At 59.2% G+C, this 68,634-nt stretch overlaps 2 protein-coding genes across 2 annotated transcripts in view; both read left to right on the top strand.

Annotated features, from left to right (window-relative positions):
- ALDH4A1 (aldehyde dehydrogenase 4 family member A1) overlaps positions 1-14,253 on the top strand; it is a 27,262-nt gene extending 13,009 nt beyond the window's left edge. Inside the window, exons 4-15 of the mRNA XM_043573892.1 lie at positions 1,325-1,372; positions 2,180-2,335; positions 3,858-4,007; positions 4,090-4,164; positions 5,204-5,391; positions 7,713-7,786; positions 9,123-9,319; positions 9,492-9,539; positions 10,386-10,538; positions 11,216-11,337; positions 12,115-12,233; positions 12,899-14,253. Coding sequence (XP_043429827.1) covers positions 1,325-1,372; positions 2,180-2,335; positions 3,858-4,007; positions 4,090-4,164; positions 5,204-5,391; positions 7,713-7,786; positions 9,123-9,319; positions 9,492-9,539; positions 10,386-10,538; positions 11,216-11,337; positions 12,115-12,233; positions 12,899-13,011 — 1,443 coding nt within the window. The 3' untranslated portion in view covers positions 13,012-14,253. The remainder of the gene's footprint in view (positions 1-1,324; positions 1,373-2,179; positions 2,336-3,857; positions 4,008-4,089; positions 4,165-5,203; positions 5,392-7,712; positions 7,787-9,122; positions 9,320-9,491; positions 9,540-10,385; positions 10,539-11,215; positions 11,338-12,114; positions 12,234-12,898) is intronic.
- Positions 14,254-22,284: 8,031 nt separating this feature from the next.
- On the top strand, positions 22,285-39,787 carry TAS1R2 (taste 1 receptor member 2). The gene is given in 14 exon segments (XM_043578473.1): positions 22,285-22,465; positions 22,560-22,750; positions 23,426-23,620; positions 23,677-23,766; positions 25,262-25,791; positions 26,200-26,320; positions 29,946-30,093; positions 30,096-30,184; positions 36,994-37,112; positions 38,292-38,539; positions 38,542-38,601; positions 38,604-38,906; positions 38,909-39,099; positions 39,101-39,787. Coding segments are annotated over 14 exon segments (2,577 nt in total). The 3' UTR covers positions 39,212-39,787.
- The last annotated feature ends 28,847 nt before the right edge of the window (positions 39,788-68,634 follow it).

The raw sequence follows: 68,634 nt of genomic DNA, 5'->3' as shown, positions 1-68,634 counted from the left end.
GCCCGCGACTGAGTCCTGGCCACAGGCAAGAAAGATCCCGAGGCGTCCACACAGCATCTTCCGTTGTCCCTGGTGGATTTCTCCAGAGCGAGGCTTAGGGGCTAACTGTGGGCTAAGCCCCGTGATGACACCTGCTTGCGGTTTATAGAGCCAGGAACTGGCGTATACTTTGGACGGACCAGGAAACTCCTAGATCTGTAATTTGGGGGAGACTAAAGGGCTGTACCCTTTCGCAGGTGGGGGAGGGAGGCATGTTGTGGCTCTGTCCAGATGGAATCCTGAGCAGGCTGTGCAGGGGTGAGGGTGGAGACCCTAGGCCCCCGCTTTGAGGGTTCCGAGGATGGCTCGGGGCGGGAGTCGCCCACAGGAGGCGTCCGGAGCCCCCACTGCTGGATCAGCGGCCAGAGGGCGTGATACCTGGCGCCCTGGGAGCACAACTTGGGATCGGTCAGTTTGCCCGGCCCCTCAGGGCTGTGCCAGGTGCCAGCCGAGAGTGGCTGAGTTGAAACGTCAGCATGCACATGTGGCTGGAGGCTGCCACATGAGACAGGAAAGCCCCAAAAGGCCCATCGGGCGACGGGTGGGTGGCAAAAGTGTTGATAATTGTGGCGTAAAGAAGTGAAACGTTTCCCTGCTGTATTGCTTACGCTCGCACGCGGCCCTGCCAGGTTCCGTGTGTAAATATTTGTTGAGGGTCTTCCCTTCGAGATGAGTGTCTCTGGGTCCCGTGCAAGGGGCTGGAGAAGTGGTTGCTCTGTCCCCTGGGCACTTGGGGCACGGCAGAAATCCTGAGCGATTCTCAACTCCCGTGTCTCGTTTGGGGGCCTCCCATGGTGGCATCGCCCCTTCCTGAGCCGCAGCCGCGTGCCATGCCTGCTCCGGAAGCATTTTCGCCTGTGAGCTCATTTGGCCCCCCCCTCCCCATGCCATGAGGCGGGGGGGGGGGTCCCCCTTTCCCACATGGGGAGATCTGGAAAGGGGGACTCAGTTTACATATGGCCCCCAGCTAGTGGGTGGCAGAGCTGGGATGCGATCCCGTGTCTGTCTGACCACGAAGTCCACGCTTTCCCTGAGGCTGTGCGGTCCCTGCCTTTCTCGGGACCGTGAACCTTCTGGAGTGGGAACCATCTCCCTCACCGAACAGCAGGTGCTCCGTAACCCCCAAGTGAGAGAGATCAGTGTGGGGATTGGAGGGGATTAGAGGGGAGAGAGCGAGTGTGCTGAGGGCTGTTGCCTAGAAAGCGAGCTCTGAGCCCGGCCACGTCCCCACCCGTCCTGGCACCTCCCTCCTGGGCAGGGACCTCACTCTTCTCTCATCTTTCAGCCCTTCAACCATGGACACAAGGTGGCCAAGTTCTGCTATGCAGACAAGGTGAGTCTGGGTGGGGGACTGTCCCCGTGTTGCCCTGCTGGCTGCTGACATGCTGTCCGTCACTGCTTCCCTCTCTGGCCGTGGGGGGCGGAGTCTTTCACAAGGCCAGGCCCGCTGTGGTTAACTTGAGCCAGAGGAGAGCTCTGTGGGCTAAGGCTGATGTCCCCTCACATGCCTGTGGCCGTGAGGCAGCCTGGCTTTTGAGGGAGAGTAGAGTCTCCAAGGCTGAGTCGGAGAAATTGGAGACACCCTGGATGGAAAGCCAGACAGAGGCTCGGCATCCTGGAGGGCCGGCGAGAAGGGCTGGGGTGCCCTGTGGCAGGGGGTCTAGGAGCCAGCGTTCAGGTGGCAACGGGGACAATTGCCATCAGGGATGCCGGTAGCAAGTGAATATCTCAGGCTGGGGTTCTGGCCGAGCAAGGGCAAGGCCAGGCGCCTGACCTTGAGGGCTGGAGGCTCTAGCTGGTGGGTTTGGGGGCCCCTGGAATAAGGGGAGGCCCTGATGAGACCACAAGAGAAAGTGGAACAGGTTTGACCATGGACGGACTTGGTGCTGACCTACCTGGGAGGTCCCTCAGACCTCCAGCTGGTGGCAGGACTGGCTCTGAGCCTTGGCTGGGCCAGCAGGTGATGGGACACCACGTCTGCAGCTGGTGGGGGGCGGGGGGAGTTGTGGTGGGCAGCACTGAGGGCCAAGGAAGCCACAGGTCCTTGGAGAATGAATGATCTCCAATCTCCTGTCTCGCCCATTCCCCTGGGGCCCTTCCTGTTCTAGGAGGCAGCTCCCAACCTTTTCCCTTTCGTTAGGCCCTACTCAACAGAGCCATCGAGGCCGCTTTGGCTGCCAGGAAAGAGTGGGACCTGAAGCCTGTTGCAGACCGGGCCCAGATCTTCCTGAAGGCCGCAGATATGCTGAGCGGGCCTCGCAGGGCTGAGGTCCTGGCCAAGACCATGGTGGGACAGGTGAGGTGCCCGTGGGCACAGCCGGGGTGGGGTGTGGGAGGCGGTCATACTCCCTCTGATGCAGCACACGTCAGCCAAGCAGCTTCTGGGTACCAGGACGTGCTGTGCCTGCTGGAGCCAGAAGATGTCCTTGAGGTCCCGTCCAGCCCTCCAGCCTCGGTCAGACCTCCGTGGCCCTCGGAGTGGTCTCTCTGACTCCTCCAGGCGGTCCCTCCAGCCTTCCACACCACGAGGGTCTCTCCGTCACCAACAGTCACGTCCCAAGTCCTGCGCACGGCACTCAGGACCCCTTGTTTCCGGCCTCTGTCCAGCTCCCTGGCCACTCTGCCCTTCCCCGCCAGGCCATCCTGCCCAGGAGGCCGCCAGCCTGGACTTAGCGAGATCCCTGGACCCTGCAGGCATCCCGTCTCCCTGCCTCTGCCCGGTGTCCTGCCTGGAATGCCCACTCTTCTGTGCCCTGTGGACTCTTCCTGTTGAGATCCAGCCCAGATGCTACCTCCTCTGTGGGGCTTCCAGACTCTTCTCTGTCCAGAAAGATGAGCCCCACCTCTGTGGCCCTGTAGCACGCTGTGTGTGCATCAGTACGGCTCAGATCGCACTGGGTGTAATGAGTTCCTGTGTGTTTGTCACCCCTTTACAAGCGTTTTGGAGACAGCGATCCCGGTTAACTGTTCTCCGTCTTCCTGGGCTACACACAGCATCTCTCTGGAGTCACAGAAGCTCCTGATAGGCGTTTTTCGGTTGAGTGCACGTTGAGCCAGAGTGGCATCAGCAGCTCAAAGTTGGGAAGGGAGCCGAGGGAGAAGGGTTAATGTCACCCTCCCCAGCAGCGAGCCTTGGGCATTTGGGCGGCCACCCCACTGCCCCCATGCCCGCTCACTGTCCTGTGGCGAGAGCGCCCTCTGCTGCACGGAGGTGGTATGACCACTCCTCACCAGCTAAGTGCCTTCGGATTCTCAGCAGCCCCTGGTGGGGGTGGCATCGTGGGCTCCCCAGCGTCCCGGATGAGCCACGCTTGGGCAGGGAGAGGCGCACACAGTCTGCCACCAGATGAAGGTGCTTTATTTGACTAACGACTCTGGCGCTTGTAGGAAGCGTGGCTGCCTCATAGAGCCAGGGCCAGCGCACCTTGGCTTCTGTAGCTCCAGGTCCCAAGCAGGACCTGGGACAGGTCAGCTGCCTGTGCTGGCTTCTGTAGCTCCAGGTCCCAAGCAGGACAGCTGCCAGTGACCGTGTGTGCCAAGGAGGGGCTGCCCTGATCCGGAAGAGCCCCATGTTGCAGCCCATGAGGCCCTCCCCCACCCCTGGGACGTTTGCCATCAGGAGGAACGGGCAGCATAAGGAGACGTTTGCCTCCCGCTTCTTGGTCCAGATGCCCCTGCCGGGGGCACATCCTCACCCCGGGGGGAAGGAGCCGCCAGCACTGTGGGCATGATATCACCGTGGGCACACGGTCGGTCTTGGAAAGGGGCCGTCGGGAGGCACATCTGCGGCCGCTGACCCCCCGCCATCCTGCACGCAGGGTAAGACGGTGATTCAGGCGGAGATCGACGCGGCGGCTGAGCTCATCGACTTCTTCCGGTTCAATGCCAAATTTGCCGTGGAGCTGGAGGGTCAGCAGCCCCTCAGTGTGCCGCCCAGCACCAACAGCGTCGTGTACCGGGGGCTGGAGGTACCCTCGGGTGACAGGGTGGGCGGGAGCCTGCTGGAAGCCTTGAGCCTGGCCTCACCGCACTCCCTCCCCACCCCCCCAGGGCTTCGTGGCGGCCATCTCTCCCTTTAACTTCACTGCGATCGGCGGCAACCTGGCGGGGGCGCCAGCCTTGATGGTGAGTGAGATGTGGGCAGCGGGCGGGCATGGGGCTGCTGGCTCTCTGTCCCATCTCAGACCACGAAAGGGGCCCAGCCCTGGTCGTGGGAGATGCCCAAAAGGCAGAGGCAGTGTGGGCCCGTGGAAAGACTTTGGGGCCAGAGACTGGTTTGGACCCCAGCTTTGCCCTGGTCCGGGAGACCCCAGGCCAAGCCCCTGAACTTCTCTGAGGCAGTTTCCTCCTCCTCTAAGTGGAGATCTAGGAAAGCCCACATATAATAGGGTTGTGATGAGCGAGCGAAGCTGCATGCGGGACACGTCTGGCCCAGTGTGGGCTCCGTATGTGGAGAACGTTGATGGTGATGACACATCGCTTTTGAGCGCCTGCTGTGTACTCTCTGATTTATCTGTCAGATCTAGGAAATGGTGACGCAGATGAGGATTCAAAGTCCCTGGCTCCCCTGCCCTTGTCAGGGTGGAGGCAGCCGTCACCCTCATGAGCTCCTGCTGAATGGGGCTGATGCCCCCCTGCCTTTGGAGGTGGCTCGAGGGAGGGCCGACACTGGCGGGGCCTGGGCCCCACGTGGGGCAGCTGGCTGATCTTGAGGATGGTCCTGCCCCGGGCTGTCCTTGTGCATCCACACCCACACAGACACGCACACGCCCAGGCGGCCACGTGTCTTCGCCCAGGACACATGTAGAGACAGCCCCGTGAGCGCTTGCCCGGCCACACCCAGTGAGTGCCCAGTGTCATGGAAACACCCAGAACAGACCTGCCTGAGGGGTGCTGGCAGGACCAGTCTGTACAGGCTTCCAGAGGAAGAGTGGCCTTGGCCAGAGTGTGGGGGGCGGGCAGGGCAGGGTGTGGTCTCACTGACTTAGGGCTTTTAGAGCACCGTGTCTGACACCTGGAGGAGGAGTGGGGTCCTGTAGGGGACATGCTGGCCTGCCCGGGGGCCTGGCGGTTCCAGGTGCGGGATGGGTGTGCTTTGGGATGGGATGGGAGTTGGGCCTGGTGACTCCTGGCCTTGTGACTCGTCACTGTGTCTCCCGGGCAGGGCAACGTGGTCCTGTGGAAGCCCAGTGACACAGCCATGCTGGCCAGCTCTGCTGTCTACCGCATCCTCCGGGAGGCTGGCTTGCCCCCCAATATCATCCAGTTTGTGCCGGCTGACGGGCCCACGTTTGGGGACACTGTCACCAGCTCAGAGCACCTCTGCGGCATCAACTTCACAGGCAGCGTGCCGTAAGTCCCCGGGTTGGGGCGGGCCGGGTGGCGTGGGGACATTTGCCAAGCGGCCGCCTCACGACCTCAGTGTGGGAGCTGGCGGTCGGGCACTGACCATACCCACTGACTTGCTATGTGGCCACCGGTGGCCCACGTCACCTCTCTGAGCCTCCGTTTCTTGACCTGTTCACCAGGAACGATGGTCCCTACCTTGTAGAGTCATCGTGAGGGTCCGGTGAGTTAGCAAAGAGGAAGAGCTTCACAGGCAGGATGCAGCCTACGGATGTTCGGTGACGCTGAGTTTGATGCCACTGCTGTCACTGGGAGGGGCACAGGGAGCTTGGAATGAATTGGAGGAGGAGAGTCAGGAAGGCTTCTCGGAGGAGGTGGCATTTAAGCAGAGGAGACGGCTGAGCAGAGAGGGGGCAGGGAGAGTGTTGTAGGAGAGGGAGCAGCACATGCAGGGCCTCCAGGCCAGAGCCCCTGTGCCTTGGGAGGTGGTGGTTCCCTGTGGCTTGGAGCGTAGAGTTCCGGGGCCGAGGTGAGCGAATGCGGACAGGAAGGGGTTCGATCGTGACTCCTCACTTACTCACCGGCAGGTGTATGTCCAGCGAACAGGTGGATGGACAAGTCCTGCCTTTCGGGAGGTTTAGTCCCGTGACTGTGAGGCCCTGAGAGCCCGCCGGGGTGTCCGCACTTCATCCCGAAGGTGACGGGAGCCACAGGAAGCTTTACACGTGGGGGTGTGCATTAAGCAGCTTGGTTTCGAGCAAAGATTGCAAATGGTAGTTCTCCAGCTGGACGTGGGAAGTGGCTCTGTTCTCTTTGACTCCTTATCAAGATGGATCAACCTGGTACAGTTGGGGCAGTTTCATGCAAAAACCCAGTTGAGATTTATTTCAAGCTTCTTTTGGGAACCTGAGCCCTCTGGGCCTCCGTGTCCCCCATGGCACCCCCTGGCTGGAGGTGGGGTCCGGGTGCTCTGTGGTCCCTGTCACCCTCACCAGGCCCCGGCTGTCTGCATACTTGGTCATCTGTCCCCAGCCTGGCCCTGCTGGGCCCCTGCGTTCGCAGCCTGTGTCCTAGATGATCGCTTCGACTGCCCTGTGCACAAGTCGCTAGCGGCCAGAAGCGGGAGACCAGTGAGGAGGCTGTCCGCGTGTCCGCATCTAGGGAGGGACAGCAGACGCCTGACCAGAGTAGAGACGGAAGGAATGGATCCCAGAGAGCAAGTGGCAGGGAGATGTGGTCACTTGTCCGAAGAGTCGGATCAGCAGAGGAGGGGTGTGTGTGGGAACGTCCGGGCTCTGGCAGAGGGGGCCCAGAGGGCACCGAGGTGGGCGCCTGGAGGGCTTGGGTGAAAGTGACGAATCACATGCTGGTCACTTGGAGTTTGAGGTGCCCGAGGGTCATCTGAGTGGAGATGTCGGGGTCGGCACTGGGGTCCTTCCAGGTGTCCCTGGGGACACCTGCGGTGGCCTCCAGTCTCCCTTCCCCGGCCTCAAGCTCCCCTACCCCCCTTCCGGCTAGGGTTTGCCGGGTGTGGTGGCGGCGTTAGAACTGCTGAGGAGGACCGTTTTCCGAGAAGACCCGCTCTGCCAGTGCGGGCCCTACGGGTCCCTGCCTATTAGCGGGCGGAGCGGGCCTGGCCCCCATTTGCCATGCTCTGATGAGCAGCGGGCTTAAAGGTAGGAAAGTCATAAATTAGTATTAGCTACTGTGTCGCAGGCTCCCTGGTGATTAGCATTTTTATTGTTTTGTGGTGCTGAGGTTGGTCACACTTGGATCTTGGGGACGAGGTGGGGGCCTGAGCTCTCTCTCCCAGGGCGCTCCTTGGTTTGGCCTCTAGAGCCCTGGGCGCTGGGCTGGGGGCGCCCCTCCCAGACCATGGCGGCGTCTGGCCCCCCCCACCGGGCACCTGAAGCGTGGCTGCGCTGACCTGAGCACTTGACCCACATTAGAGCTGCCACGGGTGGGTTGTTCGCTCCCGTGCCCGGGCGGGGTGCACGGTTTGAGGCTCAGAGAGGTCGAGTCATGAGTGTCAGGTCGCGTGGCCGTGAGCGTCTGAGGCAGGACCCCCGCGCGACCTTCTCTGTGTCTTCTTGCCGCCAGGCCTGCCATTGCTGCCTCCCCCTGGGCCCCAGACGTCACCTTTCTCCAGGCGTCTCACCTGCCCCCGCCTACTCAGTTCCCTGCCACCCTCCCTGGGACCCCTGCCCCCACCCGCTAGGCTTTTGGGTCTCTTCCTGGGGTGGTGCCTACTCCCCACCCCCCAGGGCCCTCGCTGTCTCAGCAACCTCAGCTGGCTTCCTAAGCCTTGCGCTCCCCTCTGGTTTCAGCACCTTCAAACACCTGTGGAAGCAGGTGGCCCAGAACCTGGACCGGTTCCGCACCTTCCCACGCCTGGCTGGAGGTAAGGGCCCCTCTCCTGGCACCCTCTCCCGTGGCCCCAGGGACCGTCCCCTGGCCGTCAGGAAGGAGGAAGAGAAAGAGGCAGAGGTGAGGCCCCCATAGGTGGGGCAGCCCTGTGGAGGCTGAGAAGTGAGGGGCTTAGGGGCGGAGCCTTAGCTGTGCTAGATCCAGGGGGTCGCACCAAGGACTTTGGCCTCAGAATGAGCATTTTTCCATCCATCCATCCATCCATCCATCCATCCATTCCTTCATTCATTCGTCATTCAGCAAATAAAATGTTAAGCATCTACGTAGGCATTTCTGGAGACCAGGGACGCGTGATGGCAAGAGACACAGACCTAGCCCTCAGGAACTCGTGTTCTGGGAATGGAGGCAGATAGTGGACGTGCAGATGGTGATGCTGGGCCGTGACGAGAGCAGCGCAGAATTTGAGGAGGGAAAGAGGGGGTGTGCGGAGGCCCCAGGGCCTTCCAAGGCAGTGCGGGGGCTGGTGGTTCGGCATTCTTGCTCCTGAGCTGGTCCGAGCTCCGATGGGGGGGGGGGGGCGGTCAGGGAAGGTGCACCCTCAGCCGGCTGTGGCATCTGCACCCCAGTGCCGCCCTTTATAAGGTGGGGAGCAGGGAGCTGTCCACGGTTTTCTCTTCTCTGCCTCCTTCCCACTGTGCCCTGAGGGAGAGAGAGGCTCTGACTGGAGCTCACGACCCAGAGATCAAGAGTCTCAGGTGCTATCCGTGGAGCCAGCCAGACGCGTCTTCAGTTTTCCTGTCTTTAAAATGGGAACGATAACGGGGGGGAGGGAGGGCTGTCGTGAGGCTTTAGTGAGACAAAGCAGAAAGCGCTTTGAGCAGAGCCTGGCGGGCGGTTAGTGCCTTGTGACGGGAGCTGCTGTTAGCTGATGTGGGAGGAAGCCGGGGCCTGGAGGCCGAGGAGCCTGGGGAAGGGTGTCGCCGCCGTGGGTAGGGAAGAGGGGCCAGCCCTCGGGGCCGATGTGGAGCGGACCCCTCTCCTCTCGCTGGGTTGGGGGGTTGGCAAGGTGCAAAGCAAGCCGTGCCCACTCCTGGGAGTAGATTGGCTCCTGGGAGCCTGGGATTCTGGTTCTTTTTCTGCCTCGATGGTGGGCGGCACCCCTGCCCCCGCCTCAGTTTCCTCAGCCGTGGAGCGGGACAGGGGCCTGGCTCGCCGGCTTCCGGGATGATGTCCGGCCGTGGCCCTGCCTTCTCCCGAGCCCGTCCGCTGGGTGTTGGGGCTGGGCGCACCTGCGGACAGGTGCAGGCGCCGCGGCGGGCGCCCTGCTGCCGAGAGGCCTGCGCTCCACCCGCGCCCCCTCCCCCCTGCAGAGTGTGGCGGGAAGAACTTCCACTTCGTGCACCGCTCGGCCGACGTGGACAGCGTGGTGAGCGGGACCCTGCGCTCGGCCTTCGAGTATGGCGGCCAGAAGTGCTCAGCCTGCTCCCGCCTCTACGTGCCTCAGTCGCTGTGGCCGCAGATCAAAGGGCGGCTGCTGGAGGAGCACGGCAGGATCAAAGTGGGCGACGTGAGTGGCGCCTCATCCCCGCCGCGGCCCAGCGGGTGACTGATGGGATTGGAGGCTCCCGCGCTGTGGCTTTGGCGGTGGCAGGCCTGGGATGCGCGGGGAGGGGGCTCCCTTTGTCTCCGGCCTGCAGTGACTCGGTGACTCTGTCTTCCGGTGCCTCCCTTGCCTCCAGCCAGCAGAGGATTTTGGGACCTTCTTCTCTGCAGTGATCGATGCCAAGGTACGGGCACGGAGCAGGCGTTCCCGGGGGGCTGAGCCCTGGCCTGGGTGGGAGAGGGAGGAGACGCAGGGCTCTTGACCGGGGGGGCGACCCGGCCTCACTGCTCCAGGCAAGGCCCACGGTCCGACAGCCCCACAGACACGCCCGCCCGCCCTGAGCTTGAAAAAGGCAGAAATGTCCGCCACCGGAGAACTTGCTTCCCACACACCCTGCAACCAGGCTCGACGAGTCGCCCCCTGGTTCACGTGCATACACACCCAGATGGGCCTGCATGTCTGCAGCATGAGCCCAAACACACGTGCACTCGTACGTGCCTGTCTGCGAGCACATTCGTGGTCTTGGTGTGCAGGCGTGCGTGTAAGTCACCCACATAGACATCCACGTCCACGTGCACGAAGGTGCGCACGTATCTCCAACAGAAACAGATACACCTGTGTGCACGCGTGCGTGTTCGTGCGTGTGTTCACACGTACGCAGGTGCACGTCAATCTGCATTCGTAAGTGTACACGTAACAGGCAGGTGTATTTACGCACGTACCTAAATGTGAAGACGCGTGACCTCGCGTAGGTGCGTGCGTATGTTACTGTGCGCGTTGTGTTTCTGTAGGTGTAGTTGTGGCTCTACCACACACACATTCTCACAAACGCTCTCACACCCGTGTGCACGTCTGCCCTTGTCTCTGCCGTGACTCTGCCGGATCCTGGCTTTTGCCTTCTTCCCATCTCCCCACTCCGGTTTCAGAATTCGGGCCCTTTGGGGTGTGTTGGGGACACTGCTGCTTGTCATCACCTCCGGCCGGTCTGTGACACCCCTCCTCCCCCCCCCCCCCCCATCCCCAACCCCAGTCCTTCGGCCGCATCAAGAAGTGGCTGGAGCACGCCCGCTCCTCGCCCAGCCTCACCGTCCTGGCCGGGGGCAAGTGTGACGACTCCGTGGGCTACTTCGTGGAACCCTGCATCATTGAGAGCAAGGACCCACGGGAGCCCATCATGAAGGAGGTGACTGGGGCGTAGAGAACAGTCTCCCACCCGAGCACAGCGCATGTGGGGCCCTTGCACGTGGGTTTCTTCTCGCGATATTATCCCATTTCACAGACAGGAATGTGAGGTAGGTCCCGGAAAGGGAGTGTCTCAGTCCCCGGGAGAGCGGGGCCAGGCCCACTGACCCCAGATCCGGTGCTCTGTCCTTGACACTGCTGACCCTGCTGGTGTCATAGCACTTCTGCCGTTCGCGGCCACTGAGCTGCTGTCGTGACCTTAACGGCGAACACTTACAGACTCTTAACTCTGGGCACCTGTCTGAGAGGAGGGGCCGTTCCCATTCCCGTGTTACAGATGACCAACGGAGGCGGAGAAGTCAAGGCACTCGCCCAGGATGGCAGTGCAGGGGGTGGTGGAGGGGACAGGGGTGGCTGGCCAGGAGGGCCATCAAGCTCCCTCGGGTCCTTTGCCAGGTCAGGGTGGGGCGGGCGGGGCAGGGCAGAGTGTTGCCATCTCCTGAGGGAGCCCAGCGGCAGACGCCTGGCTCTTTGTGCAGGTGCGGAGCTGTGGGCCGAGCCCCGGGGACTGGGGAGAGGCAGAGGCCAGAGCAGGGCGACGGGGAGGCCTTGGGGCTCTGGTCCGGGGGCGGCGGTGGGGGTGGGGGGGTCTGACCCTAGGGCTTCCTTCCGTTTCAGGAGATCTTCGGGCCCGTGCTGACCGTGTACGTCTACCCGGATGACAAGTACAAGGAGACCCTACGGCTGGTCGACAGCACCAGCAGCTATGGCCTCACGGGGGCAGTGTTTGCCCAGGATAAGTGAGTGGCGGCCGCCCTTCTGCTCTTGGCCTGGTGTCCTGCCCCCGCCACCCCACGAGCGCCCTCCTGGACTTGGATCCTTGAAATAACGCCGCCCCTTCCCCTCACCTCAGCCCTGACCGGCAGGCAGGCCTCCCCAGCAGGGGTACAAGACTCTTTTTTGAAATGTAGATCCTGGGGTCCCCTTATTGGGGGCGTGGCTGGGGAATCCGTGCTTTTGACCGGCTCCCCTGGGTCTGATGGGGCCCCACTGAGGGTCCTTGCCTCATGCTGCAGAGCAGAAGAATTGGGCTCAGGGGCCAGGAGCATACTGCCTTATCTCGCAGAGGCCATATTTGAGCCCGGGGCCAAGGCCCCAAGCCTGAGTCTTGGCTTTTCCTTCCTCCGTGACGCCAGCCGCCGCCCTGCCTGTCTCCAAGAGCGTGGAGTTGGGATTGGAACCTGGGATCAGGGTGGCGGTCTGGAGGTTCCCCAAGCTCCCGGTGGGGGAGGGGGAGGAGGCAGGAAAACTGGACCAGGATGGGCCGCTCGCACGCAGCCTGACCTCTTGGTCAGCTTGTGCAGCAGCCCCGTGAGGGAGGCCATGCTAACCACTTTCCAGAAGAGGCTCAGAGGCTCTAAGATGCTGCCTGTGGCTGGCCCGTGTCATGGGCCCGAGCTCGGCCTAGTGCTTCAGCTGGGCAGCCGGTGTGGGCTGGGCTGCATGGTGGAGGTGGTCGGACCTGGGGCCGGCGGGAGGGGAGCCGGCTGCCCTTTTATCACTGTCCTGCCTTGTAGGGATGTTGTCCAGGAGGCCACCACAATGCTGAGGAACGCCGCCGGCAATTTCTACATCAACGACAAGTCCACTGGCTCAGTGGTGGGCCAGCAGCCCTTTGGGGGGGCCCGAGCCTCTGGTGAGTGGGTCCCCCTTTCCAGAGGGGAGGCAAGTTCCTGGCAGGAGACTCCGATCGCCTCACCTCAAGGGTGTTCAGAGTAATAGGAAACACTGTGGGTGAGGCGCTGGGCTGTCTTCTTCCCGTTTTACAGAGGAGTAAACTGAGGCACAGGGAGGGGAAGTGACTTGTTCGAGGGCACATGGCTGGGAGGTGGTGGAGCTGGCATTTTGGTTCCAACACCCACACCTCTTACCACCATGCTCCGGTCACTTCAGCGTCCTCGTGTTGCAGTTGGGGAAACCGAGACTCAGCGTGGGCTGGCACTTGCCCCAGGTCCCAGCTGCCCTGTGGCACAGCCCAGGCCAGGCCCCGGGGCTCCTGGCTCCCAGCGCGGTGCTCTCTCCACAGTGCTCCCAGACACTCCTTGCGGGGGGGGGCACACAGACCCGGGGAGCGGGGGCCTCCTGTGCTCACTGGTTCCGGCCTCCCCTGACCTCCGGCCCCGTGTGCTGCACAGATGCGCTCGGGAAACCTTGGCCTTGTGAACACGTTTCGTTTTAGTTCAGCTGCTTGTTGCCTGTGCCGGTGTCCCTGTTATTCCGTCAACTCTTCCCCGCCCCCTTTCCCTTCCTCCCGGAGCTGCTGTGTCTTCTCAGAGAAAAACGGAGCTATCTTTTCCACAGGAACCAATGACAAGCCGGGAGGGCCCCACTACGTCCTGCGGTGGACGTCGCCCCAGGTCATCAAGGAGACCCACGAGCCTCTGGGGGATTGGCGCTACTCATACATGCAGTGAGCCCCGCTTCGCACCTTTGCCGTCCACCTGTCCGTCCAGACGGCTGATCGGTGCACACCGGCCCCACTCCAGCCCCTTCAACTCGCTCCCCGTGGACGGCCCCCTTCCCAGGGCCAAGACCTGTCCCCCCCCGCCCCACACCAGCCCACATCCTGGCCTGTCCCACCCTGCAGGGGCAGGTGCGGGCTCTAGTTTGAGACCATGCTGGGGAGGAACAGGGCCACTCCCCTGTCTCACCGGCTGTGCTAGGACTTCTGTCTGGTAGGTCTGACCTGGTGCCCTGTCAGTTCTTTCCCTCTCTTTTCCGGCCCGCTGGCTCAGGGACCTGGGGAACAGCAGTAACGGAGCTCCCGGGATCCTCTGGGGGAAACGGAGGCAGCTCTGGGACCCTTGGCAAACCTCAGCATCCACAGGGACTCCTGGCCTTGGCCCCCGCTCCTCCGGCTCTCCGGGATTCGGTGTGACCCAGGGTGGCCTGCAGGGCACAGAGGACGCCAGCTGGCCTTGCCCTCTTGGGTCTGGGCCGCCCACCGTCCTCACTAGCTGTCCTAGCCAGCGGGTACTTCTGCCTGACCACATGCCTTAGACACCCGTGTGCCTTTCTCCAGGGTACCTGTGTTCTTTGGAGGCCATGCGATTCCTGGCAGTCTCTGTGTGGTGGGCCTAGGGTTCCCCCTCAGGAGCTCGGTCTCCACTGGCCGAGGTAGAACAGGCCCAGGGAGACTTTGCTGCCACCTTCTTCTGACCCGAGAGCCAGCCTTGAGTTCCCGTCCAGCCTGGGCTGGGGATTGCCTGTAGAACCTTCCCTCCTTCGCACAGAAGTGGCTCCATGTGGACTGGGCCCTAGTGGCCCCTTCTTTGCTGCGGCCAGTAGGTGGAAATTCACCAAAACCTGCTAGTTGGATTGCAGGTGGCCGGGGGTTAGTAAGGGGTGACTTTGGAGGACAGTTCCCAGGGGACCCTGAGAGTGCTGGCCCTCCCTCAAGGACAGCCGGCCTGGAGTCCCCCATGGGGCTGGCCCCCAAGCACCATGGTTCTACACTGGCCCACGGTCAGGGTGTGATGCTCGCCAGGCGTCCTTCCACGTTGCCGTTGCCTTCCAAGTTCCGCGTTGTTCCCTGGAGAGGCCAGGGCAGTCTGCTGGGGAGAGGTGCTGGAGATGTTCCCGGCTCCACTGATTCTACACTGTGAGGGGGCAATGAGATTCGTTCTGATGCCACCCAGTAAATGCTTGTTACTTAAGTTGGTGGTCTCTCTGGCGGGGGCGGGGGGGACCGGCCAACTTCGCCAAAGGCTGATGGTGGTGTTCATACGTCCTTCGGGACAGGCGTGCAGGGCCCTCGTGTGACAAGAGGGCGGGCGGGCCCTGATGTCTGGGGCTGTGTGCTGGAGGTACGGGCGCTCTGGAGTCAGGTGGGTTCAAACCTGGGTTCAGATCCCGGCTCTCGGCCTCCCAGCTGATGATCTTCAAAAAGTTATGCAACCTGGGGATAATAACACCCACACCCACACCCACCCCCCCCCCCCACGCACACAGACACAATACAATGAGTTATTCCATATAACTGTTTAGAACGACGCCAGACACAGAATTCGTGGTTCAACCACGTTAACCATTTATACGTTCTCATAGCCACTGTTAACTGTGCTGTAGTGGTTAAGTTTATGCGTCAACTTGACTGGGCTGTGGTGTTTAAACAGTATTCTCGATGTTTCTGTGATTGCGGTTTTTGGGTAAGATTGACGTTTAGATCAGTGGCCTCCAGGTAAAGCTGATTGTTCTCCAATGCGGTGGGCCTCATCCAATCAGTCGAAGCCTTACTAGAACACAGACTGACCTCCCTCAAGTAAGAAAGAATTCCTGCCAGTAGACAGCCCTTGGACTCAGCCGTGACTCTTCCCTGGGTCTTGCACTCTGCAGAGTTTGCGTTTCACCAAGCCAACAGGAATGCGCGAGTAGTGTCCTTATGCTAAGTCTCTCTGTATATGCGGTTGGTTCTGAGCCTCTGGAGGACTTTGTGTCCCAACAGCCTGAAGGACAGGCTCCATGCTCCCATTTTGCAGAGAGGAAAGCGGGGAAGGGACGTGGCCATGGGTGCAGCATATCATTGGGATGTAAAGCCAAGTACGTCTGATTCCCAAACCCACTCTCTGTGCTGACTCCCAGATGCCCATACATGGCACTGACGTCCTTGGAAAGACCTCGGCTGGCCACGTGATGCGGAGGAGAGCAACCGTGGCCCAGTTAGCATGAGCCCAGAATCTGTGGGTCTCAGTCCACACGGGCCAGCGGACTTGGGGCGGGGGGAAGCCGTGTGCCTGTCTGTCTCCATTCAAAGGATGTACAAGGAACCCGCTGCTGGCCACGTGACCCCTCCCTGTCCCCGGGTCCATTGATCAGGGCTCTTGGCGTGCGGGGTATTGGAGCTGCGGGCAGGGGATGGAGACTCCGCCCTTGGCGGGGCCCCCACCTGGCTCATGCTGGGGGCTTCGCTCGGGGACAGAGCGCGGGCCCCGCAGGCCCAGGCTGGAGCTCCCAGGAGGGCAAGGTGGTGGCTGCCTGTGGGATGCTTAGGCCTGTTAATGACCTTGAGCAAATGGAGCGACTTGCTCAAGGTCACACCCTGAGATGGGAGCAGAGTTGGCTTTGTCCCCCTAGTCTCACCCAGCCTGACATTGACCTTACTGGGTCGCTGTTCTCTGCCTTCTGTGGAAGGGCTGCTTAGTAGGAGCTCTGGGGTTTGAATGCAGGTGTGGGCGCTCACAGCCCATGCCCCTTGCCACCTGCTCCGTCGGGTCCCCGATTTCCAGCTGGTCCTCTTCCACTGCCCCCCCCCCCCCTGGTGCCTTCGCCACCATTTAACTAGGGCATCGGCGGGGTCCAAAGCCGCTGCCCTCTCTGTTCCGCTGCTCTCGTGCCCCACCGTGGGGCAGGTGGCTCCCAAGGGCCTGGGGCCCGCCCTCCGCACGACCGCCACAGCAAGTGCCCGTGTCCCCGGTGGCCCAAGGAGCCTCTTCATTTCCCTGCTGTGGTCGCGGGCCCAGCCACAAGTCCCGGCTCAGAGCGTGAGCCATTTGCCCGAGGCCGACATCCCCGCCACCGCTGTCCCCGCGGGCTGTCAGTCAGGCATGCGCTCTAGGGAAACGAGGGGCCACCTGTGCCGGTTCCTGGCCTCCAGGCTGACCCGGAGCTCCTGGGGAGCTCAAGGAAGAGGCAGGGTGGAGACCCACCCTCTTCACAGAGTTGTGCCTGCCTTGTCATTAATTCACTGCCAGGCGCGTCGCCACAGTCCCTCCGCGTGCGGTCTGTCGGGGACCAGCGCGGTAACAGAGCAGGAGCCACGTTGCCGGGATGCAGCCAGTGCGGCAGGCGCCGTGCTGAGTCCTCAGGTCCTCACTGCAACCCCGAAGGCGCTTCTGTTACTCCCGCTTTACAGGTGGGGAGACTGAGGCACGGGTGGGTGCAGTAACTAGTAAACCGGAGGGAGATGATCCCCATCTCTGCCTGCCGGGCTTTTGCGCATAAGCACCGCTTCAGTGCCCCAGAGAGACACTTTTTTTTGAGAGAGGGAGGGAGAGACAGCATGAGCAGGGGAGGGGCAGAGAGAGGGGGACAGAGGATCCGAAGCTGCCAGGCTCCGTGCAGAGAGACAGATGCAGGGCTCGAACTCACAAGCCGTGAGTGAGCGCATGACCTGAGCCGAAGTCGGACGCTCAACCGACGGAGCCACCCAGGCGCCCCTGAGACCTTCTTATTTTCAACCCCTCCCTCACACCTTCACCCTGGATACCTGTGCCCAGGAAGGAGGAGAAGCCGGGCCTCACTGAGCACCTGTTTCTGGCACAGCTGCTCCCAGTCGTTATCTTGGATAGGACCGGCCTGTGAGGGAGGAGGGATCATCTTAGCCCCATTTCACAGATGAGGAAGCTGAGGCTCAGGGAAAGAAGGCCTGCTCAGTAAGGGGCAGGGACGGGATTTTTCCTGGTGGCCGTACCAGCACCCCCTCCGCCCTGCTCCCTGGCAGAAACACAGCAACTTCTGGGTGGGAGCCGCGCCGTGAGCCGGCAGGATGAGGCACGCCTGTCGCTGTGGCTCCAAACACAAGCAGCCAGTCTTGACTCTCAGGATGTTGGCAGCCACTCCAATGGTGGAGCAGGTGCCACACGACCCTCAGGTGCCCCAGGTACATCACAACACTGCCCCGGGGCTCTGCTGTGTCCTCCCTCTAGGCCCCAGGCGCCCAGGCAGTCGCCCTCAGCCCCCCGAGCGTCTGGCGCCCAGGGGCCAGGGTGGATCGAGGCAGCGGATGCTCAGACACCTGCTCCATGACATAAGTCCAGGCAGGCATCGGGAGCGGAGCGGGGCTCAGGGAGGGACGTGCCTGGGCGAGGTCACGCGGCCAGTAAGCGGCAGAGCCAGGATCGGCACCCAGGTTGGGCAGATCTGAGCCTTAGAAAGAAGAGCCGTAGAGAGTCAGGGACCCCGGCCTTTTATGGGGGTGAAGATTGAGAGTGCGGTGCCAGGAAAAAAGCCACGGACGCTGGAGTATAGGGTATTTGTTAGCACCCATCGAGCACATTCTTGCATCCCTCCCATTTACTCGCTCCCACTGAGGGTGGTTTGGGCCACTTTATGGGTGAGGAGGCAGAGAGGACTCAGAACCCCTGCCTGGCCCCTGTCCACTGGGCTGAGCCCTTAGGGCCCAGGAACGGGACCACCTTGCCCCCCACCCTAGGCCTCTGCACTCCCGTCGAGAGCTCCCTGAGTCTTCTTCTCCAGGAGCAGCACCCCCTTTCTTCACCTCCTTGTGGGACACGGTTTCTGGTTCTTTATCCACACCGTGGCCTCCTGCAGGGGCCACCCCGTCCGCTTCACTTCTGACGTCTAAACTTCTCTCAGCGGGGTGACTGATGAGGTTAGGGTCTCTGGAAACTGGCCCTGGGGCCTCCCCGGTGACCCTCCTTTGAGGATCTCTGAGCCAGGCTGGCTGGGGTCGCCTGTCCGCCACACCTTCCCAGGGGAGGAGGTCCTGCCCACCTGCCCCTGGCCCCACCGTAAGCGAGACCGGAGCTGGGTTTCCAGCCACCCACTTTTGTCCCGGAGGAGGCAGCACGGGCCGGAAAGAAAGAGGGGAAGTGGGGAGTGGGGTGCAGGGTAGCAGACGGAAGGATGTGCAAGTCAGAGGACAGATTGGAGGGTCGGGTGGGGGAGAGGAGCTGCTGTGCCCCCTCCATCCCTGGGGCAAGGCCTCACTTGGGGGTGCCCCCTGCACGCCATCCCCCCTCCAACCATCTTGGCAAGGGGAGGAGGGAGGTTCAGGGCGGCCCCTTCCAGCCCGAAGCAAATGGAGCTAGTTCCTCTCCGTGAACACGGGGCGGCAGATCTAAAGCAAATTCACGGCCTTTCCTGGCCCCCGTTTTCTTGTTGCCTCCCCCCCCCGCGTACTTTGCGTAAGCCTATCATGGCTCTCCATCACCTCGGCCACCAGTGGCCACACAGAGGTGAACGCGGGGATGTTGGGCCCGCACTGGGCCACGCGGGTGACGGTTGTGTCAGGCCCAGGCCACCCTGGGGCGTGTGCTGTGTGTGCAACCCTGAACGAGAGTCACGGCACCACGGGGTTCCCGGGCGCTTGTTCTCGGAGCGGCCCGCACCCCAGCCTCACCCACCTGCCCCTCCCAGATGATGTCAAGGCCACGGGGGCTGCGGAGATGATCCAGTCCGGGGCACCGAAGCCCAGGGTTCACGCAGAGCCTCGTGCACCGAGCCTCGCACACCCTGGGGTTTGAGTCACTGGGTGTGTGTGCGTCAGCGTTCAGGGCTTTCATCAGACTCTCAAAAGGACCCTCATCCTCGAAATGTGAAGAGCATTCATTCCATTTTATGCGTAGGGAGACCGCAGCCCAGAGAATGGCAGTGACTTGCCCAAGGGTAGTGGCTGCACAGCTGGCCCGGAAACCAAGGCTCCTGGCTCCCCGTCTAGTGCTCTTTCCTCAGATTTTGGCCTTCAGAGAGATCATCCCTGTCAAGGGGGCCCCTTATTCCTTTCCCCTGGGAGCCCCTCAGTCCCCACCACTTTCTGCAGCCCCCATTCGGGTCTCCGATTCCTCCAATCCACTCACTCGCTGTGTGGCTCTGGGTAAGTGACTGTCCCTCTCTGAACCTCAGCGTCCTCATCTGCAAAGTGGAGACATAACAGCACATCAGAAGGTCGCGAGAATAGGGGCGCCTGGGAGGCTCAGTCGGTTAAGCATCCGATTCTGGATCGCGGCTCAGGTCATGATCTCCCGGTTCGTGAGTTCAAGCCCCGCATCGGGCTGTGTGCTGACAGCACAGAGCCTGCTTGGGATTCTGTCTTCCCTTCTCTCTGCCCTCACCTGCTTTTGCTCTCTCTCTTCTCTCTCAAAATAAATAAACTTAAAAAAAAAAGGAAGGTAGTGAGAAAAAAGTGGGATGGCAGAGATGGAGAGGGCTCCACGCGGTACCTGGCATGCTGCGATCCCTCAGAACCCGTTAGCGACGGAAGTGACCTGTGCGCGTTGTCACCACCATCCCAGCCTCCCCCGCAGAGCTCACAGTCTCCGAGGCTCCGGGCCACGTCCCCCAGGTGTCCTGTCTGTGTCCCTCGAACCCCGCCCAGCCCTGCCGCACCGTGAGCTAGTCAGCGCCTGCTGGGTTCGTGACTCTCTCCGCCATCGTGCACCCTGGGGCTGGGGCCACACCCAGGGGCTCCGGTTAATTTAGATGCTTTCTTTCTCTGCCATTTGCTTACCCCCGAGCTTGGTTAGAGAGCCTGACTTTGCTGGGAGTCTCCAGAACGTCCCGGGACCTCCCAGCAACCAGCATCTTTATTCTCCCTCCTTAGAACTGACGCGTGCAGTCGCCGTGCCTCTGCAGCTCAGAGCAGGGGTGGTTCCTGTGAACTGGGGCCAGGGGTGGTTTCCTGGAGGGGGCAAGGCACCGACTAGCCCTGGAAGAAGGAGCCGGGCTTGGCCGAGGTGGGACAGGGGGAGAGCATGAGGTTTTCGGCCAGCTTTCTGTGCCTGGGAACCCCCCTCTCCCCATAACCCTGGATCCCAGAGGCCTTAATGGGCCCCAGCTGTAACAGACTCATCTGTGTTGAGCATTCTACAGTCCCCAGGCTCCCTCCGGGCCACCAAAGGACCACAACAACATTACACGGACAGGGTCTCAGATTCCGATGGGTCCCCTGTTTGCTGGAACCATCTCCCTTTGGAAATTTTCAGCTCCCTTTTCTGACAGTAACCCCGCCCCTTGGTGCTGGGTACGAAGGGGGCACCCAGAGCAGGGCTCACCCAGCAGCGCTGACTGCTGCGTTGTCGGGCTAACGGGTATTAACCGCCTCCCTCACCGCTCCCATTCTCTTAGCTGCTGAAACGCTGCTTTTTAGCAAAGGCCGTGACCTCATGATGTTATACGTCGTGGAGATTGAGAACCAGGTCCTAGCATCTGACTATGTGCTTTGAGTCCCCACTTTTGCTGGTTGTGCCACCCAGGGTGAGCTTCATAAGCTTCTCTGTGCCTCAGTTTTCTCATCTGTGGAATGGGGCCGGTCATAGTCCCCGTTATTGTGATCATCGAGCAAGATGGTGAATGGCGAGCACACAGCATGATGCCTGGTTCTTCCTGGAACACCTGTCCTGGGTCAGGGGCCGTATATAAAGTACTACCTGCCAGGATCAACTTGATCCGGTTCTATTCTGTCTCCTGGGTGAGTATCTGTGTCCTTTGCTCTCAGATGTTGGAAATGTCAGGGGCATGGGACCTGTCCTTAACCGAGTGGCAGAAGGTTAAGTTTGTGTCCAAGATAGCAGGACATGCTTTCTCTACCTCCGCAGGGCATTCTCCCAGACCTCCCAGGGCCCACCATGCCCTCCTAGGAAGGGATCATCCTAATTCTAGCCTCTTCTTCCCCCCCCAGAGTTCTCAAGCTTCTCCACCTGTCCAGGTGTTTCCCCACCCCTTCGGCCATGGCAAGACCGTCACTATGTAAATGTCTGTGCAAATCCCCTGGTGTCAAGCTGCCAGCTCTCTGATGAGGCAGGGCCACCTCCGGGGACCCCTCACTTCCCAGCCATGGGACCCCGGGCCAGGGAAGTCTGCTGCCTCATCATCCTGCCGCGGCTCCTGGCTGAGCCGGCTGAGAACTCAGACTTCTACTTGGCTGGGGATTACCTCCTCGGCGGCCTCTTCACCCTCCATGCCAACGTGAAGGGCATCATCCACCTCAACCTCTTGCAGGTGCCCCAGTGCAAGGAGTGAGTCGCCAGTGTAGGGCTGGAAGTGGCAATGGGGGCAGAGTGGGAAGCCTGGGCTGGTCCTGTGCTCCTCAGGGGACCATGCCAGGACCAAGGGCTCAAAATGCTCTTCGTCATTCATTGCCAACCTCTCATCCCGCATTATCCCCACCGGCCTGCAGGGAGACCCCATGCAGTTCATGTTACCAAAATCTTTGGCAATTGTATTCTGAAATATGGAGAGCTGGTTGTCCCGCCGTGTGTCTTAATAAATAAAGAGTTACAGGGTATTTGAGCCTGGAGGGGTTGTAGAGACCACCCCCACCTACTTTGTCAAGTGGGGAACTCCTACTGAGTCCGTGTCAAGTCCAAGTCTAGACACCAGGGGTTATGCCTTTGGAAGGCAGAAATGTGGTTTTTCAGTAGCAGGTTCTCAGACTGGAGGGGAAGGTTTGCATTTCTCTAGGGCTGTGGTTAGGTGGGAAGAGGTGCTTCCAGGACCAGAAGGGATTTCCTCCACTCACCTTGTCCCCTGTGAGCCCTGGGGGTGGGTGCATCACTCAAGGTTGGGTGAGACACCTTTGTGCAAGCGCGAAGGCTGGGATAGCGGACCCAGCGTGGGATGATGAGATAGTGACTTGGTGCAGAGAGGGTGAAGGCGTCCTGTGAGAGAGGGAGAGAAAAAAGAGTGTGTAAAAGCTGACTGTAAGAAATGCACCCTTTATGTGACATTGGGGAAGATCACATGCTGGCTTGAGAATGATGAATGTGGTGGTACCAGTGACGGCACATTGGCGAATGAATGTTCTGATGCTGGTGATGACGGAGGGGAGTTCAGTGACGGTGGTGATGCTGGTAAGATTGATAGCAGTAATAATGGTGATAATGCAAGTAGTGAAGAGTATGGTGAGGATGCCGGTGGTGGTGATGGTGATGGTGGTGCTGATGGTGGTGGCGGTGATGGTGATGGTGGTGGTGGAGGTGATGGTGGTGGTGGTGGTGATGGTGTTGGTCATGGTGGTGGTGATGGTATTGGTCATGATGGTGCTGATGATGGTGGAGGTGATGGTGATGGTGGTGATGGTGGTGATGGTGATGAAGATTGTGGTGACTGATGATGGTGCTGATGGTGTTGGTCATGGTGGTGCTGATGATGGTGGTGGTGATGGTGATGGTGGTGCTGATGATGGTGGAGGTGATGGTGTTGGTCATGGTGGGGTGATGGTGATGGTGGTGATGATGATGGTGGTGATGGTGGTGATGGTGATGAAGATGGTGGTGACTGATAGTGATGGTGATGGTGTTGGTCATGGTGGTGCTGATGGTGGTGGCGGTGATGGTGATGGTGATGGTGGTGCTGATAATGGTGGAGGTGATGGTGTTGGTCATGGTGATGCTGATGATGGTGGAGGTGATGGTGATGGTGGTGATGGTGGTGACGGTGATGAAGATGGTGGTGACTGATGGTGGTAGTGATGGTGTTGGTCATGGTGGTGCTGATGGTGGTGGCGGTGATGGTGATGGTGGTGATGGTGGTGATGCTGATGGAGGTGATGGTGATGGTGGTGATGGTGGTGACGGTGGTGATGGTGATGAAGATGGTTGTGCTGATGGTGGTGGTGATGGTGATGGTGGTGGTGGTGGTGATGGTGGTGGTGGTGGTGATGGTGTTGGTCATGGTGGTGCTGCTGATGGTGGAGGTGATGGTGATGGTGGTGATGGTGATGGTGGTGATGGTGATGAAGATGGTGGTGACTGATGGTGGTGGTGATGGTGATGGTGTTGGTCATGGTGGTGCTGATGATGGTGGTGGTGATGGTGATGGTGATGGTGGTGCTGATGATGGTGGAGGTGATGGTGATGGTGGTGATGGTGGTGGAGGTGATGGTGGTGGTGGTGATGGTGATGGTGGTGGTGATGGTGTTGGTCATGGTGGTGCTGATGATGGTGGAGGTGATGGTGATGGCGGTGATGGTGACAGTGGTATCGGTGATGGTGGTCACAGACACGCAGTTATAGTGATGGCAGTGGTGATAGGAATAGTAGGTGGTGATGGTGATTCTGGAGATGTGGCAGGTGACAACGATGAGATGAAAATGCCAGAATCTTCCAGAGTGGCTCCTTCTTGGGCCACTCCTCGGCTTTCCTATGGCAGGCAGAGGGGACTCCCCGGCTCTCCCGTCCCTTCCCCCTCTCACTCTGGACCTGCCTCTCACCCAACCCACGTGGCTCCCCCAGGTATGAAATAAAGGTGTTGGGCTATGATCTCATGCAGGCCATGCGCTTTGCAGGGGAGGAGATCAACAGCCAGAGCAGCCTGCTGCCTGGCGTGCTGCTGGGCTACAAAATGGTGGATGTCGCTACATCTCCAACAATGTCCAGCCCGTGCTCCACTTCCCGGCAAAGGAGGACTGTTCCTTGCCCATCCAGGAGGACTACAGCCACTGTGTGCCCTGTGTGGTGGCTGTCATTGGCCCTGGCAACTCTGAGTCCACTGTAACTGTGGCCCGCTTCCTCTCTCTCTTCCTCCTTCCACAGGGGAGGCCCCTGGGTCCTGGGGTAAGGAGCTGGGGGGCAGAGGAGTGGTTATCCAGGGGGCTCACTCCCCCCCCCCGGTCCTGGGGGTAGGAGGAGGCAGGAAGTAGGGTCAGAATGTCAACCCCAATCCTAGGAAGGCAGCCCAGCCACTTGGTTAAGAGCTCAGGCTTTGGAGGCAGACAGGGCTGGGTGTGCATCTTGGCTCTGCGTCTTGGCCATTGTGAGGTCTTGAGCAAGTCTCTTAACTCCCTGAGCCTCATCTTCCTATAAAATGGGATGATAAGAGTTCCATCCTAGGACTGTCTGAAAGTTAAAGGCTTTAAGCTATGTAGGAGTTTGTAGGACACAGAAGCTAGTCGCTTATGTAATGGTACATAAAGCATCTTGCACAAAGATGAAAACTCAGGAAGTGCTCAACATTATCCTGTACGGTTGCCCGGCACAAGGCCTGATGCATAAGAGGTCCTCAAAAAAGTGCCATTGGTATGACTACTGTCATTGTAAGTGTTGTCATCGTCATGATTAAAGGTGCCTCGACCAGAATTGGTATAAGGTTTTTATGCATTAAAAAAAAAAAAGTTTTTATGCCCTAAAAAGCAGCTAGCACGAGGCTCAGCACATAGGAGGTAGTTACACTGTTTGCTGTCATTTTTGTTATGTAAAGTGCCAGGGGCCTGACACATAGCAGGTGCTTAGTAAACATTAATACACTTACATGAGGCATCTCGTCCAGGACTAAACTCATTCTTTCTTATGTTTAACAAATATTTATGGAGCAGGTGCTGTTGTAGGGCTGGGGATACGGCAGGGAATAACACCTAGAGCTAATCTCCTGGAGGGAGAGCCAGGTCATGTCCGTAAACACTGTGATATAGGCTGTTGGAAAGTGAGATGTGCACCGGACAGAATGAAAAGGCCAGCAGGGCGAGGGAGGCTGGACAGGTCGGTGGGCAGGCGGGTAGGGGGAGACCTCAGTTTCAAGCGGGGTGGCCAGGAGGGTCTTTCTGACAACTGGACAACGACCTGAGGGAGGGGAAGGAGTGAGGGAGCTGTGTGGGTGCCTAGGAGAGGAGCGCTCCAGAAGAGGGGGCAGCGAATGCAGAGGCCGGCAGGAGCCTGGTGCGTTGGCTGAACCGGTGAGCAGCCCCGGGACCACGCGGGACAGTAGGAGAAGATGAAGCCAGAGAGGTGAGGGCCGGGGTCAGTGGTGGAGCCCCTTGGGGGCCACTGAAGGACTCTGGCTGTCCTCGAGTGACATTAGGAGCTGTTGGGGAGTTTTGAGCTGGGGAGTAAGGTGACGGACAAGTGGTCGCAGAGGCCACCCGGCTGCCAGGAACAGCAGCAGAGACAGCCAAAGGGAAGGGTGGGGGGATGCTGTGGTGACCCCGCGGGGGTGGTGATGGTGGCCTGGTGAGGCCCTAACTCACGCTGGCGGCCCTCCGCTCTCGGGCAGATCACCTACAGCGCCATCAGTGACGAGCTACGGGACAAGCAGCGCTTCCCGGCCCTTCTGCGCACAGCGCCGGGCGCCGATCACCAGATCGAGGCCAGGGTGCAGCTGATGTTGTACTTCCCCTGGAACTGGATCATCGCGCTGGTGAGCAGCGGCGACTGCGGCCGCGACGACAGCCAGCTGCTCAGCGATCGCCCGGCCGGCGGCGACACCTGCATCGCCTTCCGGGAGACGCTGCCCATGCCCCAGCCCAACCAGCCGGTGACGCAGTGGGAGCGCCGGCGCCTGAAGGCCATCGTGGACGAGCAGCAGCGGCAGAGCTCTGCGCGCGTCGTGGTCCTGTTGTCGCCAGAGCTGGTCCTGCACAACTTCTTCCGCGAGGTGCTCCGCCAGAACCTCGCGGGCGTCGTGCGGATCGCCTCCGAGTCCTGGGCCATCGACCCGGTCCTGCACGACAGGCCCACGTGCTGCACAGCCTCCTGGGCTGCACCCAGACCAGCCGCTCCGAGCGGGTCATCTATCCCTGGCAGGTGAGGCCCCGCCCACGGAGAGTCGGGGCCACACAGCGCAGGCGCCGCCACAGCCCTGAGTGGTTGCCATGGAGACCACTGCCCTGCTCTAGTGTCCCCCTCTCTGGCCGGGTCCTGGGCAAACTGGCAGGAGAGGCCAGGGGATGTACCCTGTCCCCAGACACATAAAACCAGAAGTGCTTCATGGTGACAAAACTCCTTTTTTTTTTTACATTAATGTAGTCCTCGCCATCCAAGATAGCCTGTCCCGGCAGGAGATTTGGGTGAAGTTCCCTGGAAGGAGGCCTGGCAGGCAGTGGGCACCTCCGGCCCCCTGCCGTTTCTCCAGGGTGGCGGCCTTGGGGGAGGACTTCTGTGTTCAGCTCTCTGAGGCTCTGCCTTGGGTTTATGCATCTTCTCTCGTCCCAGGTCTGGACGATTCAGAGGAGTAAGGAGGCAAGGAGTCGCCTGGATTCAGACCTGGAATTTAAATCTGTATTTTTCTGATCTGCGTGCACGCCCGCGCGCACGCACACACACACACACACACACCTAACCACGAAGTTTATGTGGGTAGAAGATTTTACTGAGGATCTGGAGGACCAGAGGGGAATTTCATCAGAGATGCACACTGTGCTTGAATGCTTCCTTGTTCGTTTGTTTGCTTTAAAGTTTGGGGTTTAGGTAGTCCCCTAACGCTGTCTATATTTTGTCTTTATTCTCGCCTTCCTCCCCTCTTCTCGATCCCCCCTCCCCATATGCTTGTCTGCTTCCTCCACAGAGCCATTGAGTTAGCCCTTTCAAAAACTCCCCCTTTCCCTTTGTTTATTTGTAACCTCTCTACCCCATAATCTCAGAGCCTAACCTTGCAACCCTAAGTGCTTATTTTTTTCTAAAACTACAATGATTCTTTAAAGGAATTCTAGCCTCAGCCAGCAGAATATTATATTTTACTGTGTGCCCTGCTACATTAATAATATACATAATTATTATGGGTGCTTTACTGTCTTTTGAGCATCCAGTGGGCCATGAGTGCCTGGTGTACCTCACCCTAACTCATGGCCATCCTACGAGGTCGATAATCCACAGATAGGAAGGCTGAGACAGGGAGTCAAAGTGAACTGTCTGTGGTGGTTCGTGGCTTTGAACCCAGGTCAGCCCTTTGAACCCACCGATTTTCCCACCGTACTGTTCAGCTTTCCTAGACACCTGTGGCAATGGCTGTGATGAAGGACCAGTTGACTTCTTTCCTCTCCCAACAGTGGAGACCAAAGAGCACCAATCATGGCAACTCATTTCCTGAGCACCTGCGACGTGCCGGGCCCAGGCTGGGCACTGCGGGTGCCCCGGACCCTCACCCTGGGAAGGACAAGGACAGTCGGGAAGATCTGTCTCTGCTGAGTGCTGCAGGAGGTCAGAGGTGCAGTGTGTGTGTGTGTGTGTGTGTGTGTGCGAGAGGCGGCATCGCTGGGAGTGAGAAGGGCCAGGGAAGCATTGGACATCTCAGGAGGAGAATAGTGGTCTGGGTCGTGTGATCAGGCTACTGTGACCAAAGGATGGGGGACGAGGGGAGCTGCAGGTGACATTGGAGGGCATTAAGTGCCGGATGAAGGAGCTGGGGCTTTGCTCTGGACGCAGTAGGAGCCCACAGTGAGTTCCAAGGCAAGCACCGAAACTGCTGTTTTGAAGACAATCCAACAAGCCAGTTTGGGGTGGAGGTGGAGGGGTGACAAGGACAGGAAGCAGGGAGCCCAGCTCACCATCCTATGGCAACGTCACCCAGGGTCTCCACTGGTGTGAACAGTGGAAATGATGCCCTTTTGTGCAGACGCGTTAGACCACGATGCCCTCTGCCCGGGGGTAGATGCCACCCTACTGCGGGCACACGGCCCGGTGAGGGGACGAGCTGAGCTCCGGCTGTCCCTCTCCGTTACCCCAAAGGCCCCACTTGTGCAGGGCCCCCTCCGCCCAATGCTGGGTCATGCCACGCCAGCCTGTGGATTTTTGTCGTAACTCTTACCCCGAAGTGTCTTTGTTGTGTCTATTTACTTGCCTTCTTGTTTATCGGCTCTTCCCCACCACCCTCCTCCTCCCAGACGTAGGTCGGGGAGAGCAGGGACCTTTCAATCCTACCGTCCTGTTCTGTGCTGTATCCTGAGCTGCTGGAACCGGATCCGGCTCAGAGTTGACTCTCAGTGGATATTTCTTGAATGAATGAATGAATGAGCCCCTACTATGTCCCGGCACTGTGCTAACCCCTCTGTGTGAATTATCATCTATCCCCAGACCCCTGTAAGTAACCACTGTTACTCGACGGTTGCTGCCCATACAGAGGGGAGATGGAGGTTCAGAGGAGTGACGGTCACCCAGCGAGGGAGTGGCCAGGGGGTGGTGATGCTCCAGGACAGGGACAGTGGGGATGGAGAGGAGGGCGCCCCTCGGAGAGGCGGGGAGGAGGGGGAGGCCCGGGTGAAGGGGAGACTTGGAGATAGAGGCCAGGAGGACGCTCCGCCTGTGATGATGGGGAGGGTGCGACTAGGGGGAGGCTGGGGAAAATCCAGGCTGGCAAATGAGAGGGGGCTTTGAGAGTCCAAGGGAAGATCTTCAGCAGGTCGTGGAATCATAGAGCGCTGGAGTTGCAAGGTGTTCTCAGAGTCTTGGGGTCTAATCCTTTTACTTAATGGGGTTGGGACTGGGGCCCTTGGGGCTCTAACAGTGACCAGCCGGTCGGGACCACAGGCCACCTGTTCACCACCCTCACTGGCTCTTCACTGCGTCCTTCTCTCCGCCTCTGTCCACCCCAGCATCTCAGCTGTGGCCCATCTGTCCGTCCGTTGGGAGGCAAAGCTTTGCCCTCAGGCAGACCTGGGTTTGAGTCCAGCTTGGCCCCACTAGCGGTGCAACCTGGGGCAAGTTAATTAATATCTCTGGGCCCCAGGTTTCTCCTGTGCTGGCTGGAAAGGATAATACGCACCCTGCTGAGTTTTTGTGAGGATTAGCGGTGATGTGCGCACATTACCTGCTGCCGAGTACAAGCCGAATGTCCTCCTCTTTCTCCTCATTCATTGCTGACACCAGTGTCTGGACGATAATAGTCCAGGCCTCCTCCACTCAGGAGGGTTGCAGGGACAATACTTTCTGACCCCCTGCCTTCGAGCCCTGGAATCCGACACCAGGACCTGGTTCCCTGTGGGCCCTTCACGGCATCCGGATCCCCATCCAGAGGCCGCCACCGGGAGGAGTTTCCTCCTCTCAGCTCCCAAGACCACTGCCCTCAGTCCCAGCAACGTGCAAATTCCAAAGAGGCTTCTGGAGACCTCACTCCCTGGGCAGAGCAGGAAGAAGGCTAGGGCCCGAAGCACTTGGCTGTCTGTCTGTCGGTCCCCGAGGCGAGGTGAGCTCTGGACCCCCAAGACATAGCCCAATAGACTCTCTCATTTATGGAGGGAAAACCGAGGAGTCAGATTGATGGGCTATCTAAGTTGGAAGCTCTTTCGAGGGCGCGGCGTGGGGGGTGGTCTGCCCAGAGAGGTTCAGAGACTTGGCCAAAGTCACACAGCAAATTGAGGAAGGAGCTCAGATTGGAATTCAGGCCAAAGGATGCCCAGTCCAAAGTGTGTTCCAGTTTGTACAGCTTCCGCATTCTCAGAGTGACGGGGGATGGCATGGGGGAGAGACCAGAGGGTCGCCTGCAACTGTGGGGAAGCCGGAAGCACCCAGGGGGCAGCTGACCCTTGCAAGCGAGAGAGGCAGTGGACTCTGGAGCCCAGGTGTTGGGTCCCCGCGGGTTGGCCGAGGTGACTTCCAGGGAGCGGGAATAATGTCGACACCTCGGCCGGAGGGGAGCGCTTCCTGGTTTGCAGGCCCTGTGCTAAGCTCCCAACATTGGGAAACTCATGTGTTGCTTCAGAGCCCGGGAGACAGGGTTTTTGTTGTCCTACTTTGCAGAAGAGGAGACTGGAGCTCACGGGGATTGGGCGACAGGCCCAAGGCTCAGAGCAGGTGGCAGAGCTGGTGCCTGAACCCAGGCGTGTCCGACTACAGAGCCGGGGCTCCCAGCCGCTGCCTCCCGGGTGGCCACATCTGCGGTCTCATTGCCCCCTTGTAGGGATGTGGACACCCAGTCTCGTGGGGTAGTCACTCTCCCCCAGATCGAGGCCGACTTCTGACGCCAGCTTCACTTCCTTTCCCTGTGGCCTCTCCAGCTGCTTCAGGAAATCTGGAAGGTCAACTTCACCCTCCTGGGCCACCAGATCTTTTTTGACCAGCGAGGGGACCTACTCATGCGCCTGGAGATCATCCAGTGACGGTGGGACCTGAGCCAGAACCTTTCCTGAGCATCGCCTCCTACTGCCCAGTGCTACGACGGCTGAGGGCCATCTGTGACGTCTCCTGGCACACGGCCAACAACACGGTCAGGTCTCGGAGGGCTGGTGGGGGGCTGGGACCTGGGTCTGGGCACTGGCTCGTGCAGGGGTGGCAAGGGCCCTGTGGACCTGAGATCCATTATCAAGCACTGATGGCATCCCTATTTGTGGGTGTCCCTCCTCCCATTGACTAAGCACGGTGGAAGTCTAGAGCTTTCTGGATCCTCAGGACCCAGGGGCTCAGGGGGCTGTGCAAAGTGAACGTTAGGTGGACACGTGTGTGCTAAGGACTTCAATTCTCATGTCAACCCTGGGAAAGAGAGAGTACTGTTCCTCCTGTCTTTGGGGTTGGGAAACTGGAGGCACAGAGGGGGTCGTGTGACCCATAAAAGGCCACACAGCTTTCGCACGTCTCTATACGCAGCATTCAGTCTACATCCCATCGATTAGTACTCGCGTTTTGGGGACAGTAGCTGTGACTTCACCTGTGTCTGACATCTGTCAGTCTGAAAGCTCCTTTGTTTTACCCTCTTAGCTTACAAGCTGTCAGAATGGCCGCGATGTGGGGAAGGGTAGAGACTCAGCCTCGTGGGGAGGGGGGGAGGTGGGGGGATCTAAAAGTTCAAAGAGCCAGGGCACCTGGGTGGCTCAGTCGGTTAAGCATCCGACTCTGGATCTCAGCTCAGGTCTTGATGTCAGGGTTGTGAGTTTAGACCCCTGTGTTGGGCTCCGTGCTGGGCGCGCAGCCTACTTAAAAATAATAATAAAACAAAAGCTCTGCCTGCCTTCACCAGTCCTCCCAATGGACTGCACTTTATCCACAGTTTCTGTGGTCCCGGGTGCTTCTAGTTCCTATGCTTCGTGGGGGTTTTTATGGAGTCAGTTGGGTTGGTGTCTTTAATGGTTTGCTAGGGCTGCTGTCACAAAGGGCCACAGTCTGGGGGCTGGAAGTCCAACTCAAGCCGTCAGTAGGGTTGGTTCCTTCTGGAACCCTCTCCAGAGGGAGGATGTTCCAGGCCTCTCTCCCAACTTCTGGTGGTTAGCTGGCCATTGCTGGCTTTCCTTGGCCTGGGGTTTTCTCACCCGACCTCTGTGGTCACCTCCACGGGCACTCTCCCTGTGGGGGTGTCTGTCTCCAAATCTCCCCTTTTATAAAGACATGGGTCATATTGGAGGGGGGGCCCGCCCTACTCCAGGATGACCTCGTCTTAACTGATTACCTCTGAAATGATCCTAGTTCCAAATAAGTTCACATTTTTAGGTCCTGGGGTTTCAGACTTCAGTGAACTTCGAGGGGACGCAAGTCAACAAATAACAGTGTCTTCGCCTGGGGTTTTTCCTGGGAAGCAGAGCCTGAGGCAAGGGTTTATGTGCAGTTTATTCCAGGATACGCTCCATGGGAGCAGGAGTGGGTGATGGGGGAGAGTCCATTAGGGATAGAGAGAAGGTCAGTAGCAGGGAATGTTCTTAAGCTGGACACCGACTGTGAGCTCAATCTTACCGGAACCTTCCGAGGGACCACTTTAGAATTGTCCCCAAGGGAAGGAAGAGGATGGAATGGATCCACTGGTCTGTACCACCCCCCTGCCCGCTGTGGCCCAAGGTCGCCGCACGGGGCATTAACTCCCTTGTGCCTCCAGGTCACACATGTGTGGGTGCCCAGCAGCTCCCCACCAGCATCTCACACGACAGCCCCCGGGCAGAGAGCGAAAGAGACCGAGTGCAGCTTAGGGGAGGTGCTGACAGGTAACCCCTGCGTGGATTGGTTGCTATGGCAGGGGCGGGACTAGAAGGTGGGCCGAGAAAACGTGAGAGAAGCCACAGAGATGGATGGCCACCCGTCGCTGTGCTCACGTCCTCCCCACAGCCTGGTGGGCTGGCGTGTTTGGGGCAGCAGCCAGCCCGGCATCTTCACGGGGACTCGAGTGGACACCATCACAGGCCCTGTAGCTGCAGTGGGGGCCAGGTGGAGCCGCTGTTCCTCATCCCTCCCTTCCGCCATCCATTCCGGAGTCCTTCGCCCTTGGCCACTTGGCTGGTGGGGTGTTCTCGACATTTGTCCCCGGGTGTCTGAGCCCGTAGTCGCCTTGTCCGTGCCGGCCCGTGGTTGTGGCAGGTGTCCAGTAATGACCCGGCCACTGCGGTGAATCTTCTGGATTCCTTCCTACCCTCTTGTGTGGTGGGGACCTGGCCCCTCCTGCTAATCCAAGTTAACTACCTCCTCCTTTCTTGGCCTTCTGGTTCCCTGACGTGCGGCCCCTGAAAAGCCAGGAGGTAACCTAGCACCCATTTTGTCTGGGGATACGTAGACATGTTCCCTCTTTGGAGGCCAGACCCTGGATTCCAGAAGAGTCCAGCCTGTGGGGACAAGAAGCACCGGTTCTAACAACGAGCCCCCGAGAACAATGGTGAGCGTGGCCGATCCTTCTTCCGCCCCGTGGTGGCTGGACCCACGTGTTCTAGCTGTTGGGGCCACAGTGCTACATACCCGCCTTTCATTCAATGCTGATACCTCACCCTGAAGGGCAGTGTCCCTACCGTCAAGGTGTTGTCTGTCCCCCAGCTGGTGCCTTACCTGAACGCTTAATACACCATACCTTCGTTTTATCAGACGGGATACTTCTCGATGGTGGTGTGGAATGTGTTGGGATCAGTGGATCCTGTGGTCATGGGCCCACATCACACCCCCTTTGCCGCACAATGGGTCTCTTGTCTGGGGTGACTTTGTGGGGGGACCCATGACACTAACTCGTTCATTCTGTACGTCCCGGGGTGGGGGTGCTGCGTGGCAGGCAGGGGAGGCACGTTCTTACACGGATGAGTCAGTGCTCCCTCCAGGGAAGAAGGCACCTGCGGTTGATAGATGGGCCAGCATCCATGTAGAATGGCACCAAACCAAGGGCTCAGTGTGGGTTCCGGGCTGGAAGGTTAGGTGTTCAGTGGTGGCAGCAGCTATGCCGACCACGGAGAGGAAGCCCAAGCCGCTGAGCTCCCGCCCACAGCCCCCATCCTCGCCACAGCCCCGGGGCGGCTGACCCGTACTGGAAGCTTCGTCCTGTCCATCTGGTTCTTCATCGCTCCCTGGGTTCTCGACGGGCACGGGCCCGAGACACAAAGATCATCAGGCTTTGTGCTCACTCTCGTACGTCCGCGCACACACCCTTCCGCCCAGACGATGTCTTCTCCACTCTTCTGGTCTTGTTCTTTCCAGGCCCACCGAGCAGCCGGCCAAGCCATTCGTCGCTGCCCGGCCGTCCAAGAACATCCACTCTCCGGCGCCTTTCTCCGTCCACACCAAGTGAACAAACACGTGCTGTGCTCTCAACTCTACCCCCTGGGGACACGTTCCCTCGTTACCGCCCTTCGGGGGCGTCCCCGAGAGGAGCCTAGTGTGGCGACGGTCCGTTTTGAGCTCAGGTTAATATATCAAGCTGGGGATAGATTACCTGCGAATCACTGACCTAAGAAACATACATGTCCGTCCCCCCCTCCCCCGCCACCCCCGGGGCCTGCTTTGGCCTGATCCCAAACGTGCCATTTCCGTTGCGTGGACATTTGCCACTCTTCCTGCCTGACCACGCAGCTCCGCGCCTCTGAGAGTCACTTGATGTCCTGAGGCCACGTGCTTGTTCTCCACGAAGGCCCGGCAGGACACCAGGAGCTGATTTTCAAATAGCGAGTCGTACTCTGGTGGAAGGTATGTTGTAGCTACGTTTTGCAACCTCTCGAACGGGGCTGGACCCTCTTGTCCCCCGCAGATGATGCTGGCATCAGCAAATCTGCTTGGCCACATGGCCCGGGTGGCAAGGACAGCACGTCCCACAGCCAGAGCCTGCTTCAGGGTCCTCCTCCGGGCTTGTCATCGTTTGCCTGGAAACCGGACGTCGTCCGAGCCACCTGATGAATGCGGGTGGCAGCAGTCTTTCCAAGAGCGATTTACGCGGTCGCCCCCAATCTCGAGAGGTTCGCCAAGTGCCAGACGTCTCTAACGGCAGAAGGCAGAAGATGTCACAAGTCGCCCTGTCGCGTAGACAGGATGTCCTGGCCTTTCCCAGACCACAGGAGCCCTGAAAGCATCACCGGTGTGGCAGGGCCCTTATCACATACCCTCGTACCTAAGTATTTGTGTCTCGCGTGGGCGTGAAGGGTGCTTCCTGCTTCCTACTCACCAGATCCCGTCGGTACGATGCCATGAATAAAGTGGACCCGCATGATGTTCTGCCGAATGTCAGAGCGATCCAGTTCCATGTGGACAGAGAATAGAAGAGTAAACTTAACTGTAATAAGACAGCAAATGGTAGTGATTTGAGAGCTTTCTCCTCTTTTAATCAGGCATTTAGAGCTGCACAATCCCCTCTAAGTACTGCGTTCACTGCCTTCTATAAGTTTGGGTATATATTAATGTAAAATGATTTTTTAATGTTTATTTTTGAGAGAGAGAGAGAGAGAGACAGAGGCAGAGCATGAGCCGGGGAGGGGCAGAGAGAGAAGAAGACACAGAATCCGAAGCGGGCTCCAGGCTCCGAGCTGTCAGCACAGAGCCCGACGCGGGGCTCGAACCCACAGGCCGTGAGATCATGACCTTGAGCTGAAGTCGGACGCTTAACGGACTGAGCCACCCAGGCGCCCCGAAACTTTGTACTTCTTAAACACTAACTCCCCACTCTCCCCTCCTTCCCGCCCCTGAAGCCACTCTTCTACATTCTGGTCCTATGAATTGGACTCAGAACCTCATATAAACGGAACCACACAGCATTTGTCTTTCTGTGACTGGCTAATTTCACTCCACATCATGTTCTTACGGTGCATCCGTTTTGTGGCGTGTGTCAGAATTTTCTTCCCTCTTTAGACTGAATAATCCATTCTAGGTATATATCACATTTCGCTTATCCGTTCATCCATCAGTGGACACTTGGGTCGCTTCTACATTTAAGCTATCGTGAATAATGCTGCACTAAACACGGGGGTACAAATGTCTCTTTGAAACTCTGCTTTCAATTCTTTTGAGTAGACGCCCAGAAGTGGAAGCCGGATCGTGTGTTAATTCTGTTTTTAATTTTTTGAGGAACTGCCATACTGTTTTCCATCACCGCCATCCCAGGCTACACTCCCGGAGGTGAATGAGGAGGTTCCGGTTCCTCTGCATCCTTGCCAGACCGGGTTATGACCCGTTTCTTTGATAGCAACCATCCCAATGGGCGTAGGCTGGTCTCTCACTGTAGTTTTGATTTGCCTTTTCCTCATGATTACTGATTGAGCAGCTTTTCTTTTTTTTTTTTAATTTTTTTTTTCAACGTTTATTTATTTTTGGGACAGAGAGAGACAGAGCATGAACGAGGGAGGGGCAGAGAGAGAGGGAGCCACAGAATCGGAAACAGGCTCCAGCCTCTGAGCCATCAGCCCAGAGCCTGACGCGGGGCTCGAACTCACGGACCGCGAGATCGTGACCTGGCTGAAGTCGGACGCTTAACCGACTGCGCCACCCAGGCGCCCCATTGAGCAGCTTTTCAAGTACTGATTCGCCATGTGTGTATCTTCTTTGGAGAAATCTCTGTTCAGGTCCTTTGTCCATTTCTGAGTTCAGTTATCATGTTTTAGGAGTTCTTTGTATATGCTGGATATTAATCCCTTGGTAGATGAACAACATGCAGATATTGTCGCCCATTCTGTGGGATGCCTTTTTACGCTCTCCGTACATTACTCTCTCTGTCGTTTGGTGGACAAACGTTTTCCATTTTCATGAAGTCCTAGCCAGGAAGGTCATTGCCAGATCCAGTGTCCTGAAACTTGTGCCCGGTGTTTTCTTGTAGCAGCTTTTATGATTTTAGGTCTCCCTGTAAGTCATGGATCCATTTTGAGGTACCCACACGTGGCATTAGGTCCAACTTTATTCTTTTGTACGTGGATATCCAGCGTTCCCAGCACCATTCATTGGAAAAACGATCTTTCCCCCACTGAATGGTCTTGGAACACCTGTCAAAAATCATTGGACCGTATGTGTGAGGGTTTGTGTCTGGACTCTCTATTCTATTTTATTGGTCTGTATGTGTGTCTTTTTAAAAAAAAACACAACAACACAAAACTCTTTTTTTTAAATCTTTCTTTATTCTTGAGAGAGAGACAGGGTGTGAGCAGGGGAGGGACAGAGAGAGAGGAGACACAGAATCCAAAACAGGCTCCAGGCTCTGAGCTGTCAGCACCGAGCCCAACGTGGGGCTCGAACCCACGAACAGCGAGATCGTGACCTGAGCCGAAGTCGGACGCTCCACCGACTGAGCCCCCAGGTGCCCCTGTATGTGTGTCTTTTATGCCAGCACCACAGCACTTGGATTTTACTGTAGCTTCGCAGTTCAGTGTTGAAGTCAGGAAATGTGCATCCCCAGTTTTGTTCTTTTTCAAGATTGCGTTGGGAACTCAGGGTCCCTTGAGATGCCATCGGAATTTTAGGATGGGTTTTGCGCCACTCTACAAAGTGAAGTGGTTCCCTCCCATCACCGAAAACTCCAGGAGTGGACCATGAGACTCCAGGCACGGACAGATCCAGGGTCTCATTCCCTCCAGATCTCAGGTCCTTCCTTGGAATGTCCTCCCTCTATGGAGACACGATGGCTGCTGGCAGCCCCAGAGCCACATCTTATCTGCCCGGCAATCTCAGAAAGTCTCCGCCTTGACAGTCGCACGCTGTTACCTGAAGAAGGTGGACCAGGTCTCAGGCAGGCCAAACGAAGGGGGTTCCCTACAAAGGTCCCGTTCTAGTGGCAATCCCTGCTCCTTCCCCATCCCGGACAGGGGCCAGGCTCCCTTTCCTGAGCATCCTGCTTGTTGGGCTCAGGATCTCTTGCCTTCCTCCCTCCAGATCCCTGTGTCCATGTGTTCCAAGGACTGCCAGCCTGGGCAAAGGAAGAAGCCCGTGGGTATTCATCCCTGCTGCTTCGAGTGTCTTGACTGCCTTCCAGGCACCTTCCTCAACCAAACTGCAGATGGGACTCACAGACCCACACCCCTGCCCCGCCCTGCCCTGCCCTGCCCCGCCCCGCCCTGGGGCTCTCAGGGCCCTTCATCTTTGGCAGGGTCTCTGGAGTCTCATCCAGGGGACACAGGTGTCCAAAGGCCAGGGACCATGTCTGACTCCGCTTGTATCTCCCTAACCGCTGGTGTAAGAAAAATCTTCAATGCTGTGAGGGCGTGGGGGTGGGAGAAGGAACAGCCCTCAACCAGGCGAGGCTGTAACTGATCCCCTCTGCACACACATGTAGCTGAGGGCCCAGGGGGGTCAGGCCAGAGAATGTCCACTGGATGAATGAATGAATGAATGAACGAACGAACAAACACACAAATGAATGAATGTCTCTGTCCGTAGAAGAAATGTTTCTGGCAGACAGGGCTAGGATCTAATTTCTCTCTGTGGCCTCCCGAGTGCCTCGTGTAGTTTGGAGCATATAATGTTTGCTCGGTGAATGTTTATTGAGTGACATCCTTGATGAGAAGAATTGACATCTCCCCCTATAGATCATAAACTCCAGGAAGGGGGGGACAATGTCATCCCTCCAGTGTTTAGCACAGTTCACCGTTGGGGCCGAATTATTTTTTTTTCATGACTTCACAGATTAGTAACTAAGCGGTTCTGTACATCTACCGATCAGAGTACTTACGACGTGCCCAGCAGAGCCCAGGGCACAGAGTAGGTGCTCAACAAAAGTTTGTTTGCAATTGGTCAGTAGCCGGAAGTCAGGGGGCTCGGTTTTATCCACGTCTGTGCTCTCCCATCTCAGATGCCTATCACAGTGGGTGGCGCTCAAAAAGAAACTTGAATAAACGGTCGAATGTCCATCTCACCAGAGGGTACGGTCTTGGAAGGGAGGCATTACGGTTGCCAGGCTCTGAGTCAAGGGGACCTTGGACCACATCCTGCCTCTGTAACTGTCTGGTTTTGTAACTGCCTGGAGGAGCCTCAGATGCCACATCTGTGAAATGGGGTTGCAGTGAGGATCTGATGGGCCGGTGGATACGAGGGACGCAGTGAGAGGTGGCTACGACCACAGGCATCGCCCTTGGCTCGCCCCCTCCCTCCCCCTACAGCCTGGCCGGGTGCAGGTGCAGAGGATGTGGGTGCCGGGAAGGTGGGTGCATCTGACGGGAACTGCTGTGGGCTCTTGCAGACGAGTTTGGCTGCCGGCCCTGCCCGAGTTGCGGGTGGTCCCGGAGGAACGACGCTTCCTGCTTCAAGCGGCGGCTGGCCTCCCTTGAATGGCGCGAGGCACCCGCCGTCGCTGTGGCCGTGCTGTCCATCCTGGGCTCCCTCCGCACCCTGGCCATCCTGGTGATCTTCTGGAGGCACCGCCACGCGCCCATGGTTCGCTCGGCCGGGGGCCCCAGGTGCTTCCCGATGCCGATGCCCCTGCTGTAGAGGTGACGGTCTCCATGTACGTCGGGCAGCCCGCGTTTTTCACGTGCCTCGGCCGCCAGGCACCCTCTGCTTCACCGTCTGTATCTCCCGTGTCACCGCGCGATCTTTCCAGATCGTCCGCGTCTTCAACATGGCCAGGCGCCTCCCGCGTGCCTGTGGCTACTGGGTCCGCTACCACGGGCCCTATGTCTTCGTGGCGTCCTTCACCGTGCTCAAGGTGGTCATCGTGGCCGGCAACGTGCTGGCCGCGACCGCCGAACCCGCCGCCCGCCCCGACCCCGATGACCCCAAGATCGCGGTTCTCGCCTGCAACTACCACAACGTGCTCCTGTTCGACACCAGCCTGGACCCGCTTCTGTCCGTGGCGGCTTCGGCTTCGCCTGCGTGGGCAAGGAGCTGCCCACCACCCACAACGAGGCCAAGTTCATCACCTTCCGCATGACCTTCTAATTCACCTCTTCCATCTCCCTCCGTACCTTCATGTCTGTCTACGAGGGGGTCCTGGTCACCATCCTGCACCTCGTGGCCGCAGTGCTCAACCTTCTGGGCGCTTTGGCCCCTGGGCTACTTCGGCCCCAAGTGCTGCGTGGTCTTCTCCTACCCGGATCGCAACACGCGCGTCTACTTCAGCAGCATGATTCAGGGCTACACCACCGGGAAGGACTAGCACTGCCCCCTGGCTGCCCAGGGGGCCAGAGGGCTCCGCCCTGGGAGATGGAGACCGGGGGTGGGGCTGGGGGTGGTGGTGACTCGTTCAGCCCCTGCTGGGAGCAGGGACGCCACCCCACCCTACTCTCTGATTTGGCCTCCCCCTCCAGGTTCTCTGCACCCTGGCCGTTTTTACCCACCCGCTGGTAGATGCCTAAAAATACTCACGCTTTCCCTGCAGCTGTTTGGCTTGCCAGGCACTGCCACCCATCCTAGGAAAAGGATCCGGGGTGACCTCCCTATTGGTCTCCAAGACAGAGATGGATCGAAGCAGCCCACAGTCGCCATCTGGTGGTCACAGCGGGTGTCCGCAGGTTCCGGCTCGGGGCAGCCATGCTGGAAGGCTGGGCTGGGGCTGGTGTTGGGGGACATCTGCCCGGCATCATTCACTCCCTGCCCACGTGTCTGCGCCTCACCTCCCAGACTCCCCCGCCCCCCAGCTTGGGACCCAGCTTGGGACCCAGCTTCTCTGAGTCATGGCTGCGCATAGGGGCTGCTTCATAAATGCTTATGAATAAACCTCCCTTGGGTGAAATGAAGGCGTTTTCCTTCTTGTTTCCAGAGGTTCCGCCCTCCCCCCCCCCCCACCAAGAAAGAAGACTGGGATCGGAGACCTCAGCTTCCATTTCTGCGTTGCCACTTCTGAGCCGTGTACTTTGGGCCAATTCTATTTACTGTTTCGAAGCCTACACGGCCCCTTCTCTAAAATAGGAACGATAAACCAAGGGCACCCTTGACACACTGTGTATTAGCCAACTTGATGATAAATTATATTTAAAAAGATTAAAAATAAATCAGATAAAATAGGAACAATACTTACTTCGCCGGGACATCAGAGGATCAGAGAGAATGGGCGTGAAGTGCATACAGTAGGTAGTCAATAAATGCCAACCATTTTGCAAGTTCACATGTCCCTCGAACCATCAGGCTTCAAAAGGAGGTGTGTCTCCTTTTTACACCCAAATGTCCATGGTATATGTTCGAGTCCGTGGTACCAGCCTCTTGCGGCAACTGGTTTTGCCCCCAGAAAATTCTGGGTGTCGTCTTGCGGTACTTGGGCCCCTCATGTGCTCGGAGCCGCCCCGGCACCGCTGAACCTGGAAGACGCTGCCATGCTGAGTTTAGCTGTGCCTGTGCCCATCACCCTCGATGGCGGGAGGAGCCCTGATTTCGCCGTCCAGGGGTCAGAGCCGGCCTGTCACAGCTCACCAGGGAGCCCCAACTTCCCTGCCGACGCCTCCGAGCTGCAGCCTGGAGAGGCTGAGTGACGGGCTCAGGAATCAGTTACTGGGGTGACCTCGTGACTGTGTCAGGACTCCCCTGGGAGTGATTTCTAGGTTGGCCCAACACCGGCCCTGGCAGGAGCAACTTTCCGGAAGCTTCATGTGCGGCAGGGAAGGCAGGACTCCCTCTGGTCCTGAGTCTCTGTCCTTCATGCTTCAAGGTGGCAGGTGATGGGATCTCGCTTTGAACCACCTGGAGTTTGGGAAAACAGCCTCCGTATTTTGGGAGCTGCTTCTCCATAACAGCAACGGCAGGGAGGGTCCCCGCTTCCCTTTCCTGAGCGTCTTTCCAGAGCCGGCCCACAGCAGGTGCTCCATGAATATCGACCGGACAGCTGAGTCACGGTGCTCGTCTCCCCTTCTCCTCCACTACTGTTCCCTCAGGCCACTGCATCATGAACCCCATTCATGTCCCGTGGCCTTGCGTGCTGGACCCTGAGAGGCATCTAGAAATACAGGACAGGGGCGCCTGGGTGGCTCGTCGGCTGAGAGTCCGACTCTTGATTTCAGCTCGGGTCATGATCCGAGGATCGTGGGTTGGATCCCCGCATTGGGCTGAGCGTGGGGCCTGCTGAAGATTCTCTTTCTCTCGGGGCGCCCGGGTGGCTCAGTCCGTTGAGCGTCCGACTTCGGCTCAGGTCATGATCTCACAGTTTGTGAGTTCGAGCCCCACGTCGGGCTCTGTGCTGACAGCTCGGAGCCTGGAGCCTGCTTCCGATTCTGTGTCTCCCTCTCTCTCTGCCCCTCCCCTGCTTGCACTCTGTCTCTTGAAAATGAATAAACATTAAGGAGATTACAAAAAACAAAAAACTTAAAAGATTCTCTTTCTCTCTCTCTCTCTCTGCCCCTCCCCCTGCTCTGTCTCTAAAATACAATAAACAAATAAATAAAAGAAATATAAGACAAACACCTGCGCTCACCATCGATGAGGAGGCAACTAACACGAATTGCCCTCCCCGAAGGACTCTGGGGCGGGGGCGGGGGGAGGCTGGCGTTTGGAAAGAGCAACCAAGGGCGGAGAAGTGCTTGGGGCGGGGGCAGGAAGTCTGAGTGTGAAGACAGAAGGTGGGGGCGGCAGGAGCTAAGGTGGGTGCAAGGAGACCCCGGGGGGGCGGCCCGAGTAGGAGCGCGTGGCTGGGGTGGCCGGTGTAATAAGCGGGCTTGGAAAGAGAGCCAGAGCTAGACGGGGCGGACCCTGACCTTGCCCACCTGGTACCCACTTCCGGCACCCGTGTGCACGCTGGCTCGCTCCCTCCGGGGTCCTGGCCACCCCTTGCTTCTGGTCCTATTCCTACGGTCCTGAGCGCTGACCTGGCCCCGACAGCTGGAGACTGCCCGGGAAGCCCCCAGGGGAGGACGATTGCATCCCTTCCCTGTCCCCTGCTCTTGCCTCCCAGGGGAGACCCCGCCCAGTCCCCAGCTTCCAGGGAGCAGCTCTGCGCCCCGTCTGTTCCTCGATGTGCCCATGTCCCATCCCCCTCACCCTCGGGACCAGATTGCCAAGCTCAGGGAGTTTTAAGCTCTTAATTCTCTTTCCTTGCATGCTTCTGACGCCTTGGTTCACAATGTTTCTTTTTTCTTTTAAGAGATAATGACCTCCTTTTCCTGCTTCTGCCTCATGGACCCCCATTAGAGAGGGAACCCTGGAACCCCACTGCCCTCGGAGGCATCCGCTCCACACCTCCCCCTACAGCTGCCCTGAGCTGAGATGTTGGTCCTCTCTTGTTCCCCTCCAGTGACGGGAGGCCCATGGAAGACACCGCCAGCTGTTAGAAATTTTTCTTAGATTGACTCAAACCCGACCCTTGGGGATGTCCGTTTATGGACATCCGTTTCATCTTTGGGGACGGCACATTAAATCTCATTTATCTTGCTCACGATGGTCTTTTATACCCAATGACAAAAAGAATAGTGGCCTCTAGGGGTGCCTGAGTGGCTCAGCTGGCTGAGCGTCTGGCTTCAGCTCAGATCACGATCTCACCGTCTGTGAGTTCGAGCCCCGCGTCGGGCTCTGTGCTGACAGCTCGGAGCCTGGAGCCTGCTTTGGATTCTGGGTCTCCCTCTCTTTCTGCCCTTCCCCCACTCGTGCCATGTCTCTGTCTCTCAAAAATAAATAACACTAAAAAAATTAAAAAAAAGGGGGGGGGGTGCTCCTGGGTGGCTCAGTTGGTTGAGCGTCTGACTTCAGCTCAGGTCATGATCTCACAGTCTGTGAGTTTGAGCCCTGCATCGGGCTCTGTGCTGATGGCTCGGAGCCTGGAGGCTGCTTCCGATTCTGTGTCTCCTTCTCTCTCTGCCCCTCCCCTGCTCCTGTTCTCTCTATGTCTCAAAAATAAAGATAACCATTAAAAAAATTTTTTTATTAAAAAAAAAAAGAATAGTGGCCTCTCGAGGAGGGTGCCACACGTGGGATCTCTAATCCCCACAATGACTGCCCCATGGGTACCAGTGACCCCCCCTGGCATCCCTTTCTCTCCCACCCTACCTGGAAGCCCCCATGCTCCTAGGAGAGATCTCTGCTGTTCTAGGGGAGCTGACTCTGTCCTGGCTCCAGGGAATGGAGTCAGGTGACCTTGGCCGAAGGTTGGTCCAGGCAGAGGGACTCCCGGGACTTTTCCTGGGACAAAGGTTCTTCCTGTAGAAACTGGCAAGGCTGAGACACAGCAGCTCGGGGCAACGCTTGTGGGACCACAGGGCAAGTGAGCCTTAGAGGAAAGCTGGACTTTGCAGAAGGCCAAGTGCAAAGATGGAAAACCTGGGTCCTTGGAACCGTTCGAGCCCATGGATCTTACTTGGAGGCGGCCCTTCCTCCGAAACCTCCCGCGAGTCCGTTAATCGCCTCTGGTAGTTTGAGCTGGGTTTTCTCTCACTTGCAGCCCAACACATCTGTGTCTTACCCAAGAGGAAACCGAAGCTCAGAGAGGCTGATTAACTTGCTCGGGGTCAACCAGCTTACAGGTCGGGGAGCTGGGACTTGGAGAATTGGGGGTGGGGTCCGGCTATTGTGATCTCAGATCATCCCTTCTTTTGTCTAGAGGTTTGTCCGTTGCTCTGGGGACCGGATTTTGAATCCCATCCTCGTCCTGTCCCTTGGACACACTCTCTCTGACCTCTTAGGGCACCTCTCAAGCTTCCCCCTCTTGGAACCCTGACACCCTTCCCATACCGGTCCAGCTGAGTGACGCCCCCTTGACCCAGTGTTGGTCGCAGGCCTCCGCAGCTCAGACCCCTTCTGTGGCTCCCCAAGGCCTGGCCTCCTTCGTGGAAGAGGCAGGTGCTTTGTGCTTCAGAATCTGGCTCCTGCTCGCCTCTCCAGCCTCACCCCCCAGCGGCTCCCGTGGGATCCTGGCGATTCCCCAAACACAGGCCTGGCTTCGCATCTGTGCTCAAGCTGTCCCTTCTCTCTTGTCCCTGCTGGACTTGCATTCATCCCTTGAGGCCCAGGTGAGACACTTCAGTCCCTGGGGAAGGCCTCCCTGCCTTGGGGCAGAGGAAGTCCTTTGCACGTCCAGAGCTGCTTGAGTTTAAGCTTGAGTTTAGGCTTGTGACAGGCTGCTGCCTTTCCGGTCCGTGAGCCCTTGAGTCAGAGGCAGGCCAGTCTCTGTGTGGCCTTCCTCTCGCCTGTGGAGCCACCTCCAATGCATTGGCTGCTCGAGGCGCTGGGCATTTGTTGCCTGGGCAGTGAAACGCGGCGGGGGGGGGGGGGCTTTTGCAGGGGCTGGCCCCCACCTGCTGGGACCTGGTGGGACTGGGTGTGGTCTGGGGCCCTGGGGCCAGGCCGGGCTGAGTGGGCTACCTTCCATGGTGGCTGGGCTGCAGGGGTGTGGAGAGGGTGACAGAGGGAAGGCAGAAAGCTGGACCTTGGCCTCACAGGCAAGGACAGGTTGGCAGCGGATCACTGACGACGTCCCCGATCTTGTCACCCCTGACTCCTCTCTCTCACCCTGCATCCGATCTGTCAACAACACTGAATAGATCCCAAACCTGGGGTGAACCTGGGTTCCAGCTTCTGCCCTGCCCACTGCAGTAGGTCACTTCCTATCCCTCCTCTGCTCAGTCCCGGGGCTCCCTCTCTCTCTCCAATGAAGAGCCGTGGTCCTCATGCCGGCGTGAGACCCCCCCCCAGGGCTCCCCACCACCCCTCCTACCTTGCTGTGGACGCCCCACCCTCTACGCTCCCTGCGGCCACACTGGGCTTCCTCTCCATCCCCAAACGTGCCACGTGTGTGCCCCAGGGCCTTTGCACTGGCTGTTCCCTCTTCTTGAAATGCTCTTCCTCAGCTTGTCACCCGGCTGGTTCCTTCATTTCCTCGTTTATTTTTCCGTCCTGCTTAGCTTTTCGCCTTCACACGTACCACTGACACACCCCATACATTTTACCTCTTTGGCTTGAGTGTTGTTTTTATCCCACAATAAACCGTCAGCCCCGTGAGGGCAGGGAGCTTTGTCTGCTTTGTTCACTGATGCATCAGCCCAAGCACCTAGAAAAGTGCCTGGCACAGAGCAGGCTCTCAACAAATACTGGCTGAGTGGCTGAGTCAATGGATGAGGCAGGATTACAAACGGATCATGTGGCTAGAAGCTGGGAGAACCAGGTGCAGGTCTCTAGGGGTGGAAGGTCACGGTCAGGGTGAGCCGTTCAGGTCCCTGAGCAAGGGAAGGGCGTGGGAAGTTGGCATTCATTCACTAACAATAGTAAGCCCTACGAGGGTCAGGCCCCCGCAGCACCGAGGATCGGGGGTGGCCCGAGAGGACGGTCCCTGCGTCCAGGCAGCTCATGTTCTGGTGTAGGACTCAGGACCCCCAAAGGGGGAGATGAAGGGAGAGAGAGGGAGGTGGGGGAGGGGGAAGGGGTATAGAGGGAGAGAGAGAAGGAGAGAGGGAGGGAGAAGGAAGAAGGACTTGAAGAGGGGAGAGAGAGGGAGGGGGAGACAAGGACAGAGGAGGGAAGGAGAGGCGTCCTGCTGCTTGACTCTGGGGATGTTCACTTACGCCCCTCCCCGCCCCAGGCTGCAGTTCTGTGTCCTCCATAGAATGGGGCGAAGGTCACAGCGTCCACCCCCCAGGGACATACGGGTGCCGTCCCGCACGAACACTTACAGGATGCCTAGGACAGAGCAACTGCCAAGGCTTAGCTATGATCTTTATCAGGAACTTGGCCTTTGTCCTAAGAGAGACACTTGGAGAGCTTTTGGAAGGGAGACAGGTGCGCGGGTCTGAGGGAGGAGGCGGGAAGCCCTTGGGGTGTCAGCCAGCAGGTGAGTGAGGATGATGATGTCCCGGACCGGTGGTGCCGTGGAGTTGGGGTATCAACGCTCCTTGGGGACAGGTTGGCCCTGGAGTGAGGGGAGGGATCCTGGTTTGGGTGGGACTGGTCGGAGAAGCTGTCTGTGGGTGGGTTTGGGGCCACCTAGGAGTCGGAGGGGACCCCAGAGGGACCGTTTCATTCACAGCACCCCTGCCTCTGTGCAGCCTGGGCCCAGCCCAGTGGAGCTGCTGCATAAAGGGCTCCTGGGGCCGGCCCGGGAGCCCTAGATGGAGGGAATCGGCAGCAGCTTGTAGACGCCCTGGGACTCTGGGGCCACGTGGGTGGGTTCTCACCCCGGCTCACCGCATATCCAGCTTCGGCAGCCTCCTCCAGCTCTCGGGGAAGGGGAGACGAGGCCGACTCCCCCGGGGCCAAGCCTCCCATCCGGGACCCCCCGGGGGGAGGCCCTCGGACCCGCTGCCGCCTCAGGGGTGTCCAGGGTGGGCCAGGGGAGACGCGCAGGGCACCGCCTTCCCCTTCTGTCGGGACGAGGGAAGTGTGCGGTCTCCGAACGATAACGTATCGGCCCATCTGCTTCCAGTTAGCAGCTCTGGGTGAGCCTAATTGGCAGATCAAACCACTCGATGTTCCACGTTAGATAAGTAGTCAGAAGAACCCCAGCGGAGTCTGACACTTTCTGGACGGAGCCCAAGCCCTGCGTCCGACCACCGCGGGGCCCGGGGTGCTAATGCGAACCAGACCCGCTTGCACGGAAGCGGGAAGACATTAACAAGTGTCAAAGAGCTTTGAGGCGCCCGGGCGGATGCGGCTCAGCCTGTGCCCCCCGCACCGAGGAGGGGCCCGGCGCTCCCCACGCGAGCTCGGACGTTGAGGAGGGAGCTCTGGGGCGGGCGGGTGGCTTCCCGACAGTGGCTGTGGCGGGGGCAGCCAGGAGTCACAGGGATGCTCAGAGTGGGAGGGACCTCGGGCTCACCTCCCACGGGACCTGCTGGGGGGTCACGTGGCACAAAGGACTGGATGCTTGCCATGGGATGCCAGGGCTCCCACCTCCCCTGGCCCATGGCTTGCTCAGGCTGGTGGGTGAAGGTGTTTTGCGAAGGGAAAGGGCGACCGGGACGGTGCCGGTGGGGGCCATTTATGAGTGTTTCCCATGAGCAGGTGCTGCGGTCAGCCTCTCCCACACGTCCTCCCGTCTAGTCCCCACAGCCACCTGCTGGGGGGTTGTTGTTATCCCCACTTGACAGGTGAGAGAGCTGAGGCTCAGGGGAGTCCCGGGGCCCCGTTCGGTCATGGATCCAGCTAGGATTGTAAGTGAAAACGGCAGCGACCCTTCCAGTCACTAGGGCGGGGATGCCAATGGAGTAGGCTTCATGGAGATGCCGTGGCAACAGGCGGCATAATAAGGTCCCCACAACAACGGTCACCGTCAAGGAGACAGTGGACGACAGGGTGGGGCCGTGTGGAGGCGGGCAAACCTTGTTGCTCCTGTCATACGTGCACTGTTTTCTCTCGTCCTGATGGCAACCTCGTAACACGCTGGTCACACTGCGGTCAGGACGGTGACGGAGGTGGTGGCTGCTCAAACAGGGTAAAGGACGGTAGGCTGTAACAAAGGGGCCTCCAAATGCTTAAACACAACAGAACTGAAGTCTCTCGCAGGTAACAATCTGGAGGGGTGCGGTTGAGAAACGGGGGGCGACTCTGCTACCCTCCGCATGGAGCATCCAACTCTGGACCCAAAGTGGCTGCTCTGGCTCCCATCTTCACAGCTGCATCCCAGCTGGTGGCAGGAGAGTCGGAAGGGCAGGACACCAGGCACAACCCGCAAGTGGCACGCGTAACTTCCTCTCACGTGCCATTGGCCAGAATTTAATCCCCCTGCCACGCCGGGCTGCGAGGGAAGGTGGGAACATAGTATGTAGCGGGCATCTGTGGTGGACGTGGTAATGCACCCCCCGGCTCCCCCTTTAGGACTGAAGGACTTCTTTCTGCCGCCACTGGGAGGGCTGCTGGCTCATTGTTCTCAGACGCTTCCAGAATGGCTTGCCCCCCGGGATTGGATGCTGCAGGGATTCCAAGGAACATCAAGGCCGCGTTTCTCGGGCGCAATGCAGGACAGCTGCGGGGAGGGCCTCGTGGGGTCGGCCGCTAGCAGGGTGTAGACTTCACTCTTACGCAGATCTGGGTGGTTAAGAGGCAGCCCAAGGATGGGATGGTGTGGGGATGAATCTGGTGGACGAAGCTGTGCTCCTTCCCAGCCCCCACCGCGACCCCCTTCCTTGGAAAAGGGTGGGCAGGCCTGACCAAGCCCCTGACCTCTGTCACCACAGTCCTGCGGGGCAGACCTCGGGCTTGCCGCACGAGAGAGAGAGAGCGAGCGAGCGAGCACGGGACACGGAGCCGGGAGACCGTGTCCCGGGAGACTGGTTCTGACTCCCCGCATGGCAAATCCCTTTGCGGTTCTGTGCGGCAGTGTCCCCACCTGCATAACGAGGGGACCGGACAAGAGCTGGGGGTTAAGCGGCTTCTCGCAGGGGCACGAGACTGTCTCCGGGGCAGCAGTGGGGCGGGAAGTCCACACTGCGGTCCCCTGCTGGCCCTGCCTGGGCTCATCGTCAGCTTGCCCGGCTGGGCGTCTGCCCCGTGTGCGGCTCGACGACCTGAGGACCACGTGGGAGAACGTGAGCGGGGTGGCGTGGCTGGCCCCCAGACAGCTGAGGGCGGGTTCGCTCATGGCTTCACCTATGATCGCGCACGTGACTACCTTCAGAACAGGTCACAAATGCGACCTCTTCCAGCCCGGCCTCCCCACCTCAGGTCACACCTAGATTTCTGGGCAGCCCCTCACCAGTCTCCCGGCTTCAGACTGTGCCCTCTCTGTAGTCTGTTAACCACACAATGCCCAAAGGGCCCTTTGAAGCCGCCGTTAGATCCTTGTCACTTTCCCTGCTCAAAATGGCTCCCCATCCATCAGAGTGGAAGCCAGAGTCGTGAGAGGGGCCCACAAGACTGCCTGATCCCCCTCTGACCTCCTGTTCTCCCTTCTGCTTTCTCTGCTCCAGCCACACTGGCCCCCCTTGCTGTTTCTCGAGCACACTCACCACACGTGCTCCACCCCCCCCCCCCCCGCCCACCTCAGGGCCTTTGCACATGCTATTTCCTCAACCTGCAAGGCTCATCCGGTCCTGGAGGACCTGGCGGGACCTCCTTCAGGTCCCTGCTCAAACATTCCCTCCTCAATTGCACCCTCCTCAGCCTCCTCCTGTTCATGGTCACACCCTGCACCCCTTACACACCCCCTATCCCGCCTCCCTGCTCTGCTTTTCTCCACCGCCCCCATCACAACACGGCAGGGCATGTTTTTTGCCCTTTCAGCTTGTCTGTCTGTCTCCCAGTTGAAGGGAGCCTTGTCTGTTTAATTCTCTGCTGTATCCTCAGCACTTAGGACTGTGCTGGGCACACAGCAGGTGCTTAATAAACACTTGCCAATGAACTTCTGTGTTTGTGTACCCCTGTGGCAGTGGGGCACCAACGCTGCTGAATGGATTCAAAGATGCCAACCATGCCCTGGCCTGTGTCTGGCAGAGGGGGCTGGGGAGAGGGGCTTGGGCTTAGGGCCAGGGTCCCAACGGCGAGTCCTGGTACAGCCACTTGGCTCGTGGTCCTTATCTGCAAGTGGGATAAGAAGAATCCGCTGCGGGTAGATGGCCCCACACTCCCTAATAACCAGTAGCTACTGTGATCTGACCACTGCTGTTGGGAATCCCTTAGCCCCTAGTAGGTATTTATTCACCGGATACAGGTGTGATGCTTTGAAGGGGCACATGCACCCCCATGTTTATAGCAGCACTATCGACAATGGCCAAAGTATGGAAAGAGCCCGAATGTCCATTGATGGATGAATGGATAAAGAAGATGTGGTGTGTGTGTGTGTGTGTGTGCCATTTGCAGCTACGTGGATGGAACTGGAGGGTATGATGCTAAGCGAAATTAGTCAGTAAGAGAAAGACAAAAATCATACGACTTCACTCATATGAAGACTTTAAGAGACAAAACAGATGAACATAAGGGAAGGGAAACAAAAAGAATATACAAACAGGGAAGGGGACAAAGCGTAAGAGACTCATAAATCTGGAGAACAGAGGGTTCCTGGAGGGGGTGTGGGAGGGGGGATGGGCTGAGTGGGGAAGGGGCGCTAAGGAGTCTACTCCTGAAATCAGAGTTGCACTATATGCTAACTCATTTGGATATAAATTAAAAAAAATAAAATTAAAAAAAATCATACAAAAAAGAATCCCTTAACCCCTGAGAGTCTATGATATTTTTGACTTCATAGGACGTTGCCAGGGACAGGGATATGGGTTGGCCTGGGGCTGGGCTTGGGAACCTGTTTGAAGCCACCTTGTCCCCGGGTTTCCTGCACCATCAGATTCGTCAGAGCCCTCCGGTCCGGAAGGGAGGCCCGCCAGGATGTGAAAAGAGACCCCCACCCCTCGGAAAGGGTAATTCTGAACCTGAGGGAAGGAGGGGGCCGGCCATGTGGAAGGCAAGAGCTCGGGGGGGGAGTCAGAGGACCTGCACCGATTTCTAGCCAGCCTTCGGCTTCTGTGACCTCGGGGACCACTCCTCGCCCTGGATCTCAGGCTCCCCACCTGGAGAAGGGAGGACCATGTTCCCGCCTGCGTTGGGCCGGAGTCCCGCGACGTGGGACTTCGGCCTGGCCTTCCTCGCATCCCTCGTCCCTTTGCGGTTCCCCGCCTGGGCCCCCCACCTTTCACAGGGTAAGTGCGTGTGCACCCGTGTGGGTGAGGCCGCCGTGGGCCTCCTGTCGCTCCCCCACCCCCTGCCCCCCGCCTGTCAATGCCACCACACGGCTCGCCCAGAGGTGTCTTTGGAGCCCAGTCGTCAGATGTGAAACAAAAAGAGAAATTTGAGAAAGCACTCCGTGTGTGAAATTTCCCTTCTTCCTGGGACAACCAGTCCTCTCGTCACCCCCTGACTTGGGGCCTCAGTTTCCCCATTCGTAAAAGGAGAGTGGGGCCCAACTTGGGTACGAGCCTTCCTGAGAAGTTCCGACGATGAGCCTTGTTCTAGACCTTGGTGCTGGGGCGCCCCCTCAAACCCAGCTTGTTTTTAGGATCCTGACCACCAACCCCCCCCCCCCACCCCGCCCCCGGGCCCAGGTCCTCCGGGAGAACCAGTGGAGGGCCAGGCAGAGGCCCTCTGGAGGATAGTTCCAGAAGCCGACAGCAGATGGTGCTGTTGACCCCAGTCCTGGGCAAGGGGTGGGCCCGGAGCCACGGCCGCTGGCCGCTGGTCTCTGGGGCTGCTGGCGGTCTGGTAGTCTGGCTTGGCAGCACTTGGGGTCCCCTGTCTTCAGAGCCACACCTTCTGGGGCCCATCAATTGCCCTGGGGGAAGGCCCCAGGGGGGAGACCCAGCCGAGGGGGGTGCGTGGCTGTGTAGACACGTGCCCATGGAGACGCACAGAGAACACTCAGGCTGTTCACCCTCATCTGTGAGGTGCAAGGGCCCAGCCCGGCTGTGTTCACGGATCACACGTGCGTTTGCACGTAACCGACGTGGCATGAGGGTGTGCCAGGCGGGGGGGGGGGGTGGGGCGTGAGGCAGAGAAGGCCTAAACGGAGGGCGGTGGCTGTGGGGTCCTGTGGATAACCGTGTGTGTGCAGACGTTCGCGTCTGGGGTCTGTGTACGTGCATGTGGACACGTGAGAGGGCGTCTCGTGTGTGTGTGTGTGTGTGTGTGTGTGCGCTCCAGCACTGTGTCCCTCTGGGCACAGCTATTCACTGTGTGTGTGAGGACGTGTGTGTCCACGGCTGCCCACGCACGCATCTGGGCACACGTGTGCTCGTGTGGGCGTCGCGGCCTCCAGGCTGGGCTGACGGACGGGGGTGGCAGAAGGAAGGACATGGGGTTTGCGGAACGGAGGGTGTGTGGACAGACAGCCTGGAAGGATCGATCAGCCTCTGTGTTGGGAGAGTGGGGGTGGAGGCGGGCGGACGCGGGGCCCCGAGATGCCGGCCCGGATCCAGGAGGACGAGACGGTTCTGTAGGGCTGGGAACAGGCCCGTGGGGCAGTGGAAAAATCCCAGCTCTGGCAAGACCACCACAGAGCCCCTGCCCTCAGCCGTGGGGCAGCCTCTGGGAGCCTCAGTTGCCCTGTGTGCTGAGAGCCCTGACCTTATGCAGGAAACTTGGCTGGGCACTGCCCATCCCCACGCGTCGACAAATGTTTATTGAGCACCTACTACGTGCCGGGCATGGTTCTAGATGCTGGAGGCACAGCAGGCAGCACGAGCTCCCTGCATTGTACACGAGAGGGACACTAAAGAGGACAGAGAAAGCACGAATGAGACCCGTCAGACTGGGGTAAGGGCTGGGAGGAATGTGCCAGTGGCTGGGTGGCTGGGTCGGGGAGGGTGTCTCGGGGGGCAGCGAGCCCCAGGGGAGGAAGGGGGGTGGGGCAGGGGAAGCAGCAGGTGCCTGAGGAGGGCTGAGGGGTAGGGGTAGCAGTGGACAGGGCAGGGCCTCCCAGGCCACACCAAGCTCTGGGGATTTTATTCCCAGGTCACCGGGGAAGCCACAGGAAGGTCTAAGCAGGCAAAGTTCGGACACCCGGACACAAGAAGAAAATTCCAAAGTCAGGGGCTCTGCGAAAACCCGCCAGGGCCTGGGAAGCCGCACACAGCACTTCCGGTCCTGGGCAAGCCTTCCGCCTGGTCTCTTCCTTCCCCTCCGTGCCCTGCGTCCTGGGACTTCCGGCTCTTTCCCGGAGCCAGAAGTTTTCCTATACCTGGCGTGTGTGCTTGGCCGCTGTGGATCCTGGGGGTGAGGGCTCCTGGTGTAGACCCTCTATCCCGGCATGGAGTTCAACTCCCAGCTCGTCTCTTATCGGCAGGGTGACTTTGGCCAAGTTACTTCTCTGAGAGCCTCAGTTTCCCTGCCTGTAGAGTGGGGACAGGGGATGCCTCTCAGAGCCCCAGATGGTGTGAGCCCGCAGAGGGCTCCCGTGGGTGCCAGGCCCGTGGCCGGGGCTCGTAAGCATTCGCGTTGCTCTGGCGGTGGTTTCTCAGTTTGTTACCCGGACGGCCTGTGTGCGACTGCTGTTTCTCCCACTGCAGGTGACCCGCGCTTGGGGGAGGTGTAGCCAGAAATTCACACGGGATGTGGGGAAGTTCATGGCACAGAGCAGGTGCTCAGAAGGTGTGGTTTGGGGCTGCTGTCTTTGGGAGGCGGGCACCATGAGAGCTCTGCAGGGAGGTGGCTTTGGTGGGGGCCAGGGGTGTGGCCAGGGGTGCTGGGGTGAGGGGGGGGCCCGCAGGCCCCCCTCTGCCTCCCTCGGGCTCTCCCTCCACCTGCCCTCCCCCGCGGCCTCCTTCTCCACCCTCCAGTGCGCCCCAGGGAGTAGGCGGTTGGCAGTTTCTCCGAGTCTCTTCCCTTCTCCCGATTTGCATGTTTAAAACGTATCTGCAGGCGCATCTTGCGTCTCTGGCCCGGCCTCCCTCTCTCCCTGCCCGAGTCTCTGGGAGCTGAGCTATCTGCGTGCACAAGAGCCCAGGAAAGCACGTCCGCCCGGCCCTTTCACGCCAGCGCCATCTGGGATGCCCCGTTCCTGTTGGGGGGTGCCGGGGTTTCGTTTCATTTCCCCGTCTCTGCCTGCACCCGTGGGGCTGTGCCCTCCCTCGCCGGCTGCTGGGCGATGCTTTCAGATCCCAGGCCTGACATTTCGGTGTTTGTGTCTCTGTGCCAGGCAGGCACCAGCCTGAGCAATTGATTCTCCCTGCATAATCGCTAAGCACCATCCATAACATTTCCTCAGCCCCGTCGGCCCTTCCGGCTGCTTCCTCTGGGCCTCACGCTGGGTTGCCCGGCCCCTCTCTTCTTGGACCGGGCACTCTCTTTCCAAATGTCAGAAAGAAGCACCCCCTGTCCGCACCACCATCCACCCTCCACTCTCCACGAGGTTGGTAGGGCATCCTCAATTTCTGGGCGCTCCCAGCTTGCCCTCCGTCCTCATGTAGCATGACCTTATGTTCCCTTCAGATCTTCTAAGACGGGGTACCTTTCCCACCTCAGGGCCTTTGCACATCCTGTGTCCGCCACCAAGCACTCCTGCCCGGTAGTCCCAACATACTCTCTTTTTTGCCTAAGCTCACTCCCACTTGACATTCATGTCTCAGCCTAACTGTGACTTCCTCCACGCAGTTCCCTTGGATTTCCCAGACTGAATTAGGTTATTCCATTCCACTGGATTTTACATCCCGCCCCTCTCTTTGGTGCTCTGTCCCTTCCAGAATGATTTACTTGAGGAGGCCCTGTTCCTCTTTTGTTTGCTTCTGTGTCCCTTTGGCTCATACAGTGGCGCTCCATAAATGCAGATTGAACTGCATGAATGCTTACCGAATGCAGTCATTCAAACAAAGGCCCGACCTTTTTGGCCAGGAAAATTTCCTTCCGGGGCACCCGGTGTATAGAGGTGGCTACCCTGGGGCGGGAGGGGTGGCTCTGGTGGCAGGCGCTCCCCCAGGCCAGGGCCCAGGCTTGCTCCTCTGACTCGGGCTGACATCTCTGAGCAGGCTCTGAAGAACGATGATGCAGCTGGGGGCGGTGGCGGAGGTGAGGACCAGGAGGTTAGTGGCCAGAGGGCTCGGCAGGGATGGTTGTGGGGCCGATGATGGCAGCTGCTGACCCTGGAGCTTGGTGGCCTATGTGATGGTGAAAATGATGGCGGTTTTGCTGTGGTTTTGGGTGAGCGAGTAAAGCATTTCAGGAGATGAACGGGAGTCAGACAAGCCCGGGCTCCGCTCCTGTCTCCATCACTTTAAGGATTCAAGAAACCCTTCAGGGAAGCAACCTCAGTGTCCATCGGCAGACGAGTGGGTAAGGACGAGGTGCTGGCTATACATATACATGCACGACGGGGTATGACGCGGCCTTAAAAAAGGATGAGATCGTGCCATTTGTGACGGCACGGACGGTCCTCGCGGGCAGGGTGCTAGGTGAGATCAGTCAGAGAAAGACAAGCACCATACGAGTTCGCTCATACGTGGACTCTAGAAAACAAAACAAATGAATCAACAGAAAGCGGGGGGGAGGGGGGAGGAAGAAACCCTTCGGTGCCTCAGTTTCCTTATCTGCAAAATGGGTACAGCAGGCGAGAGGACTCGCCCCACAGGGGCCGGGGCAGGTCGCAGATTAGGAGAAGATTAGGGCTATAATTTACTGACGCCAGTCTGTCGGCTAAGCAACCAGCACGGCTTTGGGGCCGCACGTTTTTGTGAAAAAATAAATATACCTTTCCATCTTTGGGAATCGTGGGTAGAATAGCAAGTTCACGCACACGTGCACGCACGCGAAGTGGCAGGTGACCGGATGTCGGTAGACGTTCTGCATCAGAGGAGATGCAGGGGCTAGAGGATCAGGGCGGACAGCCCGGCGGAGGTGGCTCCGGGGCTGGACATCCCAGGAAAGGTGTGAACACACATACGGCGGGTGCTCGAAGGCCCAGGGGAGGCAGGGAGGAGGGAGGAGCCCTGGAGAGGGAGGAAGAGAGACAGGCTCAGAGAGACGAGAGCCGTGGCCAGGTGTGAAGGGTGACGGTCCCTTGTGTCCCCATGAGGCATCTGGTGCCACATGAGGAACCCCGGTCTCCGATCTGGAGCCCTGGCCCTGGTCCCAGCCCTGCCACACTGCCCGGCCGTCCGCGTGACCCCGGACGGGTGTTTTCCCTCGAAGTAGGCCCTGGATTCCCCAGGGCTCCTCGTACTGAACTGACTACGAGGGTGGAGAGCAAGTGAGGTCTAGAGAATTAGGGACGAACAGAACTAACCCTTTAGTGGACTTTGGAGCCAGAAAGGCCTGGGTTTGAATCCCAGCTTTGAATTCCTTGTACTAGCTGTGTGACCTCCGGCCGTCCCCTCGACCTCTCTGCGCTTTGGCTGCCTTGTCTATACAATGGAGAAAATGGTAGGACCTCCCTCCCTTCCCCGGGCTTCTAGTGAGGATTAAGTAAGTCCGTACAGAGCCCCTAGGACAGTGGTGTTCGTGTCCAGTATTCTGTGTCCTGCCCATCCTACATACGGACTTGCCTCTGCAATGTCCCCCTGGAGGTAGGGATTGTCCCCATTTTGCAGATGAGACAGCTGAGGCTCAGAGAAGCCTCGGGAGTCGTGCCGGCCCGGGCTGGCCCCCTGTCCACTAAGCTGCCTTGGCAGGGGGACATGCACAAGGGGACGTGGAGCACTGGTCCAGGTGGGGGGTCCGGGAGGAGAGCGGGAAGCCAGGAGCCTGACACAGGCCCTCAAGAATGCGACCCACTTCCTCCTGGGCCCCCGGGAGCCTGGGAATCCCGGGGCGGGGATGTGGGAGACAGCTGCACAGGGTGTGCTGGGGGGCAGGGCGGAAGGAGGTTCCGGGAACCCGGACCCCCCCCCCCGCCTTCTCTGTTTCTCCTGCAAAGGTGGGGGCCGCTGGCTGATTAACCCTGGCAGGGCCGGAGCCGGGAGGTGGGAGAGGAAGGCTGGGGGTGAGACGGGCCCGTTGGGGGGCCCGCCCCAGGTGCGGCCAGCTGGCCCTCCCAGAGAGGCTCGGGAGGCTTCGCTTCGGAGCCTCTCGAGGGAGGAAGAACAGGCCTTTCGCGGGGTCACAGCTGGAAGGCCCGCGGCGGGGTCAGCGGGCCCAATCCCCTTTTGCCTTACAGACGGGGAAACCGAGGCCTGGAGAGGGGCAGCCGCCAGCTCGCGCTCACGCAGGGGTCAGCGACCGAGCTGGGAGCAGACCGCCCGGGCTGGCCCCCGTGCCTCCGTCCCGTGGCTCCCACCGGGCGGCGGGCGCAGAAGCCGGCAGTTCGTCTTGGTGGCACCAAGGCGCCTCCGTCGCCGTGTGCCCGCCCACGACCGGGAGCCTCCACCCGAAACCGCAGTCGTGACGGCGCTGAGGACACGGTGGAGCTTTTGATTTTATGGTTTGGGCTGTTTTACGGCTTCCCGGGCTCTCTGTACCCTTCGCCTCATCTGGTCCTCACCGCACTCTGCGCGAGCCGATGTTCTGGCTCCCATTCCACAGACGTGGACACCGAGGCTCAGGAAACTGCAATGACTTAGTCACGCCCAGAGTGGGAACAGCAGGAAGCCTCTACGGGCGCTTACTGAATACAGGCTCCGGACCGCGAACTCTTCCAGGGACGCAGGGGCCCCTGCCGGCCACGCGGTCCGCCTCCGGGCCTTCCTTCCCGCACCCCACAGCTCACTCGCTCCCCAAACCTTGGCCCCGTCGCCACCGGGGCCGTGCTGGAAGTGACTGCCGTGCTCTGGAGGCTGGACGGCCCCCGAAGCCCCCCTCGCTGATCTCTGCCTCTGTTCCTGCCCCCTCGCCCCTGCCCGTTCTCCACAAAGCAGCCAGCAGCTTCCCACGGTGGGAAGCACATCACTCGCCCCTTGGCAACCCTTCAGTGGCTCCCACCCTCCTGGAAGAAGCTCCAGGTTTCCCAGACAGCCCAAAGGTCCCGCCACGGCCCTGCCCCCCGCTGCCTCGATCTCATGTCCCGTGGTTCTCTCCTCCCCGTCATCGCTGTCTCGGTGCTTCAGACACGAGGGTCCTCCTCCCTCTTGTTCGAACCCACTAAGCTTGTTTCCACCTCAGGGCCTTTGCACATGATGCCCCTGCTCCTGCCTGGAGTGCTTTGCCCCACGTCGGTGCACAGCTGTCTCCTGGCCAGCTCAGCTGACGTTTGCTCATCGCTCTGGCTAAAGCTGGTCTCTGCTGTTCCATCACCGGGCTTGACCTTCTTCCTAGCGCTCTCCGGCATGTGACATCGTCTTGCTTCTCTCTTTGGTTTCTGAGTTTGTGATCGGTCTCTCCCCGCTAAGATGCAGACGTTCCGGGCGCAGGGGCTTCATCTGCTCTCTTCCCTGCTGTCACCCCGCTTCTAGAACAAAACCAGCGCACAGTAGGTGCTCAACATATCAGTGCCAATGGACGGACTGCACGGCCAAGGTTGTGGCGAGCTCAGATGTAGCGTGTTTCCTCTCTGCCAACCTACCTGCCGTGTGACACTGACCCCCAGACTGCGACCCCTCTCCCTGTTTCCCTGCTGCTGTCAGAGGCGACAGGACCCTCTGGGCCCAAACCCTAGTGCACTGGGACCCCAGCTGCTTCATTTGATGTTCGAATCATGGACCCCTTACTATGTGCTGGGTGACCCTCCAAGCCCAGAAGTAAACAGAGATGAAAGAAAGTGAGTTCTTGCCTTCAGGGTGCTAAGATCAGAGAGACACAGCGTTCTAACACCAGCTCGGAAGCATTGATTGAGCAGATACTATGGGGTAGGTGCTTTGCAAACATTGTTACCTTGACTCTTCACGGACTCCACAGCTGTTTGGTGGAAGACGGGATAAATCCTCGCACAGTCCCAGCCCGGTGGGGGATCGTCACCTCCATTCCACAGACGGGGAAGGTAAGGCGCGCAGAGGACAGTGACTCGCCCAAACACGCCCAGCTGGTGAGGGGCAGAGCTGGGTTCAAAGCCAGATCTCTCTGACTCTGGAATCCGTGCACACGAGACAGCAGGAGGTCGTGTTTGCCCGGTAAGGGGGGGGGGGTGGTGGAGGGGCGGAGGACACGACTGAGCTGAGTCTAGAAGTAGGGAAAGGTTTGGGGGGGTGGGGAGAGAGGGGTGGGGGGTGAATTCCTGGCGGGGGTATGGTGAGCTCAGGCAGCGAGGCAGGGAGGTAGGGAGGCAGGGAAGGGGGGTGGTCACAGGGTCAGGCAGTGGCTTGGTTTTCCCGGGGGGACACAGGGCAGCGTGAGGAAGGAGGGAGGGAACCGAGGGAGAAGGTAGCCCGGGCTGGGCCAGCCCCTCGTTATTTGTTTTAGCATCATGACGACACTGACGGGCAACAAAGGGAAATGCGGGGTTGAAGTTGAACCCAGGAAAGTTCCCAGCCCGTAGATCCAGAGGACTGACCACTGGGGCGGGGGGGGAGCCTCTCTGAGGGGTTTTGGGGGGAGCAAGGGGGGGAAGGGAGAGCCCAACAAGCAAATGGCGTGAGTTGGAGGGAATTGAATGTTGAGACTTGGGTGCAGGGCCGGGCCCTCTGCTTTGAATGCACAGTGGCAGGAGCTCTGGGTTTGGGGCTTGTCGGACCCGGGTCTGAGCTCCAACGCTGTATTCTGGGCTGTGAACTTCGTAAGCCAGATGTGTCTCTGAGTCTGAATGCTTCATCAGTAGGATAACAGGAATTCCCATCATTAAAACACAAGTCTTTTTTATTTTTTTTAGTTTATATATATTTATTTTTGGGGCGCCTGGGTGGCTCAGTCGGTTAAGCGTCTGACTTCAACTCAGGTCACGATCTCGCGGTCCGTGTTTTCGAGCCCCGCGTGGGGCTCTGGGCTGATGGCTCAGAGCCTGGAGCCTGCTTCCGACTCTGTGTCTCCCTCTCTCTCTGCCCCTTCCCCGTTCATGCTCTGTCTCTCTCTGTCTCAAAAATAAATAAACGTTAAAAAAATTTTATATATATTTATTTTTGAGAGAGAGAGAGAAGGGGAAGAACAGAGAGAGGGAGAGAGAAAATCCCAAGCAGGCTCTGTGCTGTCAGTGCAGAGCCCGACGCGGGGCTCGATCTCACAAACCGTGAGATCGTGACCTGAGCCGAAGTCAGCTGCTTAACTGACTGAGCCCCCCAGGCGCCCCAAGAGAACTGAAGTCTTACTGTGTGTCGTGCACCCAGAACAGTGGCCGGCCCAGAATCACCCACTCAGTAAAGATTCGTTTCCATGTTTCTGCGACCCCCTTTTGTACCCCAGGGGAAGTCCGGCCTTCAGGGTCCGCAGACTGAATTGCCCAAGGATGCCAGGCTGATCCTGTAAGGGGCTATGGGGAATGACACAGCCTTGCCACTGTTTTCACGAGAGGCTAGAAATAGGGATTTTCATGTGACATCTTCCCCAGCTGTGGTACAAGAATCCCCCTCCTCTCCAAACAAAATGCCCGTGGGCCCCAAGCCTGCCAGTTTGCAAACCCTCTGCAGAGTGCCTGGCTGAAGAAATTGGGGAGGACCTTCTGAGGTTGGGGTGGGGGGCGTGGGGAGGGGTTTGAGGCCGTGAGTGTTAGCTGACAAGTTAATGAGGGAGAAAAGCTTGGCTGACCAGGTCAAGGTCACAGTCAGCACAAGTCACTGGAAGCAGCGAGGCTTGGGAGTGGACAGCTGGGGATCTGGCCTTGGCTCAGGACAAGGCTGCTGTGTGACTCTGGGCAAGCCCCTCGCCCTCTCTGAGCCTCTCCCCACAGTCCTGGCTTTCCAGGCTTTGGGGGTGGGTGGGGCCAGAGGCTCTGGCCTGGAGCAGAAGCTGGGGGAGAACTCTGGATCCTGGGAACAGCATGAGGTCTAATCTGCTGTTGACATTCCTCTGGGTCTAGGGGCTTAGGTTTCTCTTGGCCTGCGTGATCCCCAGACCCTCGCGGCAGGCGGGCGCTGGGAGGGGGCACTTGCTGCGTGCCGATCGGGGGTGGATTAGGGTCCCCGGGGCCAGGGGATTGGGGGTGCTGAGAGGCGGCGAGGCTGGGGCAGGGCTGAGGGCCAGCTGTCAGCTGGGCATTCTTCTCCCTTCAGAGCCCATTTGTGAGACCAGACTGGGCCCGTATGCTAACTGAGCACCTTCTATGTGCCAGGGGTAAACAGGAAAGCAACAGTCTGGTCTGTCTCACCACTACTATCCCCAGATAACAGAGGGGGAAACTAAGGCCTGGGGAGGGGAGATGACTGGCCCAAGGACACATGGCTGTTAGCCGGTGGTGGGATTTGAATCTGGGTAGCCAGGCGCTCAAACCTGCACACTTAACTCCTGAGCAGTCACATGGACCAACACTGGGGGCACAACACGAGAGTGATGGACACCAAAGGGGCGTGGCCCGGGCTCCCGTCAGTGGGGTCTGGAAGGAGCTTCCCGTGAGAGCCTGCGGGCGTCGTGGGCCCCGAGGGGTCTTCGGTGGGGTCTGGTTTGTGTCCAAAGGGCTCTCTCCCAGCTCGGTTCCCCGGAGGCTGACCTGACCAGGGATTTCTGAGGAGCTGGGCCAGTTCCCAGGGTGGCCCCATGCTGGGTTCTGCGCATCCAGGGCTGACCGGGGACAAGAAGAGGGAGGAACGTACCGGTCTGCCAAGACTTCCTCCTTGAGCTCTGCCTCCAGCAAAGGCCCTCGGGCTGCCGACCCTCGCCGACCCTCTTTATCAGGCTGAGACGTCAGTGGTGCAAGCGGTGATGGAGGCTGGCAGGAGGAAGGGAAGGCTGCTTCCCGAGCCTCAGTTTCCCCATACCACACCATCATGGCGGGAGCCAAATGGCCTATCACAGCAAAAGCACCTAATAAAGCCCTGCACACCGGCTTCATTACTCCTTCCTTCCTTCCTTTCTTCCTTCCTTCCTTCCTTCCTTCACACACGGGGCCAGGCCATCTTCCAGGATCTGAATCCTAACGGGCAGCATTAATTATCCAATGCCAGGCCCCGTGTTGAGAGCTCTATATTCGTGACCTCTTTGGCCCCACCCCGGCACGGCGCATGGTGGGCACTGTTCTCATGCCCACTGCACAGATAAGGCGTGGAGGGGTCAGTCCTAAGGGGCAGGGTGGCCGTCCGAAGTTCGAGCTCAGGCCAGCCTGGAGGCAGAGCGCAAGCCCCAGGTGGTGCTTAACCCTTGACCTCGTCCTCAGTCCTGCACCCCACGGGTGGGAAGGAAGTTCTAGACTCGTTCTTTTGGGGGCCTGCTAGATTGAAAACTCCACGGAACCAGGCACTGTGCCTGGAACCGTTCCTTTCTGCAGCACCTTTACCTGGCACACAGGAGGTACCCGGGACACGAACGGATGATGAATGAGTGGACAAGCGGCCGCCCAGGCCAAGGCTCCCGGGAGTCCCGGAGGGGACGCTGAGGGCCGTTCTCAGGGCAGGTACTGGGCCCGGCAACCAACCCTCTGCTTTGTGGCGATCCCTCTGGCCTCTCCACTACCCAGCCTCCTCCAGGGTCCGTGGAGATGGGCTTGTGGTGGGTTCCAGAAGGCCTCGGATAGAATATCAGTGGCTGAGCCCTTGAAAATCTGATCTCGCCCCAGCCCACCTCCCCAAGGTTCTCCCCGGACCATCAATCAGCGGTGAGACGCGATTGTATTTTATAGCCAGGCTGGGGTGGGGGGTGGCGTGAAACCCAAGCCCCCCATTCTGCCTGGGCTCCTGCCTGCTTAGGAGGATCAAGGCAGACTCGGAAAAGCCTTAACTCTTTGTGACCCTGCTCCTACCAGCTGTGGGCCTGGCTGGTCTGCCCCACAAGCCCTGCCAAACTGAGCCCCTCGGGGGTGATGGAGGGACTCACGGGGAGGAGGGTAGGTGTTCTGATGTCTTGACAGCTGCCGAGGACCTGCAGGGAGGCCTGTGGATCACAGCATGGTTCTGGCCCAACACTCGGGAAACCTGGGCTCCGGACTCCAGGTCTACCCACTGTGGCTGTGTGACCTCAGGCAGGTTGCATCCCCTCTCTGGGCTCCACTCCTCAGCTCCAACCCTGGAATCCTAACAGCACCCTGCTTATCTTCCTAGGGGCTGTCCCATTACTTTCCACGAGGGCGGAATTTGATTCTTGGCTTTGGGTCCCTCTGGCTCTAGAACTGGCCCTTCCCCACTGGAGACAGTGTATCTATAACCTCTCCTAGGCACTGGGGTTTCCATGTTGCAGACAGGGAAACTGAGGTCCATGACCCCGGGCATCAGCGGGAATCGGGCTGGAGCTCTGGTTTTCTGCTGTCCAGCCCAGGACTAGACCCCTTTTCCCTTCTGCCTTCCTTCTTTCCTTGTAAACGGGCCATCCCGGGGCCTGGATTGCTGTCGGAGCCAAGGAGAAGAGACAGGTGTTCAGTGGGAAGGTGCCCCAAGTCACGAGGCCACCCACGGCTGGGGAGAGAAGCTTTGGTGGGCGAAGGAACTTGTTGGTAGCATGCAGGGGGGCTGGTGCAACAAGACTGATATCCCCGCTTTGGGGTGGGTCGGTCCTCGGGTGGAAACTTGGCCGGGTAGCCTTGAAGAGCTAACCCACTTTTGTCATCTGTTGAACTTGCCTGTCTAGAGGTTTGAGTAAAATAATGACACCCCCTCCCCCAGAGTTATCACCACGGCTGCCCCAGTAAGGGCTGAGCCCCCCGTCTCTGAGGGGCATTCAAGCAGACCAGTGGTTGTGAAGCCAGAGAGGCATCTTGGGGGGTGGGGCGCTAAGTGACCCTGAAGGCCCCTTTTAGGGCTGCTGGGGGGGGGGTGGTGGGCAGAGGGTGGGGAGAGAGGTGCTTTTCTGGTCTCCGGTTACCAGCTTCTGGAATCACAGAGGTCATTCTGAGGAGGGGCGAGCTCCAGGAGCAGTTTCCTCAGGTGGATGAGGCTCTGGGGACCCTGTGTCCCACCAGCAGCTGGACGTGCCGGGTTGATGGATGGCTGTTAGAAAATAAATTTTCTGAAGCCCAGTCGGGGGGTGGGCAGGCAGCCTTGGGGAGCCTCAGGCCAGCATGAGGAGGGGGGGTCTGTGCCGGCAGGTGGAGTGCAGCCCCCCGCCCCCTTATGGTTCCAGAGCCCTGTCACCCCTCCCTGCCTCTTCCCCTGGCTGTGCCTCAGGCTTGGAGACACCTCCCCTGTCCCCTTCCTGGGCTCCCGGGGGCGGGGGGGAAGATAAACGCCCAAGCCTCGGGCAGGTGTCGGAGACATCTGGTGCCTTATCCCAATTCTAGGACTCAGTTTCCCTCTCTGTAAGTAGAGGAAGTCGGGAAACTACGTTTCCCTCACTGCCCAGGCTCACTCCTCCTAGTGCCTCGGGTCTCCTTTTCAACATCTCAGAGCCGCCTCTCCCCTCCAACCACCCGGTCGAGTGCTGCCCACTGCTTCACTCTGCATAGCCATCTGCTCGCCTTCCTGGCGCTCAGCGCCGTCCCCAGCGACTCCCTCGGTGCCCATCCCTCCCATGAGAAGGGCAGCCCAAGGGGGGCAGGGGCTGTGGGCGGGGAGACCCTGTTGTATCTCCAAGGCCTACACAATGGCTGGCGCATAGTAGGTCTTCAGTAAATGCTTGCCCTGTGCATGAATTGATGGTGGGCCCTCCGCCTGGTAAAGCCCAATGAGCTTCTGTCCCCAGGGAGCTAAAGTCTGATGGGGGTGGGGGAGTGGTCCCAAAGTACTTTAATTCTGAGCAGTGAGCAAAAGTCCGGGAAGGGAGAAGGAGGGAGGTGGCCTGGGGCACAGAGTGGGATCAGGGGCAAGGGGATGAAGGGGGGCGGAGGAGGAGGGCAGGGGCGGATCTCTGCCTCTGGCCCAGGGCTTGGCAGGAGCGAGGAGGGTCTGTTCCGGAAGCAGGACCCAGGTGACTCCCCTCCTGCTGTGCCAGTCTCCCGCTTTCATTTAGAGCTTTTAGTATTTGCTTGAGGCCATGGGATGAGGTTCAGGTTCAGATCACTTGCTGGGTGACCCTGGGGCAAGCTCCTAATCCTTTCACGCCCCGTCTGTGACCCTGCGGGGGTGGGGGTGGGGTGCCACAGGTAAACATTTGGCACGTCTTATGTCTGCCTGCACATAGTCAGCACTCACCTCAGTCCTGTCTTTCTCCACCTCAAAAGAATATTCATACCCATATCTCAGCAGGGAACAGTGAGTCCCAGAGAGAGGTCCTGCATTTATCTCATATTGAATTGGGCGGGGCGCCCGGGTGGCTCAGTCGGTTAAGCGTCTGACTTCGGCGCGGGTCACCATCTGACAGTTTGTGAGTTTGAGCCCCGCGCCCGGCTCTGCTCTGACAGCAAAGAGCCTGCTTGGGAGTCTCTCCCCCTCCCTCTCTCTCTCTCTCTGCTCCTCCCCCTGTTGTGCTCGCTCACGCTCTCTCAAAATAAATAAAGAAGTAGAAATACAGAGTTGAGTGCCCCACTAAGTTGCACCCAGGGGTGGGGGTGTCAGGGCAGGTGGCCACTCTGCCTCCTTTCTCTGCCTTCGACTAGGCTGTTGACAAACCCACCAGAACCCCGTCCTTGCTTCTGATAAACCCAGGCTGGCAGGAAGCAGAGCTGGACGGGGCCTGTCGTCAAGGTCTGTGGCCCGTCTTGTCCGCCGGGCAGGGCGAGTGAGGCCTGGAGCGCCAGGGCCTGGCCCGCGCTCGCTCCGCTAGACGGGCCGGTGGAGGCAGGGCAGGTCAACGAAACCTGAGCCAGAAGTCACCTCGGGAGCTGGCTGGTGTCTCCTGGGCTGTGCCCACGACAGGCAGCCAGAGTCGGGGACGGTGCTATGGAAGGTCTTTCCTCCTTCTCCCTCTCTTTTTCTTCTTTCCTTTCTAAAAAAAAAAAAAAAAAAAAAAAAAAAAAAAGCCTCCAACACACAACCAATCTCCCATGACTTGGAAAAATGGCCTGAATCCCGTGTCTGGCTCCAGAACGTTTTATGGCCCTTTCCAGCCGAGGATGTGAAGCCTCCTGTGACATGAGCCCTCTGTTCCGAGGCCCTGGCCGGGGAGGGCCCATCCATCTTTCCCAGCTGGCGGCCGCGTGTGGGAAAGGCCCCGCTGTGGAGGGGGTGGGCGGGGACACCTGCTGCTCTCACTCTTCCTAAGCTGGTTGTTCTAGTCCCTGGTGGAGGCTGTGATGTGATGGGGGCGGGGGGGGGGGGGGGCGAGGGGCTGTCTGGGCACCAGTGACATCGCCCGGGGTGGCGAGGCTGTGATGAGAGTGAGGGTCTGTCCAAGGCCTGGGTCTTCTGGCCGCTGTGTTCTTGTGCTTTCTTTCCAGGAGAGGTGGCGGGTCCCCCAGGGTCCCCAGACCGAGACGGAGCCGGCCGGGGCCTGGTAGGGGAGGCCGTCACCATGTGGCGAGGAGCCCCGGCAGGGAGGGGTGGAGCGAGCCGGGCTGAAGGAACAGTGTCCCACGGCACAGTGTGGCTGGACGTGTCTGGGGAACCGTGTGTGGGGCTTGAGGCTGGGGCCGGGGGGGGGGGGGGAAGCATCTCGCAGGGCACGGTGACGAGATCACAGACACGGGCCACACACTTGGACTGGTCTTGAAGGCGATGGGAGTCACCGCGGGTCCCGGAGCGGGCCTGCATTCCACAAGGAACCTCTGTGCCGTCGTGGGGGGGCGGGGGGAGGGGAGGAGGGGTTGAGGCCGGCCCGTGAGGCAGAGCCGGATGCAGTGTGGATGAAGCCAGAAGTGCATCCCGACTCGAAGGGGGGGGCGCGGAGTGGACCGAGAGCCGTCTCCACGGTCAGGCACACCTGGGCTCGTGCCCAGCCCCCATACTCCTGGCAGCCTCCCCTTGGCAAGCCACCTCCGCTCAAGCCTCAGTTTCCCCACCTGGAACGCGGGCGTCGGACGGGCAAGGTGTGAGGACCTTAGAGCAGCCCAAGGCACTCCGCAGCTGTGCACTTTGCCGGCAGTGGGGACGAGCAGCCTGCGTCTCTGAGCACGCAGCCCTCTTTGCGGCGTGGGTGTGGGGAGCACCCACTGGCCGTTTGTAAGGAGACCCACATTAGCCGGCATGTGCTAGGTGATCAGCGACTGGAGAGTTCCTCTGCTTCAGCCCCGCCCAGGTTGCAATGACTCTTTTTGTGATTGCTTTCAGGGGGGCCTGCTGGGGCAGCGAGGGGGGCATTGAAGGAAAATGGTGCCGCTGCTGGGAGCCCCGGGTGGGGCGGAGCCAGAAGGCCCCGGGGTTCTGCAGGAACCACTCAGGTTTCAGATGACCTGGGACCTGCAGAGCTCCTAGGAATTTTCCCAGGCCGGGGCGGCAGGCAGCTGGAAGCCATCCGTCCCAGGGAAGGAGAGAGGATCAGGGGTCTTGCCAAGGTCTTTTGCTGGGAACGAGAACTTGGGAGGGGGGCAGGATTCCCCCGTCTAGTCTGGAAAGATGAAACCTTTCTGCCCGGGCAGCTGCACACGAGGATGCCAAGAACCCAAGAGGCCAGGCCCCTGGGGCTCCCCTGGGGCTGTGTCAGGATTGGGGGGGGCCTCTTGGAGCCCCAACAGCCCCAGAAGCCAGGAGGGCAGGCTTGGAGTTTGTGCCTGAACGGCCCCTGGTGTAGACCCGCCCTGCGTGGCGGACTGAGGGCGTTGCCCCAAGGTGCCGAGGTTTCGCCTGGCTAGCCAGGGTGCCACAGGGAGGCGGAGGGCCCTGAGGCTCAGTGAGAGCCCCACTTTGGAGCCAACCAAAGTGGGGAGCCCAAGTTCAAGCTCATCTCCGGGTTAGTATCATCTGCTCTGCAAGGTTGTGAAGACTGGAGATGCTCTATGGGAAGCACCAGCACGTAGTAGGTGCTCACGGCTGATCATGATGTTCCCGGAGGGGGGATAGGTAGTGACTAGGAACACAGGCCCAGACGAGCTGCCTGGGTTCAAATCCCACCTCTGCCGCTTCCTGCGCGTTAATTAACGACCATCCCCGAGCCTCGATTTCCTCACGCGCCACCCTTAAGACACTGCCCGGAGACGCATCGAGTCCTCCGTAAGCCCTAGGGGCCATTATGATGATTGTTGCTACCAACAGCTTGTGCATCCTTTGGGGAATGAGGACATTCTTCTTTTCCTGCCAACTCTAATAACAATGACAGCTGCTACCCACAACGTGCCTTCTGAGTGCCGGGTGCCCTGCCTGGTGACTTACTCTACCTTGGGACTCTGCCCAGTGCTCCAGAATGTAATGGTTTACTGTCCCATTTCGACAGGTGAGGAAGGAGAGACCCTGAGACACGTCGAGGCTCACCTAAGGCCTCGTAGCCAGTGAGTCCCAGGGAGACGAGATTTCAGGCCCACCTCACAGAGGGCCAGGAACACGCTCAGGGACCATTTCCGGGTGAAGGAGGTGGGCGAGGGTACGGTGGGAAGAGCACCGGGCTGGGAGTCAGGAGCCGGCACTCTTGTTGTAACACGGTTTATCTAACCTCCCTGAGGCCCCGCCTTCTCTTGGGTAAAGCGGAGGTAACTCTACAGGTGCCGTGTGGAGTCGGGCTGAGCGTTTGTTGCAATCCTGCGTAGGGTGGAGTGTCAAGGTGGTCGTGGCGTGTGGGCAGGGGGTGTGAGCTGTTGACGCTAATGTGCTGTTGGGTTTTCTGTTAGCGTAGAGGCTGGTGGTGGCAGGTTGATGCGGCAGGAGTGGCCGGATGGCGATGCCAACGTGATGATGTTGGTGCCCACACTGTGGCTGGGGGTGGTGGTTTGGGAGATGCTGCTGCTTTCCGGGCCCAACTGGGCTGAGCCAATGCCCAGTGGCCGATGACTCTTCAGCTACTCCGTCTCCAGACTTTCCGTGAAGAGGGTGCCCTGCAACCAATGCCTCTGTGCTCCGGCATCTGGCCTTCTTCACCTTCCCTTGTTTTCCTTTTGAAAAACTCCAGCCCGGGTTCAAAGAGCATTTGCCCACAATCGGGTCGGGTTCTGGAGGGGGCTCCTGGCGCCTGCAAGGTCACAGGGAGAGGGGAAGTCGTGTGGCGGGGGCAGGGGCCGGCTACCTTGTTGGTCACAGTATTCCCAGCACCTGTTGAAGAATGAATGAATGAATGAATGAATGAACACACAGACGAAGTCCCTTTTCTCAGGGAGTGCACAGACCGCCAAGATGATTGGGGGGTGCAGTGGGAGTCTGACTCGGGACTCCGGGACTCTGGGAACGTGAGGGAGGGATGGAGCCCCTTAGGGGCTCTGGGGAAACCTCCCTGAGAGGCGATGGTTGTGCGGGGGGGGGGGGGGGGTGGCGGGGCGGGGCAAGCAAGGACATGCAAAATGAGAAGCCCCCCGTGGTAAAGGAGCAACCT

Source organism: Prionailurus bengalensis, chromosome C1, assembly GCF_016509475.1.
Source record: "Prionailurus bengalensis isolate Pbe53 chromosome C1, Fcat_Pben_1.1_paternal_pri, whole genome shotgun sequence".
Classification (NCBI taxonomy): domain Eukaryota; kingdom Metazoa; phylum Chordata; class Mammalia; order Carnivora; family Felidae; genus Prionailurus; species Prionailurus bengalensis.
This window is presented reverse-complemented; position numbering and strand designations above follow the sequence as displayed.